This window comes from Lycorma delicatula, chromosome 6 (genome assembly GCF_047948215.1).
Source record: "Lycorma delicatula isolate Av1 chromosome 6, ASM4794821v1, whole genome shotgun sequence".
Taxonomy (NCBI): Eukaryota; Metazoa; Arthropoda; class Insecta; order Hemiptera; family Fulgoridae; genus Lycorma; species Lycorma delicatula.
The window spans coordinates 48957805-49018752 of record NC_134460.1 but is presented as its reverse complement, the minus strand read 5'-3'; the positions used below and the strand labels follow the sequence as shown (position 1 = coordinate 49018752).

General features: G+C 30.7%; 1 protein-coding gene across 1 annotated transcript; it reads left to right on the top strand.

Annotated features, from left to right (window-relative positions):
- The first annotated feature begins 332 nt into the window (after positions 1-332).
- LOC142326607 (very-long-chain 3-oxoacyl-CoA reductase-like) lies at positions 333-44611 on the top strand. The gene is made up of 6 exons (XM_075369196.1): positions 333-771; positions 28802-28848; positions 31674-31749; positions 38564-38892; positions 42874-43089; positions 43489-44611. Exons 1-6 carry the CDS (start codon positions 612-614, stop codon positions 43633-43635), a joined length of 975 nt encoding a protein of 324 aa, XP_075225311.1. The 5' UTR covers positions 333-611; the 3' UTR covers positions 43636-44611.
- The last annotated feature ends 16337 nt before the right edge of the window (positions 44612-60948 follow it).

Below are 60948 nucleotides of genomic sequence, written 5' to 3'. Positions count from 1 at the left end.
GACAGAATTTTTCATAGAATATTATTTTATTACTACAGGATTCATTACGAATGATATTTTAATTGTAATTGTATAATTTGGAATGTTTAGATTGTATTTGAAATCCATTTTAAGGGTTTTGTAATGTGATTATATTGGCAGAAAATAAAGGATTTATTATTCTTATTATCGGTAGACAAAACCTGATTATTCATTTCTGATTTTTTTTTTACACCAAAATTACCTGTTTATGCTTTGTTTCGTTCATTCCCCCTCTTAATTTCCTTTGTTGCATTGTTTGAATGTATGCGATGTAAGTGCATGCAGTTTATTTTTTTTGTGCAGCCGAATAAGTAATGTTGTTTAACGCTATCTATACGCGGCGACCACATGCTTAATGCAGTACAAACATTAGTAATAAAGCAGTAAGAATGAATTCACCATTTTCAGGAACTTGTGTACATTTATTATGAGAAACCAGTCCTTCATTATCAATCAGAGCGGTTCAGTTCACTTGTATGAAGTTCACGGCAATCGATTTTCAAACTTTTTTAATTAAGTTTATTAACTAATGCGTTAAACAATTATATAATATTATTTATTTAATTTTAATCATTTGTCAACTAATCGAAATGTTTTTATTATTTTTATTTTTAAAACTATTTACCTATTTATTCATAACGTATGTGATTTATAAGTTATTTTTATTTATAAAATTTGTCATTTATAAAAGAGTCTTATTGCCATTTATAAAGAAACCGATTGATTTAAAAAATACTGGACAATGGGCAGGTACGTATTTAAATTCAAAATATCATGTAAAAGTAATAGTATAGTTCAGTTTTTAAATTTTGTTTCGAAAATCTGTGGAATGCAAATTATTTTCGTATTCAAATTATTTAGTATTGTAGAATATTATTTATGTATATCAAAATTCACTAGTACCATTAATAGTAACATTAATTTTTTTTTTGTATTAATTTAAAAGTTCTTCAAAATTTTTTAAATAAATATTTCTCAATCATCGTTATTTTTCTTGCGTTTTGTTTAATAATTTAATAAGAAACAAAAAAACGTAAAATAATCAAAATTTCTATCATTGTAAATACAGTTGATGCATATTTTAAATGAAAAAATTATGTTTCCAATGAAAGGGTAATACAAATCTGAATTCTATTACATTGAAATCGTAGGATTAAAATCTACTATCTTAACTAGATTTAATCTCCAATATAATCGGTATTCATTGGTTGTTGGGGAACTAACGGCCTCATCAATTGTTGGTTTAGACAAGAAAAACTACGAAACTGTAATAATGAACTTCAATAATTTTTTGTAATAATGTACTTTTATTTATGCGCGTTTAATTTATTACCGTTTTCATTTTTATTAGTTATAACGCATTATTTCGTAACTAGCACCAATAATTCAATAAATACAGATTGAAAATACAGTAATTTTAATTTAGATGTATTTTTACACTAAAAAAAATCTTAATTAGTGCTTGAATGTATATTGTATCCATAACTACACTAAATTATATGTACAATTGTTATTGTACAATCCTTTTTTCTATAATACTTTGAATTTTTTATTTCTTAGAATTTTCAATTTTTTTTTGTTCGATTGTTTTCATTTTTGATTGTATTATTATTATTGTTGTTATTAACACTTATTTGAAATTTCAATATATGCCCAGTTTCTGTGCAAGTTCACCATCTTCTCTGTCTTCATCGAACCAGTCACTTTCACTACCACTGTCTATAAAAATGATAAATTTACCTGTCGTTAATTAGCCACCTTCTTATATTCAATTTCAGCTTTTTTACATGTTCGTAATATGGTTTCCAATCATCCTTATTATTTTTTTCCTCAGCTAATTTTTTAATATCTGATACTAAAAATGTTATTTTATTACTACCATCATATCTTTTCAGAGCTGACCATACCATCTTGATCGGTATTAAATCGGAATGACAAGATGGAATTCGTAGAAGTTGATGTCCGTTTTATTTTTAATAGTTCATCAAAACAGTACTCTATTTTAATTTTTATTTCTGTGTGATTTAATTATGACATAAAATTGGGGTTTTAAAATTGCTTTCTTAAACGGAATATTTTCTAACCGATATTTAATCACTTTTCCTATCACTTAAATCCGGAGGCTTTTCTAGACACATGAATTGTGGTATGGCGCATTATCAATAACAAAAACTAAATGACGGTGGGGAAGACCTGGAATTAATTTTTAAGATGTCCACTTTATGAAATTATTGTTGTTGACGCAATCGTGATAGTCGCCGCTTTTATTAACTCGTTTTCCAAGTTAATATAGCGTTCAGAATTAACATCATTTTTCGACCAGCGTTATGATTAACCGCTCACCTTTATTAATCAACACTTTTACTTCTGCACCACTGTCATCCGACCACGATTTTGTCGTCGAATGGGGCGTTAAAGTAAACTATTTGTCTAAATAAACAATCTAAAAATTTTATTTTCTGCAATCGGTTGTTTTTCTTAAATACTCTACCCCTTTCCATTGGATGTCTTCTTTCTCAATCGAAAGTTTCCTATCATTATGAGTTTTACATCACTTATACCCTAACTCTTTCAGGATAGCTGCTAGTGTAGTGTTTAAAATTATAAATTGAATTCTTTTTTGATATCTTCAAGCATTTTATTTAATATAGACAGTCATTATATTTTGCGTGAAACTCGTTAACTGTCAAGGGGTTGTAACCCTTGATCAAATTCACTAATTAATTTGTTATTTTAAATTTACTGATAAACGTGTAGTCTTGTTCAGGCCGAACATCACCAAAGTACACCTCCATGGTACTTCTTTCTTTTTCCTGTTTAGCCTCCGGTAACTACCGTTTTAGATAATACTTCAAAGAATGAATGAGGATGATATGTATGAGTGTGAATGAAGCGTAGTCTTGTACATTCTCAGTTCGACCAATCCTGAGATGTGTGGTTAATTGAGACCCAACCAACAAAAGAACACCGGTATCCACGATTAGCATTCAAATCCATGTAAAAATAAATTGGCTTTACTAGGACTTGAACGCTGGAACTCTCGGCTTCGAAATCAGCTGATTTGGGAAGTTGCGTTCACCGCTAGACCAACCCGGTGGGTTACCTCCATGGTACTACCTTCGTGGATATGGACAATCTAAATCCGACCCACCGGGTTGGTCTATTGGTAAATTGGTCATCGTAAATCAGCTGATTTTGAAGTCTAAATTTTTAAAGTTCAAACATTAGTAAAAGGCAGTAGTTACTTTTATACAGATTTGAATACTAAATCGTGGATACCGATGTTCTTTGGTGGTTGGTTTCAATTAACCGTTCGTCTCAGGAACGGTTGACCTGAGACTGTACAAGACTACAATTAATTTACATACATACATATCCTCACTCATCCTCTGAAATAATACTTTACGGTGGTTCCGGAGGTTAAAAAGATAGAAGAAAGTATTTAAATCCGAATAAAAATAACTAGAATTTTCCACTTCGAAATCAGCTGATTTACGATGACGAGTTTTACAACCAGACGATCCTAACTATAAAGAGAAATAAATTAATTAACAATATCATAGTATTTACAAGATACAAACAAAAATACAACCAATATAATAAAATTGTAAAGAATACATTATAATAAAATTGTAAAATAGTTTTATTATTTTTTAATCAAATTTTTTGCCATTACTGGTGATTAGTTATCAGACAAAATGCGCAAAATTTACAGATTTTCATTTTTATTTAATGATTTTGGAATATATCATTATTATTTTTTATTTCGGTATATGTTAACGTAATTTAATTACAGTACTCCCTTTTTTAAACAATAGTAGTAATATATATATAAATCAGGAACACAAAATATTCAGACCCAAATAAGTTACTATGCAAATAATCGAAATAAATGTAAATACGCAGACTAAATAGTTTCGCATTGCAGGCGAAACGTTGCGATATTGTTTTGTATTTTTTTTTTAGTAATAATATCTTAATATTCTAAAATGGTTGTTTTTATTTGAATAATTATAATATGGAATATTTGTAATCTAAAAATATTTTATCTGCGTATTTATATTTATTTCTAATATTTGCGTAGTGACTTATTTGGGTCTGAATATTTTGTGTTCCTGTTACTTTAACATCCAACCGAGAAGTTCATTTATTTCATACATTTATATATATATATATATATATATATATATATATATATATATGAGGATTTATGTATCTTTAACAATATTATCGACAGATGGTAAATGAACAAAAAGAAATAGGATTGGCAATGACAAACAGTTATGTTTAAATTATCATTATGAAGTTTAAATTACAAAGTATAAGGCATAAAAATTAAAAATTAAAAATACATGCAATTAAAAATTATAAATTTTAAATTATCAGTTGAACAACAGTTTTCACAGAATAAGGATATTTAACCTATCTGCAATAAGAATAGTGCTGAAACAAAGAACTTACCAGTTTTTGCAATAATATATAGTTATATATGATGAGTCTAATTTTATGTTGCATATGTATTTTGAATGATATGATAAATATAATGTACCTGACGATGGGCTAAGCCTGAAACCGGTTGTAAAAAAATTATACCTGCTATATGTAAGCAATAATAAAAAACTTATATTTTTGTATAAAATCTTAAAATAAAGGAAAAAAAAAATTTTTTGGTTTTTCCATTTTTTGAAGAAAGGTTTTAATAATATAATTAAGTTCTATAAATTGGTGTTATAGAGGAAGAAGAGGAAGTTGAGGAGGATGAAATGGGAGAAACAATACTGAGATCTGAATTTAAAAGAGCATTAAAAGATTTAAATGATAGAAAGGCTCCTGGAATAGACGGAATACCTATAGAATTACTGCGCAGTGCAGATGAGGAAGCGATTGATAGATTATACAAGCTGGTGTGTAATATTTATGAAAAAGGGGAAGTTCCGTCAGACTTCAAAAAAAGTGTTATAGTAATGATACCAAAGAAAGCAGAGGCAGATAAATGTGAAGAATACAAAACAATTAGTTTAACCAGTCATGCATCAAAAATCTTAATTAGAATTCTTTACAGAAGAATTGAGAGGAGAGTGGAAGAAGTGTTAGGAGAAGACCAATTTGGTTTCAGGAAAAGTATAGGGACAAGGGAAGCAATTTTAGACCTCAGATTAATAGTAGAAGGAAGATTAAAGAAAAACAAACCAACATACTTGGCGTTTATAGACCTAGAAAAGGCATTCGAAAACGTAGACTGGAATAAAATGTTCAGCATTTTAAAAAAGTGAGGGTTCAAATACAGAGATAGAAGAACAATTGCTAACATGTATAGGAACCAAACAGCAACAGTAACAATTGAAGAACATAAGAAAGAAGCCGTAATAAGAAAGGGAGTCCGACAAGGATGTTCCCTATCCCCGTTACTTTTTAATCTTTACATGGAACTAGCAGTTAATGATGTTAAAGAACAATTTAGATTCGGAGTAACAGTACAAGGTGAAAAGATAAAGATGCTACGATTTGCTGATGATATAGTAATTTTAGCCGAGAGTAAAAAGGATTTAGAAGAAACAATGAACGGCATAGATGAAGTCCTACGCAAGAACTATCGCATGAAAATAAACAAGAACAAAACAAAAGTAATGAAATGCAGTAGAAATAACAAAGATGGACCACTGAATGTGAAAATAGGAGGAGAAAAGATTATGGAGGTAGAAGAATTTTGTTATTTGGGAAGTAAAATTACTAAAGATGGACGAAGCAGGAGCGATATAAAATGCCGAATAGCACAAGCGAAACGAGCCTTCAGTCAGAAATATAATTTGTTAACATCAAAAATTAATTTAAATGTCAGGAAAAAATTTTTGAAAGTATATGTTTGAAAGAAGCATTTGGAAAAATATAGTTAAAAGAAGAGACAGACTTATAGGCCACATACTAAGGCATCCTGGAATAGTCGCTTTAATATTGGAAGGACAAGTAGAAGGAAAAAATTGTGTAGGCAGGCCACGTTTGGAATATGTAAAACAAATTGTTAGGGATGTAGGACGTAGGGGGTATACCGAAATGAAACGACTAGCACTAGATAGGGAATCTTGGAGAGCTGCATCAAACCAGTCAAATGACTGAAGACAAAAAAAAAAAAGATTAACACAGAATTATTGGTTAATAAAAGAAGACGACTTTTCTTTTGTTTTTTTATTGTTATTATAAAAAATTCAAAAAGCTTGATTCAAACTCATCGGCAAACATAAAAACGACTTTGAAATGGTTGCTTTAAAAACATTCAAATGAAAAATTCGTTATATCATTCTGGAAAAGTAATGAGTAATTAAAAGAATTTTATTATTATTCCCACCGTTTTTTTTTGTTTTTTTTTTTTTTTTATATAAAATGGAACGTTATGCTTTATTCTTTTGATTTCCTACATTTGATTCAGTGTTTCTATAATTTTTTATGTTCTATTTTTGGTTATTCTCATTTACGTAAATGATAGTTTGTCGAAGTTTTGTCGTACAGTTCATTACATTTGTGCAGTAATAAATTAAAAATAAATGAAAATAGACAAGAGAGAAATGAATAAATAAATATGTTAGCACAAAAAATCTACTAAACGTTTGAGCTAACAAAGAGTATCGATAAAACTACTGATTTCTATATTTTAATTCTTTTAAATATAAATAAACTATAAATATGCAATCTAAAAATAAAGGTTAAAGCCTATTCTTTACCAAAGTATTTCTTTATCTTCTAAAAGCTTATTTTAGAACTAGGAAAAGTAAACCCTCTCGAGCTGTAACCTTTTCAAAAACTTCTGGTAGTATTTATATATATATTTATATATATATATATATATTACTACCATATATTACTACAACTACCATATATTACTACCTATATAATTATATATATATATATATATATATATATATATATATATATATATATATATATATATATATATATATATATAACGAATACACTATGTTAAGAATAATCAGATTATAGACCAGCACATTTTTTTTCACAATAATTTTCAAAATAATGTTTTTTTTAAAATTCACTTTCTCATTTGATTAACGCTTAAGATTTGTTGGACAGAATAATTTAATTAATACCCCGCTACCGTAACATCTCAACGGCTGAACCGATTTATATGTATGATCCCGCGTTGGAATCCTTACGTTACCTGGATTGTCTTAGACTATATAAATATGCATATATGTTTAAGTAAATTAAAAAAAAAATTAAAAAAAAATTATACTATATATAAGTATTATATACAAAACTTTCTCCCAAAATTCGCTCATTTGAAAATCAAATCTTAAAAACCGTGTTCAGAAGTTTCCGATTCCTAGTTTTATTAGCTTTTTTTTTTGGCAGTCGTATTTTTTTAAATTTTTTAACAAATTTGAAACTTATTTCTAACTGTTGAATTAATTTAGCACAGAAAAAGGAGCTTATAGTAGGAATAATAAAATGGAAATCTGTAGCTTATGAAAAATTCCATGACTGACCGGGAATCAGACCTGGGACCTCTGGATGAAAGGCCGATACACTATCACTCCGCCCGGGAACATTTACTCCTATTTCTAAAATATTCATTTATTTCTGTTCAGTCCTATTACAATTACGTAGTCTATCATAAAAAATCCATTTTTGTCAAAGCTTGTCCCAAGTTTGGAATCCCATATAAATAATAACAGTAAATAAAGATGACAGCTTCTAGCAGAGCAGCCAATCAGACAACAGCATTCTGATCACGTGACCTAAGCCAAGCCCACTTACTCTAGAGAGAAATTTACACATTATGCAGCCTTTTACAAGCAAAATTCCCATATTTCACTCTTTCGCGAGGGTCATTAATGATTCTTTATTGTATATGTTACTGAAAAACATTTGAAAATAAAATATATTCATTGTTATTAAATAAATATTATATTCGTTGTTAATGTTTATTGATGTCGTCCCTAATTTTGCGTAGTGAATGTGTAGTTATTATAGTCTGTCGATGACGTCAGGGAATTTTTCTCATTCATTATAATAATAATTGTCTTTTTTTATTCAATGAAAATTAGGTATTAACAATAGCACTGACATTTGATCTCTATTTAATGTAAATACAATATTACACAGTATTTTATTCATTTACTATATAAAAGTGATGGATTATAAACGTGCGTGTTTAGATAATGATTACGCAACCGCTAAAAACGACCTAGATTAGCTATCTGTAACGCGAAATCTTTCACAGTTTTAGAAAAGGTGTTTAAAAAAAGTTTAATCACATATTATTACAAAAATGGAGACGAAACAAATAAAGATATTTATTTATTTTTAAACAGTAAAAGAAATTGCGTCCTCAACATCTTAAAATCGCACGTAACAACGGACGATGTAAAATTTAATCTATTATTGGAATATACGTATGAAAAAAATCAGGGCGACCAAATCGATTGTCAAGACATTGCTTTTAAAATTAAAAATATACCCGTATATAATTGTAGTGATTTAGATCAAGCGTTTGAAAAACTATTAGCCGAAGAATCCGAATTTCAAGGTAAAGGCAGCGGTTAGTCATTAATCAGTATCGACGGTTTAATGTTGTGCATAAATAAATTTAAACCGTTATGCGGTTCTTCTTATATAGATTTACCCGATAAAATAAAACGAAAGGCTGTGATTAATGTTAAAAATTATGATGTTTACTGCTTTAAATGTGCTATTTTATTGAAAAATGTAACCAGTAATAATCCACCATGTTTAGATAAACGTTATACTGTTGATTTACAAGATAGATACGACTTTAACATGTTAACTTTTCCAGTCAAGATAAAAAATATAAAAAAATTTGAAATTGCTAACAATCTTTCTATAAATGTATATACGCTGACAGATTATGATGAAGTTAGACCTTTAAAAGTTTGCATAATTGAAAAACCAAACCATTAGGATTTATCGTATTAAAAGAATAATGATAATTCTCACTATTGCTACGTAAAAGATTTTTCACGACTAGTTAGGTCTCAATTAACGAAAAACAATCACGTAATAGATGTATGCAAACGTTGTTTTACATTCTATTATAAAAATAGAAATAACGAACCCAGAATGAAAGGCTCATATAAAACGGTGCATTCACAATAAATCGGCACATATAAAAACACCAAAACCTGGTGAAAATATAAGGAAATTTAAAAGATATGAAAATCAATTTCCAATGCCTGTTGTAGCATACGTCGATTTTGTATGCATACTGAATCCGACACGTTATCATCCAACGTATACAAAATCATTTAGTTATAAAACCCATGAGCACAAACCGATGAGTTAGTGTTTGTATTTCGTTTGTCACGAATCGGTTTTCGATAAAATAAAACAAGTCCTCCCGCAAGAACCTGTACTTTATAGAGACGAAAAAGCGGCTGAAAATTTCATAAATGTTCTAACCTATCTCGCGAATCAAGTTGCAGATGAAATGATACACGTTGCAATAACACCTCTTTCCGTCGATGAACAAGGAAAATTTGACAACGCTAAGCGATGTGAAATTCGGGTTGGATTGTGAAAAAGTTTGCGATCATTGTCACTTTACCGGTAGTTATCGATCCGCATTATGCAATAGCTGCAATTTACGCAGAAAAGCACAAAATACGATACCGATATTCATTCGCAATTTAACCGGCTACGACTCGCATTTCATTATACGACAGCTGGATTACGACGAGAAAAATATAAACATCATACCTAAAACCATCGAAAAATATACAATTTTTATGAAACGGATATCTGATGTTTTAAGGGTAAAATTCAAGGACACTTTTCAATTTATAGCCTCCAGTTTGGAAACATTAGCGTCCAATTTACCAAAACAATCATTTAATCACGCCAAACAACACTTTACGGTAGACGATTTACCAATGTTCAAAAAAAAGGGCGTGAATCCGTATGAATATACTGATTCATGGTCGAAATTGGATGAAACACAATTACCGACGAAAGAAAATTCTTATAGTTCGTTAACTGATTCCCATATTACTGATGATGAATACGAACACGCTAAAATAGTTTGGGATCATTATAAATGTAAAAATTTAGGAGAATACAGCGATATATATTTAAAATGTGATGTGCTGTTGTTGGCCGACGTTTTTGAGAATTTTAGATCGTTATGCCTACGAGAATACCGCCTTGATGCCGCACATTATATTTCAGTACAAAAAGTACAAATTAGCTTTCGACGCCATGCTATATAAAACCGGCATTGAATTGGAACTCTTCACAGACGTCAACATGTATATGTTTATCGAATCGGGCATCAGAGGCGGCATATCGACGTCTATCAAAAAACATGCTGTGGAAAACAATAAATACCTCGAAAACTACAACGCTTTCAGTAAATATATAGCTTACGTTGACACCAATAACAAATATGGGTTCAGTATGAGTCAGCCTTTACGAAATGACAACTTTAAATGGGAGGATAAAGAGCATTTTAATCAAATTTTAGATTCTATAATGAATCTTCCCACGATGCGGATATACGCTATATATTCAAAGTCGATGTAACGTATCCGATACGCTTTCATGATCATCATAACGATTTGCCATTTTTACCCGTTTCAAAATTCCTGCCCGGTTCAAATTACAAAAAAAATTATTGACCACTCTCAACGATAAAACAAAATACGTCTGCCACTAATGTAGTGCTCAAGTAGGCTATAGCGAATGGGTTAATTGTAAAACAAGTGCACAATATATTGTCCTTCGATCAGAAAGCGTGGCTCAAGAGCTATATATATTTGAATACCGATAACCGCAAGAAAGCCGCAAACGATTTCGAGAAAGACTTTTACAAACTGATGAACAATTCCGTGTTTGGTAAAAGTACGGAAAACGTGAGAAACTACAAGAATTTTAAACTGTTGGTCGATGAAATCAAAATGCGAAATTTAATCGCGAAATCCACCTTTATAGACAGGATAATATTCAAAGAGTCTTTAGACGGTGTAAGTGGCCAAAGATACGGTGCATTTAAATAAGTCGATTTATGTGGGTTTTACGATATTGGATCACAGTAAAACTGTGATGTACGACTTCCATTACAACGTTATGAAGCCAAAATCAATTTATGTTACATGGATACGGATAGTTTCATCTACGACATTGAAACTGATGATTTTTACGCCGACATGCGATCTGTTTCAACATTCGATACGTCAGATTATTCGAAAGACCATCCGAATCATTCTGAGAAAAATAAAATTACCGGGTAAATTTAAAGACGAAGTAAACGGTGATCAAATTGTTGAATTTATCGGGTTGAGATCGAAAATGTACACCTTTAAAACAACAAACAAAAAAGCAAAGGGTATAAAAAATATATAGTACAAAAAAGTATTACCTTGACGATTATAAAGCATGTCTTGACGATTATTTGCTAAACGTTTCAAACCTAGATTGTAGATCCTATAAATGAAATTAAAGAAAAAGTAGATAAACCAAGATCACCTCCAACCGATGGAGAAATTGATATAGATAGAGTAGGACGTGAACTGGGTGATAGATTGTTACCTCATTTAGAAAGACATCAAGATAGGTGTGAAAAGTGTTTGTCGGAACAAGATTTAGAAATTTCAGATGATGAAGAAGTAGGTGTAGGGCATTGAACTATGTTATCAGAACAAACTCAATCCGTGTATACAATGCCAGACACTCCATTTACACAAGTTTCTGACACACAAGAAACAATTACAAGTGAAGAATATAAAGAAGATATAAAACCGTATTTAGATGTTAAAAACAGACCCAAAAGCATCAATGGATCATGTGTATGGTGTAAAGTATGATAAAAATACAGATACGAGCACTTTGGGTAACATTAACATTAAATTTATAGATGATAAATTCATTTGGACTTTACTAGAACTTGAACACTGGAACTCTAGACTTCCAAATCAGCTGATTTGGGAAGACGCGTTCACCACTAGACCAAATCGATGGGTCAGCTTTTCCGAACCTATATTAACATTAACTTTCTTCTTTGTTTTTACCAGAAAAAAACATGTGATGAAAGTTTGTTAGGTTCTACATGAATCACTCTGAAAGAAAGAAAGTACAATACCAACTCTTGATATTATTATAAGATTATTATCTGGAATATAAACGGACTGCTAGTATTATCACAGTACTAACCAACCCTAAAATAATAGTAACTGTAAAGTTTTCTAATATTTAACTTATCGATTTAAAACTGTTATTAAGTTTTTTTCTGAATGGATTTTAATAACAGAATAATTTTCAAACTTTATTACAGGAATTGGAAATCAATTTTTAAATAAAATTTATTTTTTTTAGAAATCATAATTTTTTTAATTTTCAGTGAAAAGTTTTTATTAGATAAAAAATTTATTTAAATAAGTAAGATTCTATTAAAAATATGTTTTGACAAATTCACTGAAGGGAGTAAGATGATATGGTGGTAAAATTTAGGTTTGATTTAACTAATGGTAAATTCATTAACATTTTCAATAATTTGTATTTTACAGCTTTTATATTCGGGTAATCCATTCATTCGTAGTGTTCTGAGATTTGGACAAGTCCTGTCACGACTGATGCTTCCAGACTTGTTCTACTCTTTGCTAACCTCTTTGTTTCCGCATATTTTTCCTTTAAGAAAACATAGTTTTCCTTTTTTTTTTAAATAGCGTATAGTTGTACAAAATAAAAAAGGAAAGAATTATACATTTAACTGTGTAAAGACTAATAATTGTAAAACGTTCTAAACACTGGCCTCGTATTCCGTTTATCCCAGGTTCGATTCACATTTACGATCTTAGATTTTACTGTTATTCAATTACCATAATCCTAATCATAAATATAACTATTATTCGATGTTTTTCTGTTTTATATACTCTTAATAAATCAATAAGTTGATGATAAAAGAAGACTTTAGTTGGGGGTTGTTCGCTATCTACTACTTGCAACCTGCCATTAGATTCAAGGTCTGCTGCTTGTCCTGGGTGGATTTTTAATAAATAAAAATTTTCATATATAATTATTCATTAAATGTGTAATGCAACGAATTATCGATTATGAAATCACTACTATAACATTTAAAAACTCGTGAAAGGAGTAACATTATTTTTTTAAAGGTAAATTAATATTTTAATTAAATTTATCTGAAGGTCTTTTAACGTTGACGATTTATTAAAAATAGAAAATGAATTATTACAAGGTCTTTTAGGCCCAAGTATTACACTAGATAACAATTTAGAACTCTCGACTTCAAAATTAAGTGATTTATGATGACCAGTTTTACTGGATTAATCTAGTAGTAATGCGAATATTGTTTAGACGATTTAAAATATATATATATATAATATATATATATATATATATATATACGAATGAATCAATTTTAAAGGAATTTGTAGCAATACTTAAATTACTATTAAGCAAGGTTATTTAATAACAATAACAATAATAATAATAATATTTCTATGACCGTTGTTTTATAGTTAAAAAGACAAATGACTGTAGAAAATTACTATTTATTCAGTGATAAACTAACGTTACTTTGCAATATAATCCCCGGCTATATTTAGAAATTTGTTTCATTTTTCTGTGAAATTTTTTTATTCCAATATTAAAGAACTGTTCACCTCGAAGTCTGATTCGTTATTCTACCGCAGTTTTGAGCCTCTCATTGTACCAAAATCGATGCTACGTAAAAAACTCTCATACAAAAACAATCTGATAATTCAAATTCGAAACTCTAAGGAGTATCGAGAACACCTCTTGACCTGAATTTCGAATAGAGTCTTTTGAACGGTAACGGGGCGGGTTTTATTCTTCAGAAAAATTACAACTTTTGAAAACAAATCGCAACATTTTCTCCTCCTTACTGCGCGTTTCACTGAATTTTCCATCATGTCACATTAGTATTTTTTGTAGATTGTAAGTTGTTTTTCATAATAATTGTAGATTATATCGGACCTTTATTGTCTCAATACACTGTTTAGCATTACTTTACCGGCTGACACTGAAAATTGGTGACGCTTATTTTGCTCTATTCAAACAATACAATCTTCTCACACAAATTTTCGCGGTTAATACATTTTTTATGAGTGTTTTAACATCCACGAGTGGATTTCGCAAGGTTTTACACCTTCATAAAATAAAAATCTTATTATCATGGTAAACTATTTTTCCACGTTACACGTTACAAACGTTTTTTTTTTTTATTTTAAAATAAAAAAAAGATTATATAATACTAGAAATTCAATAATTAATACATTTTTATTCAGTAACATAGAATGTATTTTAGTTACACCTACACTGCAAGTATACCTATACTATAGGCATCTTACACAACTATAGTACTATACCTACACTATAAGTATAGTGTAGGTATACCTATAAATCATTGTTCATGATTTTACGATTTTCAATTTTTCTGACGAATACATTAATTTTAATTTTCTAAGCATTTGGCACCGTTAGTATTAATATAATTTACATAAAATAATATTTCCACTTACTAACAATTTTTAATTTTAGTATTCGAGCGCTTTCAGAGTCACTTCTCCGAATAGATAATAGATAACATAATAGTCGTAAACATTTTATGGACATGACGTTACATTTTATTAACGTATAAATTATTTTATTATTTGAAAATCGACTATTATGAGCATAACAATCTTAACTTCAATTTAATTATAATTATACATAAAAAATTATATGCACGAACATTAAATTAATAAAGTCATATAATCCCTGATGATGGAGAAGTGACATCGAAAGCGTTCTGATACATTAAAAAATTTTGGTAAGTGGAAATATTATTTTATACAAAATACATTAATTGTGATCGGTAGTAGGATCCCCAAAATTCTTTTATAATTTGCATTTTCTATATTGTTACAAAACCAGAAGACCTTGTGCATAATTTATGAACCGGTTTGATTATAATAACATGTTAGGGCGTAGTTACCTCTAGCCACAGAGGTAACTTTAAAATGATAAGAATCATTTTAATTTAAAGATGTAAATATTATTACATTTTTTCTTTTTATGTCTTTGTATGCAGACCTTAATTGATTTTAAGATTTTGGAAATTTTCCAACATTTTAAACAACGCACTAATTATTATTCTACGCACAATGAAATATTTTATAATAAATTAAATGAGTAAATGTTAATCATAAATAATAGAACTATGATCCCTTATTTGTCAACTAAAATATATATTTTTTGATAAAGGGATTTTTTTTTTAAAAAAAAGGGATTTTTTATTATCTATTAAAGACCCATTGTAATTAGATAAATAATAGTGCTTTTAATAATTAAATATATAAAGAATTTCAAAAAAATATAATTATAATCGTAAGTAAAAGTGAAGAATGTAATTTATCTAATCTTCTACTAGTACAGCGGAAGGGAATATTTTTCCGAAATGTTCTACTAAAATATATCTGTATAAAACCATAAAGATCTGTCTTCAAAAGATGAATATATCTCGTGATACGATTGTCTTATTCAGATTAAAGAAATATCATAATAAAATACAGTATATTCCCTTAATTTTATTTGTGTAAACAATGGAATTGTTTGACATTGTAAACAATGTCTTATATTTTTCTTTTTGTCTTCAGTCATTTGACTGGTTTGATGCAGCTCTCCAAGATTCCCTATCTAGTGCTAGTCGTTTCATTTCAGTATACCCCCTACATCCCACATCCCTAACAATTTGTTTTACATATTCCAAACGTGGCCTGCCTAAACAATTTTTTCCTTCTACCTGTCCTTCCAATATAAAAGCGACTATTTCAGGATGCCTTAGTATGTGGCCCATAAGTCTGTCTCTTCTTTTAACTATATTTTTCCAAATGCTTCTTTCTTCATCTATTTGCCGAAATACCTCTTCATTTGTCACTTTATCCACCCATCTTATTTTTAACATTCTCCTATAGTACCACATTTCAAAAGCTTCTAATCTTTTCTTCTCAGATACTCTGATTGTCCAAGCTTCACTTCCATATAAAGCCACGCTCCAAACATCTACTTTCAAAATTTTTTCCTGACATTTAAATTAATTTTTGATGTTAACAAATTATTTTTTGACTGAAGGCTCGTTTCGCTTGTGCTATTCGGCATTTTATATCGCTCCTGCTTCGTCCATCTTTAGTAATTCTACTTTCCAAATAACAAAATTCTTCTACCTCCATAATCTTTTCTCCTCTTATTTTCACATTCAGTGGTCCATCTTTGTTATTTCTACTACATTTCATTACTTTTGTTTTGTTCTTGTTTATTTTCATGCGATAGTTCTTGCGTAGGACTCATCTATGCCGTTCATTGTTTCTTCTAAATCCTTTTTACTCTCGGCTAGAATTACTATATCATCAGCAAATCGTAGCATCTTTATCTTTTCACCTTGTACTGTTACTCCGAATCTAAATTGTTCTTTAACATCATTAACTGCTAGTTCCATGTAAAGATTAAAAAGTAACGGGGATAGGGAACATTCTTGTCAGACTCCCTTTCTTATTACGGCTTCTTTCTTATGTGCTTCGATTATTACTGTTGCTGTTTGGTTCCTGTACATGTTAGCAATTGTTCTTCTATCTCTGTATTTGAACCCTAATTTTTTTTAAATGCTGAACATTTTATTCCAGTCTACGTTATCGAATGCCTTTTCTAGGTCTATAAACGCCAAGTATGACGGTTTGTTTTTCTTTAATCTTTCTTCTACTATTAATCTGAGGCCTAAAATTGCTTCCCTTGTCCCTATACTATTCCTGAAACCAAATTGGTCTTCTCCTAACACTTCTTCCACTCTCTTATATAACCTTATATATGTCTTATATAACTTCACTTTCTCTCGTGATCGATGTGCATATGTTCTTAACATATAAATCAATTATTATCGAAGTTGAAATATTTACGCACTGTTAAAACAGCGTTTTTTGTTGTGATAATAAATTGATGTTCCATTCAGTTTTTTTTACAATTTTTTAATTTCCAGGCATCATAATTCTAAATTTGTACTGCAAGAAGACAAGTATGGTAATCGGTAAAAAAAAATGGTAAGGTCATTTTTGTATTTTTCGACGTTTCATGACCAAGGTATGAACCCCCCCCCCCCCAAAAAGTGGGGGGTAATTCGTACGTACGTACCTATGTACATATGTTGACGTGTTTGAAATTTAATAAAATTTGACTGGATCCACCGATTTTGATGAAATATTGTACAGAGGTTCGAGTATACTGGGCAATTTGTTGGTAAAATTTTGGGATCAATAACTCCGTTAGGTAGATAACTTTTAGAAGTCAATTTTCTTAAAATTTTGCAAACATAATCCCACCTTATATTAAGCTCAATACATGTATGCATACTTATTTTATCATTTAAAAAAGATTGCCCCAAATTCTTCCCTACCCCAAAATTTAAAAAAAAAAATGTTTTTTTTATTTATTACATACTTTTTAACAGAATTTTTTTGTATCTCCCTGAGCATAGTAGTAATGCGTGGCACAAATAAAAACATACTTTGGGGGCATTATTTGTAGGTAAAGATTAAAAATATCGATTTTTTGTGTTTCATGAAACTTTTTTGGTCTATTTTCATGTATTATTTTCCTCTGCATAAGAGTAAATAACAAATGCCAGGGAAGTATTAAAACTTTGTTGTCAGCTTTTTTGTTAACTTCAGTTTTTAAGATATTTATACGGAGGTAAAAACCATATAATCTTTTAATTTACTAGTCTTTAAAAAATAAACTGTGTTGTTAACTACGATCATTTGAACTAACCTGTTTGGTTAAGGTAAGGTTAAATAGTATTTTTATATTTTTTTTATTTATAAATAACTCTCTATTTGGTTCATGTGCTTTTCGATCAAGCTTACCAGTTTTTTTAGCGAAACAAATTATTATTTATAAAGAAATGACGCTACAAAGGAGCCTTGAAAGCAAATCGCAACATTTCCTCCTTCTTACTGCGCGTTTCACTGAATTTTCTGTGATGGCACATTAGTACTCGTTGCAGATTGTAAGTTGTTTTGTGGCATATCCTCCTTATATTATAAAATGGTAAAAGAAATGCTGAAAACATGAAAATTACAATAACTCGAGAACTAATTGATCTACTGGGAAGGACAATGGCTTAAAACATTCGGAGAGTAAAGTTACACTTAATGAGACCACCACCTATATTTTTCCTCACCTTTGAGTCGAGATATCAGTGAAGATTGGTTCTCCTCATATTGTAACAAAGTAAGAAGAACGTTGAAATGCTGGCCGGGAAGCGGCCAGGAGCATAGCCGTATAGTTAGGTAATAAAATGCGAAACATCTTACATTAAATATGTTTATCTATAAATGGAACCGATATTTTTCTGTTAAAAAAGAATACAAGATTTGAACTCAAAAAAATTTGACTACAATAATGCTGAAATTTTTCAGTATTTTATTAAAGATTATCGAGCTAATATTATTCCCCCATTGATGATGTTGGAAATTACATATTCGACCTTATTTATTTAAAAATTATTTTATTTATAAAATAATAATTAAAAATGTTTTTTTATTAATTTGTTAAATCATTTATAAAATTAATCCTAATTTAATTTTTTGATGAAATAATCTTCCTTAACATACATAAAATCTATAACAAATCATTGAATTAATTAATACTTGGGGAAATTAATCAAAATACGATTTGAATTTTGAATTATTTTTTATTAATGCTTTAATTTTCAGTCGCATCAACAATTACAGTCATTAGCGACTAAAGTAACACTATCATGTAATATTATATAAAACAACAAAAATCATAAACAATAAAGAATAAACATAAATAACAACAATAAATACAAAATAAATTACATAAAGACAAAAATCACAAAATCGTATTCTTCATTCTACTATAGGAGAGGAACCGCAACAGATGTTTTACATTTTTGAATGTTCGTAAAAAAAAGCGGAATAAAAGTCTTGATTTTAATTTTTTTTTTTTGACTAAAAGTTTAGGAGTTTACATTAAACCTGTTTGAAATCCTTGTTATGTTTTAAATATCCAACTCGTCTTTTGGGAAAAAATTATTTTTCGACACATTAGAATATTACACGAATGAATTCTACTAAAAAAATTTAAATTATAATAGGTCAAGGCTATAAGTTTTAAAACATTTGCCAAAATACTTCCTGCAGTTTAGCAAAATTAATTCAAGAGAAAAGAATGATAGAAAATAGTTTTAACATTCTTTTGTTTGTAGAAATGTTTTTAAAAATTCCTTTTCTTCTTCTAGATGTAATTTGATTTTAATAATGCTAACTTCTAACTTCTAATAGGATTATATAAAGATATTTTAACCTAGAAAAACAAATTATAAAACAAGAGAATTCTCAATTTTTTTTATTTGCCCAAAACAATTTATTATTCTTTTCATATTAAAAGATAAAAAATATTTAAAATATCTCAAATAATGATGTTGAATAATTAGAAACGAATCCATATTAAGTTTATGCACTATTTATTGATTGAAAAAAAACATTTTTGATTAGATAGATCTGGTAGCTTTGATTGTTCCAATTGTATTCCAGTTTAATAGTACATCGAATAGTAATTATTCATTGAATATGAATAATATATCGAGTAGTTGTAATACATTGAATATAATTAATACAAATAATAAATCGAGTAGCTGTATACATTGAATATAACAGAACTATTACACATCATCCTGCCTCGTCTGTCTACAACCGAGTGTCCACCATAGAGGTGTGTACGGGTCTGGTCAGCCCTAGCGGCGAGAAATAGAACTACAACAATCAAGCTACCATTACAGTAATTTAAATTTGAACAAAATATAATATTAAAACTTAACAAATGATATCGTATCCATGAAATTTGCCTCTATATTTGAAAATGCTAAAAATAAAACTAAACCCGCCGAAAAAGGAAATATTTATAAATTAATTTGTAAAGACTATAATAAAAATTTGTGATACGTAGAGCAAATTAAAAGTAGATTTCAAATTATAATGTTGGATTATGTAGCTAATAATAAATAAACTAGAGAAATCGGCCGTAGCCTAAATTTGCCTGGAAAAAAAATTAGTTTTCTCAAAACGAGAGTTTTAAACATTTTTCGCAATAAGTAGGAATTAAATAGTTGGAAAATTTACTTTATAAAAAATTACGTTTGGAATTTCATTGTTGAATAATTATGGGGTATTAATCAATATGTGAATAACGACATATCGTGAGTGATTCATAATCAACCCCCAGAAAAAACTATTGAAGATAAATTGATGAAAATTTGTATACATGTTCTTCTTATGGTGTAAATGCACACTAAAAAAAGATTTTTTTAAAATTCCGAGCTTAAATGGTTAAAAGAGAGTAAAAACGAAATTTACTATTTTTTCTTCAATTTCCCGGTAAAAAATGAAAATATCAACTTGACTACTGGTGTGTGTAATCTTCAAGTGAATTTCTAAAAACCAATTTCTAAATTGTTATAAAATTCGATCTTGAAAGGGATGAAGAAAAGTAACAAAAATTTGAACAATGATTGCAAATTTTCCCCATTTGCAACTATAATAAACGAGATATTCACTAGATAAAGGCTTGCAAATACTCATCACATAAATAATTAAAAACCATTTTCAGATTTTTTGATTTCGATTTTTTAAGGGATGCAGCAGTGTACAACGCGGCGGCTCAACTAACATAGCCAGTGTTACTGTATATCACGCACACTAAGAAAGGATTTTTTTGAATTCCGAGTTTAAAAGGTTGAAAGAGAGTGACAATGAAATTTACTATTTTTTCTTGAATTACTCGGTAAAAAATGAAGATATCGGCTTAACTTTTGGTAAGTGATCGTCACGTGAATATCTGAAAATTCCTTTAAAAAGGTTTTGAAATTCGACCTTGAAAAGTGTTAACAAAGGTAAAATTTTCCCATTTCCGACTATACTAAACGAGATATTCAGTAGAGTTGGGTTTGAAAATTCTCTTAAGATAAATGTCTATAATCCATTTTCGTTGTTTTTCTATTTCGATTTTTTTTTTTAAGGGGTGCGACGATGTACGGCTTAATCAACGTAGTCACAACCACTGTAACTGTATGTGCGACGGGACGGGCTGCTTGATTAAAAAATAAATAAAATAAAAGAAAATTCATCGCGACGGGAAACGCACGTAATCATATACCGCGGGCGAAGCCGCGACGGGGAAGCTAGTATATATTTTATTCATGTACTAGCAGACCGTGGAATCCTTTGCTATTGCTAGATTTGATTTATATATTAAATAAATCCAATTGGCAAAACAACAGCAGTACCTATCGGATTTAATTCAAACTACTCTCTAAACACAGTAGTAGATTCAAAATACCGCTAACATTCTTTCTACTGGTCAGATCGAGGATCTGACCAATCTTTTACGGATAACGCGGACTATTTTGCAAAAACCCGCGCGTAAATCGATCCAGTAGATTTTAAGTCTATAGCCGATACACATACGAACATTGCCTTTTGTATATATAAAAGAAGAAAGTCCGTTTATATATTTGTTTATTTATTTCGTAAATATCTCGACACCGGCGCCACCTAGGTTGTATAGTTTTTAAAAAAATGTTTCTTTTCCCGTAATTAATATATTTTCTGAATATGAGCCAAATCATTCCATAAATAAAATTTTTCTAAATATCCGAACACTAGCGACACCTAGCGGATCCATTTTTCGCAAACATTTTTTTTTTCACGTAACTAATATATATTTTGAATATGAGCCAAACTGATCATAAATAATTTTTTTTTAAATATCTCGCCTCAGCGCCACTTAGCGGTTCCAAACTAATTCAGAAACCTTCGCGGGCGTGCGCACAAAAACTCACCAAAGTTTCATGGCATTCGGATGAATGGTATAGTTAAGCAAACGGAACAAACAAACATTCATTTTTACTTCCTTGCACGAAGTAAAAAAAATTTTGTGATCGCGAAAAATTGCGGGTTTCAGATTTCAACGGAAATATCCATTTTTACTTGCTTCGGCGTAACGACGGTACGTATGTGCGTACGTTTGTATGTAAGTATCTCGCATAACTCAAAACCGATTAGCCGTAGGATGTTGAAATTCTGAATTTAGGACTATTGTAACATCTAATTGTTCACTTCCCCTTTTGATTGCAATCGACTGGACCAAAAAAACCCAAAATCCCCCAAAAATTGGATTTTAGACTTTTACTTAACTGCAATAATAAGCCCTTATTGAGAGATTTTCAACGATATATCATAAGTGGTACTTATTTTTATTGGTTCCAGAGTTACAGCCAAATAAAATTTTAATTAATGAAATATTTGCATCTTATAAGGGAAGGCACATCAGTTCAAATCCGACTTTTTTTAACTTTTTTTTTTTTAACTTTTTTATTCAAATCTCCTTTTTTAACTTTTTTTAAAAATTTAAATATATTGATTTATTAACTGCAGATTGTAAAAAAAATAAATAATAATTCAATAATAACAATAAAAAAAAGAAAAAAACATCAGAAGTTATTAATGAAATAAAATTTTATAAACTTTTCATTTAAAAAAAAAAAAAATGTGTATATGTAATTTAATAGGCATACAAGGAAGTCATGTAGCGTCCACATCAGACTTTTATATATGTAGTACGCTTGTGCCTACTGCCGGGTTAATTGTCTGCATAATTCGATTGTTTATCAACGGATTTTTACAATTGAGGTGTCATTCTGTTTAAAAATAAAATGCATAATAAATTTCGTAATAGGTAAAAATTGGATAAAACAAATGAATACAAAGATACTGAACATTAAAAAATTAAAATGCCCCACCATTTTGACATTTTTAAAGGTGACGTTTCCAAAATTTTTTATTTTGTAGAATAAAACGCTAGTCTTAGATTTGCCAAATTTAATTAAAGTACTTTACCCGTTTTTTTGTTAAAAATCACAAAATGGCGACCAGAAGGAAAATAGGGCTTATGTCAATATGAAATTTTTTACTCATTCTGGAGTCCGGAACACTCACTCTCTCTCTCTCTCTTTGTGTGTGCGCGCGCGTGTGTGTGTATTTATATATATATATATATATATATACATACATGGTTTTTTCTGATAAGCATATTAGACAGTAATCCCTTTTCTTTAAATTTAGTTCAAATGGAATATGTATTTAATTTGTTTAATGTTCAAACTAGCTTTATTTTTCTTAAGATAAATGTTTATCTTAAACAAATCTATAGTGTTACGCAGAAGTTGTTATGGACATTCTCGGTTAGAGGCTACACTGTTGGAAGGCTAAATGTATGCTTTATTTGGTATTGCCGAAAACGAGTGTAGTTTTTCCATATTTAATTCCTTTTATTTCAGAAACAGTTGTTTTATAGCATTTCATAAATATTACTTATTTGTTAATTAATATTTATTTCCATATTATTTATTTAATTTAATTTAATTTTTACATACTTTCTATTGATAATGATTGGCTAACAACTGAAATGGTCATCTAGTCTTTACACTATTTGTCCCAGTTCTTTGTACAGCTATGCATATAAAGTGTCTGAGACATAATTGTCACCCGTCAATATTGCTTTATTTGAAAGTAATGATGTTCACTTTATCTACGGTGAACATTTCATATTATAACAGTGAAGATGTTATTTATAAGATTGAATATTATTTGCATTATGGTTGGCTTTGTATGTTGATATTCAATTGTATGATTAGATTAGTGAAGAAAGTGAACCACTTCACTCCTCATGTACTAAGCTTGGCATGGGGTGCTTATTTTCATAAGAATGACAATGTAATTTTCAGAAGTGACTTGTAAATCATTTAAGGTTGACCACAACCATTATTTAGTATGAAATCACTGTTTGGCAATGAAATTTTGTTATATAAAAATAAGTACAAATAATTTTTTAACAATTTTGTAGGAAACATTTATTGGAATTATGACTAGGGTCTCCATTCTGATAATGATAATCGCATAAGATCGCACAGAAATTTAATTGTGCATTTGCAAAAATTTAGATTCATGTCCTTTTTTTATATAAAATAACATTTGATCTTTTTTCTACTTATCCTATGCTCATGTTACACCCTTCCCATCTTTATTTATTATCTTCCTTGTATATCTCTTTCACTGAAAGAAATAAAAATTTTACAAAAACACAAATAAATATTTTTTTATTTAATGGGCTGCCTGAAAATAATTTTGTTAAAATTAAATATTCAAAATCTAAAATTTTACATCTAGAATGACCACAAAATAAAATTACTTACATATACATAACAGGAGTTCAAAGATTAGGTATAGTAAGGTAAATAAAAAGATAAAGTTAGACCGTTGAGGATAGTTGAACCACTATTCATGTTTATTTGTTCTACCTAACTACAAAAAATTGGTCAGTTTATGTTGATGCAACGAACCTATGATAAGATCATTAATTATTTATTTTTTTTTTGCATATCACAATTTATGAGATAAATGTTTTAAAGGATGTCTATGATGAGTACTGTTTAACTTTCTTAGCTCATTCTTTTATTATAAACATGTTACAATTATAAAATATGTTACATTATAACATATAATAAAAGAATGAAGCTAAGAAAGGTAAATAGTACTCAACATAGAACCTATAGTGATCTATATATATTTTAAAAGATAATAGACATTATCTTAATAAAAATAGTAAATGATATCTATAATAATAAGAGATGATGGAAAATAAATTAATGAGAAACCTCTCATTGTTTATTTCCTCTTTCTAGCACTGAATAAAAGCGGAAAAATACACTCATACATTGGAATTAATGAACAAGATTTTCATTTCTTTTTACGTTTATTATTTTTTTTATGGTATCATTAAATTGAATTAGTATAACTGTTTAAATGAAAATCTTGTTCGTCAACTTCAATGTACATTGTTTGGCCTCATTAATAACAAACTATATACATCCAGTATTACTTTGGATACAAATTCTTAATTATTATCTGGCAGAAAAGATTTGGTTGAAGTCTAAAGAAAAAAATATATTCATACTAAAATTGTTTCAAATTTTGTTTGCTTTAATTCTTGTTTCCAGAAAAAAATTACTAAATACATCTCCATCTAGTATATCACAAAAACGAATAGTTTTCCTGTTAGATGAAGACAGAATAATTTGTATATATACTTGTAAAAAATAAATTAAAATGAAAGTTAAATATTTTATGTAAATACCCAGCTCCAATTTCAATGAAGTTTTTGCTGTATCTGTCAGGATATTATTGTGTGAGACTGAAATAGATACAAAAAAATTAAGATAGAGAGTTAATTTGTTGATTTTTTTTTTATATCTGTTCATCATGGAAAAAAAGGTATTCTGACAGACAAAATGAAATTACAGAAATATCTATAAAGAGGAATATAAAATAGATTACACTGATGCTGACTTATGCTGTTAACATAAAATTTTTATTTAGAATTATTTTTTAATATTAAAAATGTATGAAAAAAGGTTTTTGCTGTCTGATTTTTATATAAGTCCATAAATTAATCCACTTATTACGCATCAAAGTTTATGAAGTGCAACGCATACATGGAAATTTTTCATATAGTATTATATGTATTACATATGGATAGTGTATTATGACAGAAAGTCATAAGGAGCAAGAAGCCAGATCCAACAACCCATACCCACCCTGAATGTCAATCGAGCTTTTTAAACTCTGTTAGGTAGTACATACAAACCACAACCAAAACAAATTATTGATGTAAAGAATCCATTCTTCTTCTGAAAGAGAGACAGAGAGAGAAAAAAATATTGAGAGAGGGAGAAGAGTAAAGAATAGTATTTATATCCTTATTATGTGTACATTTCCCTTTTCCAAGCTGTTTACAATAAACAATTGCTTTTTTTGTAAATATTAAATACTGTAGGGAGATTTCAATAAAAATATTGTAATTCTAACAACAGTGCTGTTAAAGTTGAGTTGTTAATGCTGCAAAAGGCTGAAATTACAAGCTACTCTTAATATACCTACTCTCCACACTAAAATTTCAAGTGCTTTGATAGATTTCATTTTCGTTAATAATTGCATATTAGCTGAACTGTTGGCTGTTGGTAGGATGTCAATACATGTTCTTTTTAAAACACACAATTTGATTAAAAGTAGATATAGATTTATTACCCACCGGGTTGGTCTAGTGGTGAACGCGTCTTCCCAAATCAGCTGATTTGGAAGTCGAGAGTTCCAGCGTTCAAGTCCTAGTAAAGCCAGCTATTTTTACACGGACTTGAATACTAGATCGTGGATACCGGTGTTCTTCGGTGGTTGGGTTTCAATTAACCACATATCTCAGGTATGGTCGAACTGAGAATGTACAAGACTACACTTCATTCACACTCATACATATCATCCTCTGAAGTATTAACTAAACGGTAGTTACCGGAGGCTAAACAGGAAAAAGAAAGAAAGATATACAGTTATTAAAATGAGGAACTTTATTTGAAGTGTGATGTTTTTAAAAAGTGCAAATAAAACTAAAGAAGAATTACACCAGAATACTGATGTTAATGAAAATATTAATATTTTCTTTTAAAAAATTTCTCTATTTGGTTGCTATGTTTATATGAGTATCTTTTAGAAATAAAAAAAAAAAAAAATAACTTCATAATTAATTAATGAATGAATAAATTGTTTATTGATTACTAGTTGTAAGGTTTTCAAAAAGCTTAAAATGACAATAATTAAAATTAGAATTGACAATAATTAACAATTATTGTTAACCGGCTAACAATATTTAAAAGTTTTATCTTTTTTCTTCTAAATACTGAAAGAATATTTGGAGGTAGTTAAAAATTTGAGCAGGTGTTACAAGTTAAATGACATTGCAGTAAGTTTTACCTGTTAAATGAATATTTTTGTGAAGATTTCAGGAAAGTGAATCATCAAGATACTTTTAAAAATAAGTTAAAATTACCTGGTGTTTCATCTAAATATGTCTTAGAACATTACAGATCAACTGATTACTAATCAAGCTAACCAAAATGTTGGGCGACAATTATATGATTTTCAGATTATACTATTATTTTCCGGCTATAGCTATAATGGGAAAGTAATCGATCGGAGAAAATAATCTAAAAAAATTGGTCTTATTTAAGTTTTGCGCCTTAAGGTGACATCTAAAAAAATTTTTATTTAACCAAAACTAATAGATTTTTATAAATTGTAAATGATGTGTGAAAAAAAAATTATTTTAACGCTCGCAAACCAAAAATCACATTTTTGTCAGATTGATATTTGTGTAATGTACAAAGTAGAAAAAACAAATTTTGTTGCAAAATTTATATTTTTTTCCTGACCTTTATGTGATAAGAATATATTAAATTTTTACAAAATGTAGGAATAAGGGAAAAGAGTGTTTTGGCTGAAATAAAATTTCAAAGCTCTACTAAGTAAATTTAACAAAAAATTCTTCAAACAAAAGTTGAAGATTTTTTTATTAATATCACAAATTACCAAAGATTTTTTTCAATATTCACCCCCTCTCCAATAAATGACCATATATTTTTATTTTTTTTAGCTGGTTCTTACTTAAGAAAGGGGATTAATGGAAAATTTTTTGCACAATATTTTCTATATTAATAGTCTTCCAACCACTATAGAAATAGTTTGTTCATCCCATTCCAAGGTCGATGGTTACAAAATATATTTTTTTTACTTTAAGTTTTAAAAAAAATTGTTTAAAATTTATTTTAAATTTAGATCAGTCTTGCAAGATATCAGTCACAATAAAAATGAGAAAAATCTTAATTTTTTGATAGCCATTATTCTTTAGTATTTCTTTAAAAAAAATCATACATTTTCATCCTCTCCTAGAAAATTCCTAGAAAAACTTTGTTTATTTAGAATTAGGGCTGCATGTTTGTATTTTTTAACAATCATAAAAAATTATTTAAAAAATTCTTTATCACCACTAGAGGATTATTTTCTTTGAAAGTAATTTTACCTGAAAGCTTCCCCTCCAAAAGTAAAAAAAAAAATAAATCTTCTTTTGCAATTTAAGATTTTTAATGTTCAAAATGTATTTTTTTTAAACACAATAAAGCCTCTAGAATAAGTTAATATCTCTCCTCTGATAAGAAAGTTTCCAAAAAAAATATTTCTTTTTTTAATTTCCATGTTAATTTTAAAATTAGTTTAAGTAAATTTTTCAAAAAGTGTAAACATTTTTCTTAAAATTGAATTCTAAAATATTATTTTATTTTCATTTATTTTAAAAACTATTATTTTTTTAGCACTAAATATTATTTGATTTTTGGATTCGTAAAGATGAATAATATTAAACATAATTTACATTTTTATTTAAAATTATAAATTTTACATTACAAATTAATTTTATTATATTATTTCCATTTTAAAATTCTGTTAAATATAAGGCATAGCGGCAGGAAAGTTTTGTAATTCTTTGCCAGCATTTTTTATTTTTCTATAATATGAAATAGATTATATCAAGACTAGATATAATGAATTGAAAATTAAAGAGATATTACACTTCAAGGAACATTTTATAAATTATGAAATTAATAAATGTTAACTATTATAATTTCACCATTTTACTCTCTACTGTCTGGATATTTATGTGAATTATAGATGAACTGTTTTCTTGAGGTTTATCATAGTTAAAATAAGAATATATATAGATTATATTATAGTTTTCTTTTGTTTCTTTATGACTGATTAATTTTTGTGAATTTTTATGTCAGTGGTCACAGGTTGTACAGACGGCATTGGCAAATCCTTCACATTTGAGGTAAGTTCTAGAAAAAATATTGATAATTATTAAATATTAGAGAGAAATTAAAACAGATTTAAACTTAGCGATCATTTTTATAATACATCAATGCTTCATTTACTTTATTTTAAGAATGGAATACATTAATTTTTTGCCTTACATAATAACAGTCCATCTTATGGCAGTAATGCAATTGAAGTAACAGAGAAAAAGTGGTGTACTAATTGAAGAGTTGCTTTCTCTGAAAATAATGATGTTTATTACTCCTAGTGCCTGTGATAAAGAGAGTGAAAGTGTTTCTTTTAAGGTGAGTCTCACCTGTACTTCATAAGATTTGCATTCATAGATGCAACTACGCATCTAGCTCAATGAAGAAGACTACAAAACTACTTTATTCCTTCTCAATCATTCTACTTAAATTTAGCCAGTAATTACGTTTTATAATATATGTGTAGCTATTGAGTATAGTCAAGCCAGTAAGAAATGGTGCTTACTACGTAAACATTTTATCTTTTTTAATATCATATTTTATATCATAAATTCATGTCATGCACAATTTAAAAAAAAATTCTAAAAATATTTCATAATTAATCATTGTTAAATTTGAAGGTACGTAGTATAATGTAGTCCAGATTATTGTAGTCCACAATTCAGATTCGTAATCTAACATTGATCTAATTTTATTATATTTAGCTTTATTTTATTTTGTTTAGAATTTAGTATCCTACCATTAACAAAAGAGAGTAAAACACAGAATACTATTATTCTACCAGAGGAATGCAACTAGTTTACATCAAGTATTTGCACATCACTTTAGAGAAAATCTTAGTTGCTAAATAAACACTGAAGCTAATAATTTTTCAGTGGCAAACTGAATCATATTTATAGAAATATCACTTTTTAAAAACTGAAGTTATAATGCTTCCAGTGGATTTTGCAGCCACCAGTACTGGTGCTGTTCTTTTAACACTTTGGACAAAGATGATATTCCTGAATGTACGATTTCTCGAGTTAGGAAGAAATGTTTTTGAATATCGACAAAAAGTGTGTTAGATTTGAATTTATATCTGATCATTTTGTGTGTACATTATTTATATAATTTGTAATGTTTAAGTTAATTTTCTATATAGTTCTTAAAAATATTTCAGTAAATTTAATTTGAACAGAATAAAGGGGATTTGTTAAATTTGGAAGTGTAATAAAACTGGGTTACTGCAAATTCTGAATCCAAAATAGGATAATCAATTTTCATCACAGTAATACTTATAGTATTGCTTTGATATTGGTATTGTGCTGAGTTAATGACTATATATATATTTCTCCACCTCTCACAATCAGCACAGTTCTGATTTCTGGGTAAACTGATTTAAATGTTTTTTTTGTTTGGGGGCAAAAAACGCCTGTGTGTTATCATCGCCCGGAATTTTCTTAATAAAAAGGTAAAATACACTAAAATAATAGAATGAAATAAGGTTTAAAACTAATATAGATTATATAATAAAGAATTTATAACTAAGTTAAAAAGGTGAAATAAAACCCAAAAATAATATCACAGACTCTTTAAAATATAAAAGCTAAAATAACAGAATAAGGAAACTATATAAAACTTAACTAAATCCGATAGGGAGTGCAAAAGGGTCCTTATTCAGATAATAAAATTAAAGACATAGAACCAAAAAAATCAAAATTGAAAGCAGGAAAAAAATTGAAGGAAAAAAATGATCAAAAACTCTTTTAGCCTAAAAAATATATAAGACAATATTACATTTTTTGCAGTAACCTAGTACTACACAAAAACAGAAACATCCGGTTCAAAGTTTCAACTGATTTAAATGATCAGATACAATTTAAACCCAACTCGCTTCTTTATCACTTTTTAAAAACTTGTCTTTCTAAGTTAAGAAAAACACATTTGGAAATATCATCGAATATCAGGAGGAAAAGAGCAGTATCAGTCAGTTAACACAATAGCACCCACAACTGAAAATATTATGATATGAATTCTAAAATATTATATTAAATAAATATTGCTCAGAAAACCATACTAATATTGAAAATATAAAAATATTATATAACATTTAATTCAGTCGTTATTACACAGTTGGTAATTATACATGATTTTCACTGCTCATTGTAACGGAATATCATAACAATACATTAATTAATCATATAATATTCCTTACATTATAATATGAATTTAAATGAAATACAGAAATAACGTATTTTTTCTATTACAAGACTGGGAATCGTGTTTTTCAAATATTTAAAGGAGGAAAATATGAAGAATATCATAGTTTTTTCACAATAGGTAAAAAAAAGTTTGAAGTTGATTCTGAAAACATTTTTTAAATGAAATTCTCAAGTATTTTTTTCTTTCATATTTACTGCATTTGCTTATTCTTAAATATAAGGAAGTTTATATACACCAATCCTCTAAAATATATCTCTCACTTTCTGTTTAATTTGAAACGTAGAACAGATTGAACTACTTGTTTTTTTGTTTTTTTTTGGAAGTGGGAGGTTGCAAAGTTTAAATGTCATCATCACTTGAATAGAAAATTTCATTCAATTTTTTTTGCTAACAAGTTTAAGAAATAAACATTCTTGAACTTCCGGTGTAGATTCATTGTCGATTGAAATATTGTGATGTTTGGTCAAGTTTTCGATGTGAATCTTTCAATTTCTACTTTAAAGTGTTTCTGTTCACTGTAATTCTGAATTAGATTATTGCTTATATGTAAATTTAAAAAAAATATTATATTAAATCTAATTTAGTCTATTTTATAAGAAAATGTGTAAGGAATTGTTCTATTATTAACTAATCAAATTATTTTCTTTTCTAGCTGGCAGAAATTGGAATGGATTTAATATTGATAAGCAGAACAAAGAAAAAACTTGATGATCTTGCCATACAATTAAGTATGTAATTTTTAACAAAACTGAGTTTTAAAAAATATTTTAACAAAAACTGAATTTTTTAAATATAATGTTACAGTTAAAATAATTTTTTTGAATTTTTTTTATGAACTCTAATACTGGTATAGAGAAGAAACGAATAACATTTCAATAAACATTCACTTCATCAATAAGTCACAAAAAAATCAAAACATTTTTCATTGACTAATAATTTATACCTAAATAATGAAAGTATCTTAATTTGTACATAAAAAGAAAACAAATAGCTAAACAAAATGATTACAACAAATTTATAACTACTAATTGGCAAATACAAACTTAAAAAATACAATTGGGCAAGCAAAGAATAAAAAGCAAAAGAGATTTAAGAAATTAAAGCAATAGTAATCTTAGTAAGAAAAAGATACAATAAAAAACTTTATGTTAATGCTTATTAACTTAACCATGTTTTTAAATATTTGAGAAAAATTAAATGAATGTATGATTTGTATGTGAATGTAAATACAATACACATGTGTGCACATACACACAATGATAAATAAAAATAAATTGTTATTTAATTATTTCCTTAAAAGCATAATTTTATTTTTTAATAGTTTATTTTGGCTTTTTTATTTAGTTGTTTTAATAGGTATGTTGTGTGTGCGCGCGCGCGCGCGTGTGTGTGTGTGATGTAAATAATATGTGACCACAATAAAAAAATTCATTCTTTGATATAAAATATTAAGGTAAAAATGTTTAAATTTTAATAAAAGATTTTCCTTTCTTTTTTATGAAAAGTCGATTAAAAAAATTAATTAAAATTTACAATTGTAGTAATAAATAGATGTTTGCTATCTTAGTCAGCTAAGTTAAATGAAATTATTCTGCAATTACTAAAACTACCTATTTGTAAATATTGTGTATCATTTTGGCACTATATTTAAATATATTTTTAAATATAAATTATTAACACTTGAATTGAATTTAATAAAATATATAAGAACTTAAATGTTTGTAATAAAAGAAACATAAATTAATTAATGTCAATTTAAAATAGAAATAAATTAATAAATTCACACCATTTAAAGAGAAAAAAATGTTTATGTTTTTTTACAATAGAGCGAATCAATTATACTTTATTTTTAATGTTTAAAATTTACAATTAATATTACTTTAATGAAATGGATTTTATGGTCATCAGTACAGTTAAGCCCAAAAAATTTCTGAAGTTCACGATGGCAGTAATATCGTACATTCATCCAGAAGTTCCTAGAAGTGAATACCAATCAGGCTTGGCATGTTTAATATGCTTATACAAAACTATTTCCACAACAGATTCCCATATATGTAGTCATTTATTCTTAGAAAAAAAATATACATGCAACTATGTACATATATATTATATATATATATAAAGAATAAAGATTAAATAAAAATTGTTACATTTTATTTCTTACTTAATTTACTTATGATGGCCATGTAGCCTTTAGATCTGTAAATCCTGTATACTGCCTCTCATTTATCCTTATCTGTTGTAAAATGCACCCTTTGCTTCAAATTTTCCAGCAATCTCAGACTTGATATTCTAGAAAGTATTTTTCACTAGGAACTGCCTTCAACATGATACCATGTCACTTTACAAATATAAAAAATGAACTATACAAATGAACATAACAGATCTCTAAATGTCTACTCTGAAAAAAGCTTTTAATGATTGTTTTTATGTCAGTTCACCTTTCTATGGCTAACTCCCATTTATTGATAAAAACAATCTATTTTATCAGTTTCTATTTACAGATAGAATTATTACAGTTTTTATTTCCAATTTATTTAGTTTTTATTTCTGACAATACTAAAAGAATCCATGAACAGATAAAGAAAATTTTCTTTTTAAAAAATATCACTATAAAAACCAAGACTGATGGTGAACTAAGGATTGAAAGGTGCTTCCATTTGGTGAGTTCTTTTCAATTAATAACTGCTGTATATGTTGTTTTACTCATTAATAATTGTTAGTAAAATACAGTAGATGCTATATTATTTTAAATATAAAATCTCTACTGTAGGTGTTATTATTTACACTTAAAATTAAATTCATGTAATTAAAATTTATCTAATCCAATTTTTTCTTTCCAATTGCTATAAAAGAAAGGTTCTGTCTTTGACAATCAAGTATGTATGTCTGTAATATTTTCATTCTAATAACATAAGATGTTATAACTGTTCGTTCCACTGTTATTCTAAAATGGCACAACTAATTTCTATAAACTCAGTCTTGTCAATGACACTGGATGCATGCCAATCTGAAAAGTAAAATTGTGAAGTGTGTATGATATTTTGTCCAAATAAAAATTGAATAACCTATACACTATGTTATTGTGATGAACAAAATTGTTTTTATGTTAAGCTATTAAGAAAATGACAATTATTAGATATTTATTTTACCATTTTTGAGAAAAATATTGAAGTTATAATTGGCTGATTTATTGTATAGCACATGTACATGGCATCACAATGTATATTAAGATTTAGTTCCTTACTTTTCCCAACTGAGTTTTTTTGGCTTAAATTTCACAAATTTTTTTACAACTTTGATTACTTCAAGTGACTGTTTGTTAAAAAAATTGTCTTTGGCTATAGCTTTTTGTTCTGGCTACATGATATCCGATTTTCCAGGATGCTACATCCTATATGTTTTATTTGTTGACTGTCGGGATATTAAGTGTACTATCTTAACCCGACCTTAAAAGCTGTTTTTTTTTAGGATGGTGATATGTAATCTAAATCTTCCCTGATAAATTCTTTGCCTGTTGACAGAATAATGAAAATTCTGTTTTTTTCTCATGAACAATTTTGTAGAGTTTTGCAGTAAATTAAATATAGACTGGGTGATGTTGCATTTTATTTAATATATAAATATGTGTTAGAGATGCTATGTCGGTCATGAGCACAATGACAAATCACACCCATCCTTCAAGATAGCCTCTCCACTGTTATATGTCCTCTTGCTATTCACTTCACTTGAAATGTCTTTTTCCTTCATGTTTGTTTTAATATCAAAGGGGTTTGTTTCAACCGTAAGTTAAAGTAGATTTGTTCATGATAACATGGTGATTATACTTGGAAGTTAATGTGTTTCTTCATTTAGGATGAACAACCATGAGTTTATTGTTGTCTGTTAAGTACAAATAAATAGTCTTAATAGAATTGGAAATAATTATATAACTTTGTCAAAAAACTAAAAACCAGATATCCATAAATGTAGATAAATAGATTTTATGTATGTACTTATACAGGCAAAAATTAAAAATACCAACTGATTTATACAAATGGAAGTAAAACAAACCAAGATCGGTACTAAAATACCAAAAAAATATTCATTAAAAAAAAAAAAGTTAAATGAACAAAAGAAATAACTCATAAAATATATTTTTAAATAAAACCATTTGGCAAGCTACTGCTTTATTTGTAGGGATTGATGGCTCAGATAGAGGCCTGGTTCAAAGAGTTTTCTTACCTGGGAATTACACTTAAAGTGTAAATAGTGAAAGTGTGAATAGTGATGCTTGTAGCGTAAAATTTTCAATCCATTTTATTTTTTTTATCTTACATTTACCAGTTTTTAAACTTATTAATAATAAAATATAAATTATACACAAATCTAAAAAAAAAAAATATTTTATATCTCATATATTTATGTTTTTGCCAGTAAAGGTAAGTTTGAGTGCTAGCAACAAGTAACAGATAAGAAATCAGAAGCAAAATGTGTGAAGTGATCAATTTTCATTTCAATGATTAATGTTTTGAGGTGGGTTTAGTTGTTTAAACTGAAAAAGATATTTGAGAAAAATATTCCAAATGGATTAAAGAAAAAACATTTCTGGATATAATCCATTTATTTATTATCGATTATTACTTATTTATTAAGGATTACATTTATCATTGATTTAGCTATTTCTATTAGCAAGAAAATGATTTATACCAAAATTTATTAATTTTTTACAAGTGCAGAGGGATTGTATTCTGCATACTGTTAAATTTGTTTAAGAATCAGCATAATAAAAACAGTAAAAAACAGTAACAACTTTTATAGGGAAGTAAGAGGTGATAAAAAGGTTTCATATATATATATATTTTAACCCTTTCGACCTCAAGCCTATTTTGTAAGTACTAGTTAAAAGTCTCAACCACGTTTTTCAGAAAAAGTAGATGTTTGGTAGAAATGCCACAGAAATAAAAATATACACGATAAAATTATGAAAAAAATTGTAATTACTCAGTAAACTATGTAGATTGTGGTGCTGAGATCCAAAATGGTGTTATACCCTTGATTAATTATTTAAAAAATACAATTCAACTTTTTTTCATTAAAAAAAAAAAAATACTGAATTTGTTCTTTATTTGAAAAACATCCTTGCTATTTATATCTAATCTATCACTGTTTCTAAAAACTAAACTTATTTCTGAACAAAATTAAAAAAAATTCACTTAAAAATTCATATTATTTACAGTTATTGACATTTTTGTGTTACCATTTTTTGTATCATTTATGCTTTGAAATTTCAAAATAATTCTAAAATGGTGCGCTGATAACATTTTACCAAACCACGGGGTTGCCTGTGATGATACTGTACAATGCAAGCTATAAAATGCTATAAAGCTTTCATTTCAGAAATGGTAATATTTTTCCATTTTCGGTGTGGTTCAGACAGCCTATTTCTATTTGCATTTAAATATTTATCGCCTGATCTATTGGTTTCTTTTACCATCAGTTCAAATAAATTAAGTGTAAATAATAAATAAAAATAAATTACAGGTGTGGAACCTGGATTAGGCATATGTTTTGGGCCGGGGAGTTCCAAAAATTGATGTGGAAGAGGGACATTATCTTCCGGTTCAATGATGTTTCTGTATGCCTCATCTTCTGAATCTCCATTACTATCGCTTGTGATTAATTCATCATCTTCTTCAGCCCCACTGTCACTAGATAATTCGAAATCGCTATCAGTATCATCAACAAAAAAGTTATTAATTTCTGCATCGGTAAGACATCTACAACGCCCGGACATTGTAGAAAAAAAAACACCGAACTAACGAATAAATCTGAATATTTTACGGATCACGGTAACTAAAACTACAACTAACACTATAACTGAAACTAATTTCATAAAATAATACTATAATACCTGTAAAAAATCCCTTATAAACGGACGGAGTAACCAAAACATAACCATGAATGGACGGAACAAACTTCTGTTTACATCAGAGATTACCGGAATTTTTAAATCGATTATTCTTTAAAATGCGTATCGTAAAATGAAAACAACCTACACTATCGATATCTACGAATTGTAAGCTTTAAGAAAAGATAATATATATATATATATATATATATGAGTGATCTAGCAGTAACGTAAAGAAATATATGAACATAAAAACTACATACCGATATATCGTACGGGTGAGACCTTTAGCACAAGCACTCATGTACGATATATCGTTACCTTGAAGCTCTAAGGGTTAAAGCCTATTGATTGATATAAACCACCTAGATGAGAATATAGTAATACTAGATCGTGGATACCGGTGTTCTTTGGTGGTTGAGTTTCAATTAACCACACATCTCAGGAATGGTCGAACTGAGAATGTACAAGACTACACTTCATTTACACTCATACATATCATCCTCATTCATCCTCTGAAGAATTATCTAAACGGTAGTTACCGGAGGCTAAACAGGAAAAAGAAAGATGAGAATATTGTAATGAGACATATCTTTCCTTAATTTTACCATCAAAACTCTTTCCCTGGAGTACTTTCCATGATCTTAGATGAATTACTTAGTAAACTATAGGATAATAATTTTCATGAATTTTTTGATTTTCAAATTTAAATAATGGTATTACATTGGAAATTTAAAAATTAATTAGTAAGTAACCAATTTCCAATCATTTATTCATTCATTGTTATTATTATTAGCAATAAAAGAATATGAAAGAGGTTATATTTTTTAAACAAATATTATTTCTTTTATTAATACCAGGAGATGAGTTATTTTTATAAAGCATTAATTATTTCATTTTAATTAATCAGGTGATTGAAAAAAGAAATTGCAAGACTCATATTTGAGTTGATAAAATTTGAAAATATGAGTTGTTTAAATTATCATTTTAATAGTTTTTCTACAGATATTTTCCCTACTTTTGAAAAATGCTTATTTAGAGAATTTGTGGTCAATATCTGGAAAGTACTTCTGATATTTTATATCTAGAATTTATTCTAAACAGTCCCATGTTATTTAATCATTTCCTTTACAAAGCGAGATTTTACTTTTTTAATATTTTAATTTAGCTACTTTAATTAGTTTATTTAATAGGTTTCAATATTTTAAACATCTGATCTTTAATACTTTACTAAAAGGTTGACTACTAAGAATTTTGTACATTGTCTTACTAATGATTTAGTAAGACTTCTTATTATGACTTAGAATTATGATTATTTTAGTAGGACTTATGAATTTCTTTAACTGTTTATGTATATTTGTTATTGAAATTTGATCAGTAGAAGATTTTATGTGGTTCATTAATTTATTTCAGAAAACTGTGATTGTAATCTTCCCATCAAGATTGATTTTGTTTTTCCAATTTTCATTTTTAAAATTTTCTATTTGTTTATTATAGTTACATTTTAACAACATTTGATTTTATTTAGTACTGCTTCCATTTGTATTAAAAACTGGTCTATATTTCTTATATAACAATTAATAAATAATTATTCTTTAAACAAAGAAAAACATGATAAAAATAAGAATAACAGTCTTATATTTTTTTTTCAGGTGAAAAATACAATATCAAAACCAAAGTTGTTGAGGCTGATTTTACAAATACTGATAAAGTAATGCCATACATAAAAGAGGAATTGGACGGGCTGGATATCGGAGTACTTTTTAATAATGTCGGTCTAAGTACAGGTGTTGCACCATTTTTGTATTGTAACAAAAATGAAACAGAAGATATGATAGAAGTAAATTTAAAACCAATGATTAAGATGTGTTCAGTTGTAATGCCAAATATGATTAAAAAGAAATGTGGTGTAGTAATAAATATGTCTTCATTATCTGCAGTGCTTCCAACTCCTGGTGTTTCATGTTATGGAGCAACAAAAGTAATTTTGATGATAATTTCTGCACGTGTTTTATCCACTGAGTTGTGTCATAAAATTTAATTTAAGTGTTACTTTAATTGTATGGTCTTCTCTAACAACACTCTTTTAATTTTTGAATGAATGAATTATTTTCTTCCAGTAGTACAGTAATTACAAACAACGAATAGTTAATAAATATAAATGAAAGAACAAATTAATGCATGTAAAAAGTACTGAACTCTCAAGCCTAATGAAGGTGTTTAGAAACAAAATAAACTGACTATATATATATATATATATATATATATATATATAAAACTGTCTATATATACAATAAATCTTAACTCTTATAATCTAAGAACAAAATAAAAGGTACACAAAAAAATAACATTTTATTAATTTTATTTTAACATGAACTTTAAATTTTTTGCAAATTCAACTTCTGTTTTTCTATTTAGAGGAACTAATAAAATAATATGTAACTTTTATAAGGTAATAGAGGTATAGGTATTTTGAACTTCAGTTAATACAGCTTATCATTATCTTATATTTTATATGTTCTAGACTAAAAGGAGTTGACAATGGACCCAACAACTCTGGGATTAATTTGAGATTTCATTCTGTACTAGAATTTCAACAATATTGATCTAAAAATAATAATTGTTTAAATTATCTAAAAATGAGCATTGCTTTAGGAATGAGAAAAATTGAGTAACTGTTAATTTTAAAAGATTGTGATTCATGTAAAGAATATGTTTTATATTTTATGAAACAAACATAAGAAATTCCATGACATTTTTATTGAACATTTCTATGTCTGCAACCATCAAGAAATTCCCAGAAAGCTTCTTGTTCAAACCTCATTTAAATTGGACCAATACAGATTGAATTTCATCTTAATTCCTTTCAAGTGTAGTAGGGAGCTCCTTACCCTGCCAGATTGCACACACATATTAAACCACACATATGCAAAAAATCATGTAACTATCCGTGGTCAAAAACATATTACACCTCTAATTAATTACAGATTAAAATGCAAGTATTCTACTTATTACTATATAATTATATAAATTATTACATAAATAATTACTAAATAAATTACTTCTGTGGCATCCCGACCAAGTCCTGGCTGATGACTGTGAGATGTAATCAATTAGAGGATCTAAAGACGACCTCCAGTAAAGCCCTTCAGGGCTTGTAATGGAGGGGGTGGTGTGGTGACTGATAACATTACAAGGTCTTCCCCCTACGGGGTTGGGATGGTTATAAAATACTACATATTGAAGTACAATTCATATAAAAAAACTACCAAACAAATGTTAAACCTAAACATAAAATAGCTGCTTTAACATGTTGACCGTGGTGTTTTTTTTGGTGTAATTTTTATACATTATAAGTCATCCATTGACAGTATTTGCATTTTCATTGGCAAATAGCCAGCCAAACTTGTAAGTTTTCACCTCTTCTAATGACATTAGAAGATGCATATTCAGCCACTGATATTGCGTGTTGTTTAATGCAATAAATGTGTCTGAATTGAGAGGTTAGGTTGAGATCTGTAAGAGTACAGACGTGTTGTTTTTGCTATGTCTTTGGATGCCCACTATGTCTTTGTTTTACGTTTTTGGTTGTTCTTTTTGTTGTTATTCGTTGTTTCGTTTGTTGTTTTGTGATATTTCGTTTAGTTATTTTACATTCTTGTGTTTTTTGTTTTTGTTAACTTTGTGTTAGTATGGTACTGGTAAGTTTTCTTTATGAACTAAGTGATTACCTGTATTGTTTGGTTGGTCTGTAATTTCTTATTAACTATCATTTTGGAGTTATGTGCCGTTTTGTGGTTTTTATTTAGTGATTTTTTTTTGGTGATATTAAACTTTATTTTGTTTCTTTGGTCTAGGGTAACTAAGGCCTAGGTGGTTATATTATTTTTTCGGTTTATTTACGTTTGAGTTAGGGAGTTACTTAACTCGATCTTTACGTGTTTGTATAGACTTAAGAAAAATTTTAATCTTTTTCTATGAGCTGTTTCAAGCAGGGAAATTTTGAGAATTAAATTCCCTCTTCCAGTGTTGTTTTATTTATGTTTTGAACTTGAGATTTTCTTTATACTTGAAGACTTCTCTTTTTTTTTGTGTTTTCCGGCTATTTTTGTTTATCGGACACTTGGCTGATTTAATTTGGCTAATGAATTAATTTGAATCATTGACTGATTTAAATTAATTAACTGATTTCATTTATTTATATTTTGTTTTTTTTGCTGAACTATGGCTGAACAAGATCAGCTTGGAGATATCTCCCTTCTCTGAGTGAGGTTTTTACTCTGGTTGAGAGTGAAGATCTGGTAGGAGGAGGCCTTCATGGGTTATCATTCATGAGGATGAGTCAGAGAGTTGTGAAAGTGACAGTCTTGTGGAACTGGTGGTCTAGGAGATCAGGTGTGCGAAGCGGTGGCGGTCCCGCCTCTGCTCGCGCATAAATTACTGAAGGATGGCCATGTCCACATTGGGTGGGTGTCTTTCTGGGTTTCAAGGAGGTCAGTTGAGGAGCGTTGCTATGCATATATGTTGGAGGAGTGGGCACCGGGCTGGGTCCTGTAGCGGTCCCTATAGGCGAGGGCATTGTTTCAACTGTGAGATCGCGCGACATATATGTAAGGATTGGCCAATAAAGGCCAAATGTTTAACTTTAAGATTTTATTTTAAAATCTGGTTTGATTTGTCATTACAGAAGTTTATAATTTAAAAATAATTCTCATTGCTGACCAACATGGACAAAAATATAGTGACCATAAAATATAATATAAAAGAAATACAAAATACTTGAATTTTGCTATCAATGGCATATACAGCATTAAATCATGTAAAATGCTTTTTAAATTAATTGTACATGATTTATTTTCAGGCAAATGCTATAAAAACTTTATCTGAGTCTGAGCATGTGTTTAATTCTTTAACAAATTTTACAATATGTGTGTGTATTTAATTAAATGGTTCTAGTATCTGTTTTTCAAATTTGTGGGCATTTTTTTCAGTTTTGTTAATCTGTGTTACTATTTGACTTATTATTTATTTTTTCCTGAAATTTATATTCTGCTGTATCTTTGAAATCAACAAAGTATTTTGTGTGCAGTTCATCCTTATGAAAGAGAATATTGTGCAGCACACGCAACATTTTGTATATGTTAATAATTTTCTATTTATGACTTGGAGGAAGAATTGTGAATGATTATGTCAGTTTTTGATGGTTATCTTTAAATTTTTTATGTGTTTAAACCCAGGTTTGATAATTTGTGAACTTTGGAATAGAGTTAATATAGTAACCAAGATTTTTTGGTATCTGAATCAGGAATTGTTTATAATAATTATTTCGGTTAAAATAATTGATTGATGTAGCTAAGTAGTTGACATAAAACTCATATAAAAAGACATTTAACTTGAAAAATATATTATTTCAATAATAACGGTATTAAAAAAGCTGCAAAAATATAATAGTTTCCTAAAAAGTAATACGAAATAAGCTAAGTTGAAGAACCTAGATGAAGAACTAGTCGAAGAACCAATTTCTTCCCAAAAGTGGTTCAAATTTTTGAATCTGTAAATAGCTTAAGTGGCTGGCCTCATTTTAAAATTAAATTTCATAATTAATACTTTTAGAAGCTTCTAAGTGTACCTTTGTCAATGCATTGAATGTAAATTATTCACAGTTGTTTATTTGCATATTGTAATTTTAAATGTTCATAGAAATCAAGGACAGTTTTAATATGAAACTTATGAAGAGTTTGTTTTATTTGCTTTATCAATTGTTTACTAGAAAATATTAAAAAAACAGATAATGGAAAATAAAAAATGTTTCAGAAAGAAACATAAGCATAATAGTACAATGAGTTTTGTAATTGCTGCAGGACTTAAGCTTATATCCAGACTATAATTTTATTAATTTTTTGAACTACAAACATACAGTATTTTCTAAAATGTTTAATACAATAATATTTTTTCTATGCAGGCATTTATATTAAAATTTAGTCAAGACTTAAATAGGGAATATAGAAAATATGGAATTACTGTCCATTGTTTAACAAGCAGTTTTGTCTCAACAAAAATGACAACATCCTCTACTGTACCTTGGTTGCTTCCATCTGCTGATGAATACGTTAAAAGTGCAATTAAAACAATCGGTATATCTGATGTCACAACTGGTTATATTTCACATGATATTTTTGTAAGTATACATTTTAAATAACTATAATTTTATCTGACCATCTTACTTACAGTCTGAATTTTTATTTTATAAACAACTAACATAGTAAAAATTATTAGTAGACGTTGCAGAGGTTATTTAATATTTTAACCTCAATTTAATATTTAACTTTAAATAGAGTAGCATTATTTTGCGAAAAAGAAATAAATAAAAGTTGTTATTTTGCATTAAAATAATAATCCTTGTGCTTCTTATTTGGAAAGCAGTGGTTTTAATTATAGGTGCAGAAAAACTATTTTTCATGAAACAAAATTGATAAACATTTAAATTGTAATGAAAGACATTTCAAAAACCTAATTATCTTGCTAATAATATTATCATAACAAACTGTTAATAAAAAATGATACTTTTTATTTTTAGGAGGTTTATAGCAGATTACAATTAGAATTCGCAAAATCATTTTATATCTGGCAAAATGGTTTTCTGCTTGGATATTTGGCAAAATTATACGGTGTACAATCAACAGCTACAAGAGTTGTGAAAAATAAAGATGAATTAAAATCCTAATAAAAACTTCTGTATAAGTAGATGTACATAACATATAAAAATAAATAAATATATAAATAACTTATAACTAAGTTAATTGTTTACATTGTTTTTGATTGTCTCTTTAATAAATTTTATGTATATTCATAATTTAAGATAATTTTTTTCTGTACTAATGTGGTAACTAAATATATAAAAGAGCTATAAATGGGACTCATAATCCTGATCATTTAACTATTATTGTGGTTAGTATCTTGGTTTGTTACTATCATCATTTGTAATCATTTTATTTTGTTTGTTCTTAAAATAAACTTGAAAGAAATATTTTTGCCATGATGACTGCCAACATGATTATCGTCAATCAGTTTTTAAGTCATCCAATCAGACTATATGTCTGTAGAAGAAGATTTATTTTATATTTCTTTAAATTCAATATACATTTTTATTAAATGAAGAAAATTAAATCAAATAATTTTTAAAAATATATAGATTATTAAGTCTATCAAAGAAAGTATGAAGCAATTATTTAAATTACAAGTTTAACAGGTAAAATCCAGATATTCTGATTATTACCCTTCTAATTATAAGATAATGAATTTGCATTAACTTTTCATTAATATTGCTTAAACTTGCAATTAAATAATATATCACTTCAAAAACGTTTTATCTAATTTATTAAATTTTATTTTTTTTTAATAAAAAATACTTTCTCCAGCTGTTCATAACTTGTCCTTGTTAATATTTCAATAATTAATAGAATTTTTAACTTTCATATCTAGAATTATCTTTAGCTGTATAAATGAAGTTGTCTTTGTCTTTAATAAACTTTATTGTCGACATATTTTCACAAAGTAAAAAGTCTGTAATATGTTAGTGTACATGTGTGTGTGTGTGTGGGTATGTGTTGGCGCATGCACAAGATTATGTGTTATAACAATTTATATGTTTTACTACATATTCCTGAGCAATTAAAATGATCCTGATTAAAATGATATATATATATATATATATATATATATATATATATATATATGAAATATTATTTCAATATACTCATATTTAAAAAAAGATTTGGTATTATAAATATATTTCCAACATTAAAATAATTATTATCATTAATAATACGGTTTACTTTATTTTTATATAATTTTTAAATGTGTATTTTTGTTAGTTATCATGTTGAAAAATCTTTTCTTTTTTTTCGATTAATGTATTAAAAAAATTTATTTTTTTATTGATGTAGTTGTGTTATAAATATTATTAATTTCTTTGTTAAATTCTTTGTTTATTAATTAAAAATATTCTTAAGTAACATGAATTTGATGCCAGAATGGTTTTTTCTGTGCGACAGAAAATTTTGTTTTAAGGATTATTTCATTTGAAAAGTGTTTCCTTTTATGACATCACATTTTTATGATCACTGAATAAAAATAATTAACAGCTGGTTTATTTTTATTTTCTTAAGTAAATTTTAAGTTTGTATTAATACAGCCATGTAATAAATTAAGCAATAATCTTATTCATTATTTTACTTTATATCTGCATACTATAATTTAGAGATATGAAGGAATCATTAACATTTCATTTAATTAAAATATATATATATATTATTTTAAATTTATACCATTATTAAATGTACTCCTATATATATTTCATTTATGATTCTTGAAATATAATTAGCCATAGTTAAACTATTTACTTATAAATTCTACTATTATTTGAAAAAGAATGTTTTATTACAGTATTTAAAATTGAATTAATCTCTTGGATAACACTAAAAAATTCATGCTTAACCGAATTAAAATTAATTCTTATGGCTAAAAAAGAGGTAATTTTTTTTATGTTAACAGCAAATTCTTTTGGTATTTTTCTAACAGTTATTTTAAATATGTTAGAATTAACAATGGAATATGATTTTTCAAGCACCTAGACCATAAAATTTATTTAATTTGAGCAAAACGAATATGTGAAAAATATAAATATAAGATGATTACAATGGAAAAGTTGTAACTGAATATACAAAAAGAGCTTTTATTCCTCTTCCCTGGGCCGGACCCTCAATTAAGTTTATCTCAGCGCAGGGGAGTGTCCAATAAACGGCCTCCCCATCTACAGACTTTACATCTGGCATGACAGATGTAAAGTCTTCTATTTATGCTTGACTCAACCTATGATGCAGGGAGCCAGGCTCAGCTGTGCTAAACCTAGACCCTACTCCAGAAGCCGGGTCTCGGTCCTAATTCTGTCTTGCTTCAAGTCGGGAACTCCCAGAAGGAAGTTTCCCACCGGGACTATGGTTTTGAAATGCCTTTGCCTCAAATGAAGATTGCTCAGAGAGAATACTCCCCAGTGGGACTATGATCTTAACTATCCCCTAAAGACGTCGGGTCCTGGTGGTATTCGAGCTTCCTACTCGGAGTCCCCAGCTGTTCTTTGGAACTGACATACCAAGGTATGCCGGACCTCGCAGCTTGGGCTGACCAACGTCACTGTATAAAAATCTCTCCTTCGCTCCACAGTATTTTTTGCCGTAGGACAGACTCCTAGTAACTGCTGAACGCACTCCTACTAGGTGTAGTAGTAGCTGTGTATGACAGGAGAGTCGCTGGTGACAGGTTAGCGATCCCGGCATGAGGCCTCTGTTCTTCCCATTCAGGGCACTTGAACAGCGTATGTTCGACGGAGTCGCGTTCTGCACAGTACATGCAAGTTGGGGACCCGCGCCTGCCTCTACGTTGGAGATAACCACCAAAGTTACTACGCCTCGTAAACATCTGTGTGGTATAGAAATTAAGGTCACCACACTTTCTCGAGCACCATACTCGCAGGTCCGGTGCCAAGACCCTCGCCCAGAGAGCCTTTCTACTGAGCTGCCGCCGTTCATGCCAGGCATAAATCATATCACGTGCCAAAGTTGCGACGTCCTGGCATATTTTTTGTCCTCTCCTTGAGAAGCTCAATATGGGGAACGCCTGTTAGCACACAGGCAGCATCATAGGAGATTGTTCGTTATGCTGAAATGATCCCAAGCAACGATCAACGATGTAGGCTTCAAAGCCTAGCCAAATTTATGGTAATTTGTAGAGTGGTTCACCAGACCGGGGCAGCATACAGCACGACAGACGTTATGGTTAACATAATGATCCTCCTTTTAGATGCACGAGGCGCCACTTCAGAGGAGAGAAGGCGCTTCAGGGCTGAAAGTGTTCTTTCCGCCCGCTCACAAATTGCAAGTACATGGTCACTGAATCGGCATACTGGAATTGAATGTCTCCAATGCGCAGGTCTATCTGACCAACCAGTCTCCTACCAGCTATAATGATATATTCGCTTTTCTGTGGAGACAATTGTAGACCGTGATCCGTCAGCCAACCAGTAATTTGAGAGAGGGCCAAATTGCCTAGAACCTGGAATTCTTGTTCAGAGCTGCCACCAACTAAGATCACCAAATCATCAGCGTATGCCATAGCGTCCGTCTGCTCCGTCTCTGTTCAAAAGCAGTGGGGCCCAACACACCCGTTCGCCACACGGGAATAATCTAGTCACGTCTGATCTAGCGCGTTCGTCCGTCAAATCCGGTAGGCGTTTTATTACCAGTTATGCCATAACTGCCTACCAGTTCATTACCATTACTGTCTAGCCGTTTCGTTACCAGTTGATATGCCTGACCCCAAGGGTTTTAATCTAGGACAGCACAGAGATCCAACCATTTCTGCCTCTTCGTTTCCTTGATCTCATTGTTGAGGGCCCTCCTGCTCTCTCGGTAACGCTGAGCTGTATGGTCATAAGCATCTCCATCGTGTCGTTTGAGCCGTTTCATTTATTATTTTAATAATGACCAATTCAAAATCTAATAATGAATTTTTAGAAAATTATATCCAATTTATAAATATTCAATTTATTGGGAAGATTAATATGTTACGATTAGGTTAATGGTGGTGTTAATGTTAAAAAAAAAAAAAAACTTAAAAAGTTTGAATGAAAATAGCCTGTGATCATGATCTGTTCTGCATTTAATAATTCATCTGAGAAAGACTGTTTTGTTAATAAAATTCAGTTATGTATAAAACATTAAGATCTAAAACTATGGAATACTTTATTCGAAGGTAAGTAAACAAATAATTTTACTTTCTATAAGAATTATGAAATTTATTAGATAATAAAAAACGGGTCCCGGGCGAGGTTGTGCGGCTTATTGTTCAGACATTTCCGTGGACGGCCTTAATATGCTTTTTCACGGGGTGCCTTTCTTGGGTGTTGGAGGGCAGCCAAATTGGTCTTGCTACCAAAACCTGGCAAGAACCTTGAAGATCCTGAGTCATATAGACCATTGTGCTTGATGAATACGCTAGCCAAAATTAACGAACGAGTCATTGAGCGTAGACTAATAGAGCAGATCGATGGCCAGGGAGGGCTTTCACCCCGACAGTACGGATTTAGGAAGGTTGTTATGGGAACGTGGCGGACAAGAAAAATTTCGGGTTTTGTAAGTTTAGATGTAAAGAAAAAAGCCGAAAATTTCGGCTTTCAATAGTCTCCCGTGTCGAGTTGTTGCGGAGGCTTTGTAGGCGTCGGTGTGGATCCGTAGTTGAGGAATGTCTTAAGCGATTATTTTAGTGACCGACCGGTAAAAATAATAACGGAATCAGATGAATTTGTTTTCCATATGAGAGCGGGGGTTCCTCAGGGTTCTGTTCGGAGCCTTTCTTTGGAATATCGCGTACGATAGTATCTTCCGACTGCCGTTTTCGTAGAGGGTGGAGGTGGTCTGTTTTGCCGATGATCTGGCCCTGCTGATTAGAGGGACTGATGAAGGGCAGATTGAGGAAAAGGGTATGAGGCTCTGGCTGTAGTCTCTGATTGGATGTCCGTTCGGGAACTGTCTGTGGCTCTAGAAAAGGCAGCAGTTTTGGTTTTCTCCGGTAGAAGTCCGCTTCGTCGAGTACACCTTGAATACGATGGTTTGCCGATCTCCAGGTTGACAAAGCTAAATATTTGGGAATATGGGTGGGTAAGAATCGGAGTTTTGGCCCGAATACAGAAGAGACCTGCAAGAAGGCAGAGAAAGTGTTATCAGCAATTTCACAGCTGATGTGCAGTACTGTGGGACCAAAAGAGAATAAGAGGAAAGTCATAGCTGCAATAGTTACTTCGGTGTTGCTGTATGCCGCACCTGTGTGGAAGAGAGGGTTTGACATCTGTACGTACAGTAATAAAATGGTGTTGTTACATAAGAGACTGCTCTTGCGCGTAACAAGTGTATAGAGAATAGTCTCCTATGATGCAGTATGTGTTATAGCCGGCACCCCGCCGACTGATCTGCTGGCGGAGGAGCGAGACTTGAGGTTTAAAGGGACGCCTAAAGACAAGGCTAGGACTAGAATAATGATCTCTTGGCAAGAACGGTGGATAGCGTCTGATAAAGGCGGATGGTCGAGAAGACTTATTTCTGAGGTGGGGTGCTGGGTGGGACGGCGTCATGTTGAGGTCAGTTATAGTCTCGCACAGTTACTATTAGGACATCGTGATTTCGGCGAGTACTTGCAGAGATTCAAGCTTCAAAGATCTGCTATCTGCAGGTACTGTGAAGAAATCGACAATGTTGAGCACACTGTCTTTAGATGAGACAGATGGGATAACATCAGGAAGAGGTCTACAATGGTCATAACACCGGAGACTAGTTAAGTTTATGTTGCAGAATAAGGATACGTAGATGGAGGTATCTAATTTGATTGGGGTAATACTGGTAACAAAGTGTGAGGAGGAAACCCCTTGAAAAGAAAATAAAGAAAAAGGGGATGAATCATAATGGCGTTCAGGAACAGGGAGGCAGTCTCCATGACTAGGATGCCTGGGCATGCCTACACGCAAGAATGTGTGAGTCCATGTCTCTCTGATGATATGTCCCTCATGGTATGAGCGGGTGGGCACGTTGCGAAGGTCATGTGAAACATATGTCCGGAGCATTAGGTTAGGGTCGGGAAGGGCAGCTCCTTCAGGGCTTTCCTGAATAGGAGATTCGGGTATTCCGGTGATGTGGAGAAGACCCCGACGGGTGAGTCCCTAAGTGGATGAAGAGGGTGGGTGAGTAGTCATCCGCCATGACATGCGGGTTCAACTAAAGAATTGCCTTACGGCGATTCCTGGTTGTCCCCGTATGTTAAAAGATGATTGAAAAAAAAGGCTTACTTAGCCTGTATAAAGCTTACGTAGCCGAAGACGATGCAGACAGTCATACACCAAGCAATTACTTAGGTCATGACAGTAGGAGAATCTCATAAGACGGCGTACTGGTGGTCGCCACAGACTGCTAGGCTACGTGGTGAAACGCAGGCTAGTAGGCGGCGCAAGAAACTGTTGTGACGGGCTGGTGGAATTGGGTATGAGGAGACGGTGCAAAATTATGTCGTTAAGTAGAAGGCAGTGAGATCAAACGATCAAAGCGTGGGTGCTAGTACCAGCTGTGCGAGGAACTAAATAACGAACGATCCATGGGGCCAGGCCTACTGGATCGCGATTAAATGATTCCTCTGGAACGCGTGGAATTCCTCTGTTTATATCCTTAAACATTAAGAACGCGTTTGGCTCGGTGGCATGGCAGGTAATTATTGCCACCATGCGGGAGAATGGCATAGGTCAATATCTCCGTTGTCAAGTCAGAGATTATTTATCCGAGCGATGGAATACCATCGCGGCTCAGGAGAGTAGGATTAAATTTCAGTCGTTTGGTGGAGTTCTCCAGGGCTCAGTGCTGGGACCCCTGCTTTGGGTTCTAGTTTATGATAGTGTTCTCCTTTTGAGGCTTCCAGAAGGTTCGGCTGCAATAGCCTATGCTGATGACCTTGCTCTCTTAATCCTGAATGCTGAACGTACAATTAAGAAATTGAATATCTTCATGTCAACACAAAGAGCGTCCAAAATGTCAAAGCGAAGGTTGGTTATGTCAGTGATTACCTACTCAATGCTATATGCATCAGCATGGGGTGTACCCACAGCCATAAAGCGACAGATGAAGGTGTTGCCGCGTGGGCCAAGAGACTAATATATGATTTGCACGCTTGGCTTGGAAGAATCCACGGTGAGACCAATTACTATTTGACACAAATCACTACAGATCGAGGTAATTTCGAAGAGTATTTGAGGATGTTCGAGAGAAGGGAATCCTCCAGATGTATGTTCTATGAACAAGCAGGTACAGTCGAATATACCGTTTTCATATGCCCGAGGTGGGAGGTTAGAAGATTCCGGGCCGGTATATCAAGGTTACCGCCAGAAACCCTCATAGATTACACGGAATTCTGTCAAACAATGGAAGGCAGTTGAACTTTTTGCGACAGACGTGATTAAACAAAAAGACAACGAGGGGTGATTGAGGAGTTATTAGAGTCAAGGTGGATAGCCCCAACCGCGAGGGTTGGCATGCTCCGATGTGCCAGTCTCAATGAACGGTTTTGAACTCCGGGGGGGGGGGGGTTAGTGTAGATTGGAAAGACCTTAACCTGTGAGGGTGACTCGGTATCCCTCATTTTTCATGGGTAAATAGCACCCTCAAAAGAGCTGACCGGCGAGCCGACCTGCCATGCCGGACGCTTGTTGGATTCAATCTTATCGTAAGATTTGTTAAATTATGTCGGGCAGTATGTTGTTATGGAGAGCTGACTGAATTGTCAGCTCCGTACGATTCTCTCGGCTCCTGACGATTCACACAGCTCCTGGTGGTTCACTCGGCTCCGTACCGCACACAGCTCCTGGCGATTCACTCGGCTCCATCTACACTATATAAGCTGGCTCAGCAGTAGAATCTGCCAGTCTCGTCTTGTGTCATCTAGTCTCAATCTATCATTTGAAGACTCATCGTTCAATAAAAATTTACACATCATATAGTAGACATGTACATGCATTAAATTACATACATTTTTCAACAGTGTAATACAATAATTTTATCAAACATGGCCCGTTGGTATGATTATACAATAATAATAATTTATAAAAAATCACTTATCAACAACTTTTTTTTATGTGTTCAACTACTTTCGGATACCAAATTCATCTTCAGGAACTCAAAAAACTTTTATATTATTCTTAAAAAAATAAAAATAAAAAATAAAACTCATTCATCGCATGCAAGTCGTTATGTAAAATATAAAAAAACCTTGAAAGTACTTGAACAAGTTTAAAAAAAGGTTTTATAAATTAAAAGGTTTTATAAATTATCATTAATGTAATAAAAATTAAATTAAATCATAAATTTTAATTTACAATAAATTAATTCCAATCAATTTTTTTTCTATTTACAGTCCACTTAACATAAACAAAACAATATCTATATTCACTATTTTTTGTAGGACGCGGGATTAATTTTTAATTAGTGTTAAAGAAGTTTCGAGACTATTGCATTCGTTTATCGCCGAAAATAAAATTAACTGGAGCATTTTCATTTCACAATTCTCGAAAATCTACCTTAATAGGTTATTAAGTTACTTATTGCTTCTTTATTGCTAAGCGCTTTACTAATTAAATCAGACAACTAGATGTCACTTGAAATGAAACGTCATTGCTACCGGAGGTAAGAGATAAAATAAGTTAAAACTTGCAACTATTTCTCCCTTGAATATATCGTATTTTATTTTTATGACAACCATAATTTTCAGTAAGTTATCACACATTAGATAGAAAGCTCATACCAATAACAAATTTTTAAAACTTAGTAAAAATATATATTTTTTGTTATGTTTATTAATAAAATTTTATTCGAATGTCGTTTAGTATGAAACAAATGGCAACATAGTTTAAACTATCTAATAGAACAAAAAGAAACTGACTTGAAACTGAACATCAGTAGAGAACTGATGTTCTCTATTGGACAGAAAATTTCAGCTATTTAAAATGAATTTCCAGTATTGTAACCGATTTTATGTTTATTTCAAAATGTTGATTACGCATGAAACGTATACCATGTAAGAACAGCTTGCTTTGATATATTTATTTTCTGAAGATATAAAACTGGATAAACTTCATCCGCTGATGAAAACAGTAAAATGTACATTAATCGTGCAAATTTTTGTAAGTGGATTGCATAAAAATTTGGAAAATATTTTTAGTGCGAGTTTTAGCACTATTTCATTATCTACGATGAGTTGAATTAACGCAAAACATATTCAAGGTAGGTTACGAGATAGTCGACTAAAAATTACTACGGCACCAGAATTAGAATTTATACGGAATTTAGATAACGATTTTAAGTAAGAAGTAATGCTCTTTAGATCGCATAACAATTTGTGATGAAACCTGGATTCATTATTTTTAGCCGAAATCAATCTCAAGATTACAAGATAAAAACATCTGAGTTCGCCGATCAGGAGAAATTTAAAAATATACACGTAATCGGTATAACGATGTTAACAGTGTTTTGGTAATGTGAAGAAAAATTAATTGCAATTCTCTTGAAGAATAATCTTCACTTTTTATAAAAAATGATGGTGCATGGGTTTGTTTATTTTTTTGTTTGATGTATGTGCTCAAATTTTTACTTTAGCTGCTATTGGCGCAGAGCAGACCAGTGGTGGTGCGCTGGGCGGCTACGCACGGCGACTGTCTTTCAGACGACTCTCTCCCTCAAGAGCAGGCCATTTTCAATTAATTTACAGATTATTTGATTTAATTTCTAAGCGTCGATTAGTTTTTATTACTTTTTTTTATATTTTATATTTGTATTTTTTATTATTTATTAATTTTATTTATTTTATTTTATTATTAAAGAAATGGGTTATTAGTTAATATTTAGCTGTAAAAAAAAGGATTCTTAATTTAACGGGAGAGGGTTGTTTGCGCATCCGGCCGGCGCAGGCGTGACCACTCTGCGCCAATAGCAGCAGCTGGACCGGCAACTAACACAACCTCACACGAACAAACACACACACACACACACACACACGCACACGCACGCACGCGCGCGCACACACACACACAACAAGATTAAATGAAGAAGCCAATTCCTTGTTATCAATATAGCTAGCGTTACACATTATGTTTATATTAAAAACTATTAAATTTTACATCTACTCATTCCTTAAACCTATTTTAAATATAAGAGCACTAAAATGTTCATAAAAATATTTACACACTAATATTTCCTTTCTAAAAATATTTCTGTAAAATACTTAATAAGCTCACAAACATGAGGATACGAATTCATAAAGGAACCAGGGGCAGATCACCTTGCCTAGACGGTCGGGCGAGAGAAGTGAGCCCCGATCGGCTATATACAATAAAGAGTAGCATTGTATCATGTTAGAAAATAAAATGAAATCCGCAGTAAGGAGGAAACGTCCTGGTTCTCCCTGAAAATGCTAATTTCTTTTGCATTACCAATACCAATCAAAAGACTCGGGAAGCTATTAAAAATTCGGTAGGTGTTCACATATATGTCATATAATTCCAATCTTGCATTATCACCTTATTTTTGCTGGTTCTTTCAAAAAGATTTACAAGTCTTCATAACTACGTAAATGATTATGAACGTTGTGTTTCTACCTCAAACTTAACGTAATCCAAGTACGTTAAATTTAAGGTGAAGAATTCCTTAGTACTGAAATAAGAAAACTCATAAAAAAGCGGTTCATATGCTTTAATACAGCCAGGAATTATCTTAAAAATTAGCGTGTTTCATTGTCATTAGTTAAAAAATAAATTTCTATAGTGATTTTTCTCTTTAAGTATTACATTTAAAGAGTAAATCATTAAATTATTGTTCTGTTTATCACTGCATTTGATACAATGCCGATTTCTTTTGCGGAGTGGTAGCGTCTCCGTTTTTCATCCGGAGGTCCTGGGTTCTAATCTCGGTCAGGAACGGCATTTTTCACACGCTGAAAAATTAGATGTTCATATTACAAGTACAAGCCTCAAAGCATCTGTGTAATTTCATGAACCAAAAAGTAAATAAATAAATGCCTGTGCTTATTAGGGAATTAATCTTTAAGTTTATTTTTATTGTTTAATATTTTATGATCTGTTTCCCTTTAATAATACAATGAAATATTATTATTCGTTCCTTTTACTTTATTCATTTATTTTTTTCATTAATTGTGTACAAAAATTTGTGAAATGTAGACATGTTCCTATTTTCATCAAGCGATTCACTAGCACCATAACAATTATGCAGAGTTTCGTGCATAAACAACTAAAGGGTTAAAACTAAATAAGTACGCAATATTTACTACTGACTACGAAATTAAATATGCTGAATTACCCTCTGCAGCATGTCTTGAAGGCTTATGAGCAATCAAGTAACAACCAAGCACGTATATTCATGTGGACTTTATATTGTAGACAAAGTTACATTCAAGTTACCTTGGTCTCATGCTTCGCCTTTCGCGCCATGTTATTGGTACGCGCGTGAGAGTTAAGGTCATGTGCACGTTTATGCAAAGGATTTTATGATAGATCTATCAAATCAGTGTTTTGTCTTTTATCCGGTGTCTTACTTTCCCACTTATGTTAAAGAGCAAGATGTACTCTTCAAACACGTACATATTTCCATATGAGTTTATTTTCAAAAATTAAAATATTTTCTAATTCAGAAAGTAAGGCTGTACAAAAATGTATGATTTTTGATATGATCGATGTCGATGTTTGATATATATATATATATATATATATATATGTTACGGTAAATATGATTAATCGCCACTAAATGTTGGAAAATAACATACATTATTTGTATATTTAATGTTAATTACATAACGTTAGCAAACGAAGCGAGCTAGGTTTTGTTTGGTTAGCTTATGATGATCTAAACAAAAATAGCTGCTGGCCTCCATGGCGCGAGCGGTAGCGTCTCAGCCTTTCATCCGGAGGTCCCGGGTTCGAATCCCGGTCAGGCATGGCATTTTCATACGCTTCATCGTCATCCATCTCATCCTCTGAACAGTACCTAACGGTGGTCTCGGAGGTTAAACAAAAAAAAGCTGAGATCATTTCGTGAGATGACTTGGCGAGCGAGGAGAGGCTATCAGCGAACGAACCGAGGTGGCGGTGTTGAGCACAGGAGGCAGGCTCGGTACAGGTACGTAGAGGTACGGTCAGCATTTGCTAGCGCCATTAAACGGGCGAAAAGCAAGGCCTGGAAAGATCTCTATGAAGACATCAACAGAGACCCCTGAAACAGGAGCTATCACTTGGTCTTTGTAAGACTCGGCCGCAAATTACCAATCCTTTCACAAGACCCGGCGGGAAAATGTGGTGAGAAGATTATTCGCGGTGTATGAAGGGATCCTGAGAGGAGGTTGTTGCTGAGGGACTGATCCTTTATTGGATGTGCGACCTCATTGAGGCAGGAAAGATTAGTTTACACAGAAAGAGATGAGTCTGGAAAGAGTCCGGACTGCATCCCGGTAGAGGTGGTCCGAATACTGATTGAGGTTGCCCCAGCTGAAGTCTTAGGAGTTATGAACACTATGCTGCGAGACGACTATATTTCTGAGTCGTGGAGGAGGTCTTGACTCGTTCTGGTCAGGAAGCCAGAAATGGAGGATATTCCTTCTGCGTATAAACCTTAGTATGCTTCGTCAAAAATCTTTAGAAAATCTTTGAGAGGATGTTGGTGAAACGTGCGTGAGGACATTGACGCTAAAGACGGTCTCTGTGACAGCCTTCAGAATAGCTCTGTGGCTTCAGAATAGGACGGTCCTCCATGGACGCGGCGGGTGAAGTTATGCGGCTAGTAGACATTGCAGCTGCTGGTACTTGGAGAACGTGACAAATACGAACAGTGATTCTGTTAGATGTACAGAACCGCGTTTAAATCGTTTATCTGGGAATTCACATTCGAGGAACTAAGGGCGAGAGACGTGGAGGGCTACCTGTGGAGGATGGTACAGCGCTATCTGGAGTAACGGTATTCAGTTTATCAAATACAGATGAAGGTGGTCCAGTTCCGCAAGTCGTGCGGGGTGCCTCGAGAATAGTCTTGGGACACCTGCTCTGGAATTTGGTTACGATGGTGTGTTACAACTGCGCTAACCAGACGTGTGACACCCATTGCGTTTACGGATGATCTTGCTTTGGTGGTGTGTGCGAGGAATGAGGGCGAGGTGGCTACGGCAGCTAATCGAACCATACACCACGTGAGCGGCTGGATAAGGAGGAAAGGTCTTTGTCTCTCGTACGAAAAAAAATGATTATGATGACCGGTAGACGCAAGATTGGATCCATCCCGGTCAAGATTGCTGAGTTTCCGGTACAGTCGGTGCAGGCCGTGAAATATCTGAGGATTTGGCTCGACCAGTGGAGGCTCTTTACTGCATACGCATGGGAGACTCGTCACAAGGTTGAACAGATGGTGAAAAACTTGGGTGGGTTGCTTGGCAACACTGCAGGATGACGTGAATCAAAACGGAGGCTGTATGCACACGAGATAAATTCAATTTTGACGTACGACAACCCGGTGTGGGACAGGGATTTAGCTAAAGACCGAGATCAGCGCCTTTTAGAAGATGCGCAACAGGGAATCGCACTCAGAATACCGTTGTCATACTCATCCGTGTCCACCGAGGCGATCCTTGTGATCACAGGGATTACACCGCTACAACTGGCCTGTTTACGTAAAAGGATTAGGACTGGAGACGGAAGAAATGCTAATATCCTCCAGGCAGGAACGATGGGTCATGTCTGATAAGGAACTCTGGACATACGGACTAATTAAACAGATCGGATCGTGAGTCGGAGGGGCTGAACTTAAGTGAACTTTAGTGAGCTGAACTTTTGGCTCATCTTCTTCCTAACCGGCCACGGGGTGTTCCGCACTTATCTGTTTAAAAGGAGAAAAGTGAATGATCCGAACTTCACTTACTACGAGAAGATTGATGATCCAGAACAAGTCATTTTTCACTGCTTCATGTGGGAGGAGAACAGACTAAACTGCACAGCAGTTACAGGACAAATCGATCCCGATTATGTTATACGCTGCATGTTAACTAACACCTACCACTTTACTACAGTCTCGGGTTTCGTAACCTCAGTCCTGAGACAGAAAGATCGGAAGGCGAGAGGGTGACGGACAGCCTCTTGCGGAGTCCTCGTTCGTCCGGGCTTGCTGGATGATCGACAGTGATGTGGTCGACGGGTACTCTATCACCCTCCTGCTGTGCTGTTAAGACCGAGACCCGGTTGCGTCCCTCTCGGGAGGCCTGATTAGAAGCGGGCAGTTAATACCTAGTCTCGGCTTCTGGGGTGATGGGACCAGGAACAGGATAGCTGGGCCTGGCGACCCAGCTATCCTGTTAGAGGCAGGGCACAAAAGCAAGATTCAATAGGCGAGCCGAGCTGTCATGCCGTAGCTTTCATGCTTAAAGGTACATCCCGGGGCTGTGTTACGCTTAATTGCGGGTACGGCCCCGGGAGGGGAGTTAGTAAGGTGGAGGTTCAGTTGGTAGAACGCAGGTGTATATACGCGTTAACAAGATCTTGCGGATGCTGTTAGCGAGACCAACACTTCGTCCGTAAATGGGATTCCTTCCCTCACCAGGAAAAAAATAGCATACGCTTGCTAAGATCGACTGATTAACAGTAATATATTGATTTATTTAAATAATAAATTCAGTAATTACTGCTTTCGAGTTGTTATTTTAATACGTAGAATGTCCGGTACTTTAATAAATTGCTCTATATTTATTAAGTTCTTCAGCATTAGAGGCGATTATCCGATTCACCGGTAATTATGCATAATCACCGGATTAATAAATTTTACTGTAACATACATATATATTTTCCACTGAGTACTTCTGTATTCTATTTATTAATTTTTTATAATTTTATAAATTAATTTTTAATAATTAATGTTTTTTATAATCTTATTCTATATTATCACAGTCAAATATATTATTATAAATATAATTAAATTAATTTAATTTATTGTGAAAAAAACAGTCTCAAATTTAAACTGAACGTTTTTGCCTCAAATAAACTGAAAGCCTAACCTCTGCTTGACTGTCTTAATGCTTTCGATACAATGCTGTTAAAGATAAAAATCACGAGCAGTCGAACTCAGTTGAAAATTAATTTTTGTTTTTTTTTGTCTTCAGTCATTTGACTGGTTGATGCAGCTGTCCAAGATTCCCTATCTAGTGTTAGTCGTTTCATTTCAGTATACCCTCTACATCCTACATCCCTAACAATTTGTTTTACATATTCCAAACGTGGCCTGCCTACCTCCGGAATATTTTACCAAGGAAGGCGCCTCCATCATTGCTATATGAAAATGCAGAGAGCCACATTTTCTTGGAAAATAAGTAGCTGTAGTTTTCCATTGTTTTCAGCTGCGCAGTACTCAGAGGACTGAGTGATGTTGATATGGCCGTTTAAGTCATTCTGACTCACGCCCTTAACAACTACTGAAAGAGCTGCTGCCCTCTTTCAGAAATCATTGCTTAGTCTGGCTCTCAACAGATACCTCTCCGATATGGTTGCACCTTCGTTCCAGCTACTCTGTTTCCCTGAGCACTCAAGCCCCCTCACCAACGGCAAGGTCGGAAAATTAATTAATCGTTAAAAAAATTTCAGCCATTTCTAGCAGTGCCACATAACAGCTCAAGTAACGGTTGATCGAAGATGATATTGATGGATAATGATAATGTGTTTAAGAAAATTTTCTTAAGCATATTTGTCAATTAAAAAATAATATTTTCAAAAATATTTTTTTGAAAATTCGCACCCCCACCCCTCAAAATTATGAAATTAAATAGCGGCTAAGCCGGTATCTTTAATCTATTTTCTCAATGGTACCCGATCTCACCACAAGGAGCGCTAGTGTAGCACTGACGTATTTAAAGTGGCCGATACACACGCACCACCGTCACACCCGCGCGAATGAAATACGACATGCGCGCTTAGAATCATTGAATTAAATAAACAAAAAATATTATACTTAAATAAAATGATAAATATTTTTAATTAAGTTGTGAGTGTAAGCCGGGCATCAGAAAAAAAAACTGCGTGACGGGGAAAGTTCTGTAACTGTGTTGTCAGCTTTTTTTTTTTGCTTGATAAGATTCACTAAGAAAACTGAAAGCTTGTGTGTAGGAATATGAAATGTAATTTTTGTGGCATATGAAAAATTAGTTGCCTGACCGGTATTCGAACCCGGAATCTCCGAATGAAAGACACGAAAGCCGCGGAAGCCAGCAAAACTCGTACTAAAAAAAAAATTGTACTCATCCTCGAATTTAAAAAAAAAAATATTTATTTTTATAAAAAGTATCCTGAAAAGTTTTAAAAACTCATTACCAGAATTAACGAATAAAAAACACCTTGAACCAGGAATCAAACAACAACCTATTATATATCAGCCAGAATTTTTATCAATAGAAATAGTTTTCTTTTAATTTAATAAAAATAATTCGATTTATTCTAAATTCCTTTTTAACAATTAGATAAATTTTTTGGTTTTCTCAAACGTTGAAAAAAATTTAAATATAATGTTGCACATATTTCATATTAACAGAAAAAATTAATTATCTTATAGAAGGGTTAAGTGGCTAGAAAAGATCTATTATTTATTATTTTAGCCTTTTTATTTTTTTTTATACAGTTAAATCTCTAAAATCAGTTCCTTCGGAATAATTAATAGATTTTTTAAATGCCTGTAATTAACATGGAAAAACATTCAACAGCAATTTATATTCTTATATAATAATTCTATATTCTTTCATATATATTCTTTCTATATTCTTTTTTATTGTGAATGGTTACTTTGTAATAGTTTCCGATTGATGGTAATCATACATTAATTTTTTTTAACCTGAGAAAAAATTCCATGCATGACCGGACTCCGGATAAAAGGACGAGTCGCTAGGAAAATTCCCATTGGAAATTGGTATAAAAGACATTATATCAATAATAAATAAATATAAAAAAAAAGTAATTAAGCTAACCTAAAAAAAAGTAACTAACCTTGAAGAAATACTACAATCATTACAGAATTCATTATTTTAATTTTGTTACTACACAAAATTAAATAAAAAGCTTTATTAAATTTATGCAAATTTAATAAAAGCGATTTTATATTGAATGCTTGTATTAATACTCACAAATGTAATATAAATAAATATTTTCTGATTCATTAAATAACTTGACTGTAATTCTTGTAATTCAAATAAAGGGATAAATATAGTGGTTTTATATGATATATGACCTGAAAAATTTTTAAAATCCCAGAACTGTATTTTTGGTAGCTTTAAAGAAATCGGGGTAAAATACAAGAAATTGGGGTTGAAAAATACACTATTTTATATTTGGCGTAAAATATAACTTTGTTAAATGTATAATAAACACGTA

Excerpts from the sequence above, each read along its gene's own strand:
- LOC142326607 (XM_075369196.1), top strand. The coding sequence starts at position 612 with ATGTTTTTATTATTTTTATTTTTAAAACTATTTACCTATTTATTCATA. Across the intron at positions 772-28,801 it reads AAATACTGGACAATGGGCAG|TGGTCACAGGTTGTACAGAC; the intron begins GTACGTATTTAA and ends TTTTTATGTCAG. Across the intron at positions 28,849-31,673 it reads GCAAATCCTTCACATTTGAG|CTGGCAGAAATTGGAATGGA; the intron begins GTAAGTTCTAGA and ends TTTCTTTTCTAG.